Source organism: Dysidea avara, chromosome 4 (assembly GCF_963678975.1).
Source record: "Dysidea avara chromosome 4, odDysAvar1.4, whole genome shotgun sequence".
Taxonomy (NCBI): Eukaryota; Metazoa; Porifera; class Demospongiae; order Dictyoceratida; family Dysideidae; genus Dysidea; species Dysidea avara.
The window spans coordinates 35,214,250-35,285,030 of NC_089275.1; the positions used below are offsets into that span (position 1 = coordinate 35,214,250).

General features: G+C 38.3%; 3 protein-coding genes and 2 long non-coding RNA genes across 16 annotated transcripts; 3 read left to right on the plus strand and 2 right to left on the minus strand.

The window, feature by feature from the left end:
• Positions 1-4,567: 4,567 nt before the first annotated feature.
• On the plus strand, positions 4,568-17,916 carry LOC136254819 (uncharacterized). The gene is made up of 8 exons (XM_066047573.1): positions 4,568-4,784; positions 9,309-9,410; positions 12,946-13,047; positions 13,206-13,304; positions 14,798-14,875; positions 14,938-16,944; positions 17,233-17,272; positions 17,402-17,916. Exons 1-8 carry the CDS (start codon positions 4,773-4,775, stop codon positions 17,701-17,703), a joined length of 2,742 nt encoding a protein of 913 aa, XP_065903645.1. The 5' UTR covers positions 4,568-4,772; the 3' UTR covers positions 17,704-17,916.
• A 10,948-nt stretch (positions 17,917-28,864) lies between these two features.
• Positions 28,865-54,361, plus strand: LOC136254817 (uncharacterized). 9 transcript variants are annotated; one of them, XM_066047568.1, is made up of 18 exons: positions 28,865-29,363; positions 29,422-29,475; positions 29,524-29,649; positions 29,706-29,933; positions 29,991-30,218; positions 30,275-30,328; positions 30,377-30,502; positions 30,560-30,613; positions 30,661-30,783; positions 30,839-30,967; positions 51,079-51,969; positions 52,033-52,080; positions 52,138-52,643; positions 52,734-52,934; positions 52,982-53,212; positions 53,274-53,502; positions 53,559-53,600; positions 54,007-54,361. In XM_066047568.1, exons 1-18 carry the CDS (start codon positions 29,066-29,068, stop codon positions 54,312-54,314), a joined length of 3,876 nt encoding a protein of 1,291 aa, XP_065903640.1. In that variant the 5' UTR covers positions 28,865-29,065; the 3' UTR covers positions 54,315-54,361. The 9 variants fall into 9 exon arrangements, with proteins under 9 accessions (XP_065903640.1, XP_065903639.1, XP_065903635.1 ...); XM_066047567.1 differs by having other exon boundaries at positions 29,706-29,759; positions 29,808-29,933; positions 30,275-30,502; XM_066047566.1 differs by having other exon boundaries at positions 28,866-29,363; positions 29,991-30,044; positions 30,093-30,218; positions 30,275-30,502.
• On the plus strand, positions 30,975-33,520 carry LOC136254821 (uncharacterized). Its single transcript, XR_010700787.1, has 3 exons — positions 30,975-32,806; positions 32,947-32,998; positions 33,082-33,520. It is a non-coding gene; the product is annotated as an uncharacterized lncRNA (long non-coding RNA).
• On the minus strand, positions 34,484-50,947 carry LOC136254820 (proteoglycan 4-like). Of its 4 annotated transcripts, XM_066047577.1 has the most exons (8): positions 50,442-50,947; positions 49,546-49,713; positions 49,433-49,497; positions 46,864-46,944; positions 45,633-45,728; positions 44,404-44,493; positions 43,639-43,674; positions 40,753-42,071 (listed from the first exon to the last, which is right to left on the minus strand). In XM_066047577.1, exons 1-8 carry the CDS (start codon positions 50,500-50,502, stop codon positions 40,938-40,940), a joined length of 1,731 nt encoding a protein of 576 aa, XP_065903649.1. In that variant the 5' UTR covers positions 50,503-50,947; the 3' UTR covers positions 40,753-40,937. The 4 variants fall into 4 exon arrangements, with proteins under 4 accessions (XP_065903650.1, XP_065903648.1, XP_065903647.1 ...); XM_066047578.1 differs by lacking the exons at positions 40,753-42,071; positions 50,442-50,947 and adding an exon at positions 34,484-35,311 and having other exon boundaries at positions 49,546-50,302; XM_066047576.1 differs by lacking the exon at positions 50,442-50,947 and having other exon boundaries at positions 40,750-42,071; positions 45,633-45,725; positions 49,546-50,303.
• A 7,175-nt stretch (positions 54,362-61,536) lies between the features above and the next one.
• LOC136254822 (uncharacterized) lies at positions 61,537-61,991 on the minus strand. The gene is made up of 3 exons (XR_010700788.1): positions 61,877-61,991; positions 61,615-61,685; positions 61,537-61,566 (listed from the first exon to the last, which is right to left on the minus strand). It is a non-coding gene; the product is annotated as an uncharacterized lncRNA (long non-coding RNA).
• Between the last annotated feature and the right edge of the window lie 8,790 nt (positions 61,992-70,781).

The window sequence follows — 70,781 nt, forward strand, 5'->3', positions numbered from 1 at the left end:
ATCAGTTGTGCAACATGCCATGCATGGCTCCTCACTGTATTTGCATTTTGATATACTATATGTACACTCTTCTTTTGAGGATCCAATTTCTTGTTTACGTACACTTTTCTTGATTATACATACTGTAAATAGTACCTTGCACCACTCACATTCATCACACTGGACCTACAGCAAAAATTAATGTGGATGTTAAAGAGTACATTCAGATAAGAGTAGCTAAACACATTGTCTTCCCATCCACAAGCATAACAGTAAGTAGTGAGTAGCTATACAACACACTTATAACAATTAAACAATGCTAGATAATATACATTCATTACTGAATTATTCATTAGAACTCATAACAGAACTCACCATAAAATCTTTGCCATGTTATGTTTTCCTACTTCATCTCATTAGGCAATGTGCATGCCTCATTCAGTAGCAAAGATTCAGCAAACTGCAGTTTTAAAAAAAAATATTGCACAATTAATAGCTATGCACATCAGTCTTAGAGTATAGCATGTCTAATATTGCTATAAGTTACAGCCATGTAGGTTTACATTAATTTGCAAACTGAAACATTACTTTCTCTACAGTTATTATATCTCTTTCCTACCTCCCTCAATGTTATTGTATCAGCATTCTCCAGGTCTTCCTCTGTTTGAGCAATCATTACAATGTACTTCTTGAGCTCATCTGATTGTAATTGTCTGCTCAACACTCCTTTAGTGCATGCCACCAGGCATAAATATCCATTTTTAAGTAACAAATTAAAGGTAAACAATAGATTATATGTAGCAACAATAAAATAAAATATTTAATGAAATAATATGCATATATATATGCCCTGAAAAAATTGGTTTGATTTGCCAATTATTTAATATGGTTGCTATGTTTTAACCAATCAGAATGCAGTATTTTAATGTGTATTTATATGGATAATTATATCAAAATCTTATGCTTATATTTAGCTACAATGCTACCTCTACTGCAGGCTTAGTGTTTATATCACCATGCATTCCTGTTATATTCATTGAAAAATCGTGAATACCAATATGCTGTCACAATTCTAAAGCCTAACAGAAATCAATGTCTTTTGTCCTAAATAATGCTTTAGAAGATCAAACTTCAAATTTCAGTTTCTGAGTAAGGCAAGGAGCATGCTGCTCTTGTTTTATGTTGAAAGGATAATTGGGTACCTTTAAACCCAAACACATTTTTACAAAGTTCATATATACAAGTATAGAGAAGCCCCTAGTAGAGTTTTTTGGGTAATATCGCTCTATATATAGTCTTTAATTATTGCATGTACTAATCTTTGACTATCTTCAGGTGTATTTGTAAACACATATGTGTGGGTATTGTTCTAATTGTAGGGAAACATAGGCTCTTGGGCAGACCGTTTATAGGCAAAACAGACCACTGTATATAATATTATTAATCAATAACTGAAAGTACACAATAACAACTAACTCTTACAACTACAGTACACAATATTCAGTAATATTACAGGTATATATGCATAAATTACATTATATTACATCATATCACATCATTACATTACATCATTAACTCTCCATAGCATTATGTAATAATGGCTCTACATAGCATTATGTAATAATGGCTCTACATAGCATTATGTAATAATGGCTCTACATAGCATTATGTAATAACGGCCTAGTTTTTGAATTTTCATTATATCAATTAAACAATGGACCACGAATCCAATAGAAAGCAACATATGCGTAGCAATTGCAGCCAAAATGTACTGTGTGGAAGAAGAAACAAAAAATAAAATTTACCATAATTATGTTGTCAGTGTGTGCAGTTGTGCAGTTGCTATGCAACAGCTAGATAATTTGTGACCGGATTTGCGAAAATGTACCTTTCCACACACAAAATTTAACCCATGAACTTTGGGGTTTCATAAGTTTTTGAACATATACCTTATAATTATCCATGAGTGTACAGTAGCTACTATAGTATCTAGCAGCATTTTGATACTAAGAGCAAGTTTATCAGTGTAAGGAGTCAAGTGTTACACCATTTTGTTTGATGGTATGTAAAATGTGTGGAAAAGGTACCTTTTCACAAATCTGGTCATTTTAACTCAACTATTCTAAAGAACGTACAGTATGCCAGCTTGTGTATTTTCAAATCAATAGCATTTCCACTATGGAGAAATGAAGTCATTTGTTATAAAAATGTGAGATGAAAATCCATGGCAAATAAGGCAGTAGACAGCTGGATGAGCCAATAAATCAATATGTACAAAAGTCAGAAGACATCAAGAAAATAATCTACACACTATAAAAAAGGATTTTTCATTTTAACAAAGAACTTGTTATCCCTGCTGCAAAAAAACAGCAAACACTTCATTTATTAAAATAACAACAGGGAATTTTTGTTGTTGTAACATCATTTCCTTGTTAAAGTAAAAAATTGTCGTTACACTAACAGTCACTTTTTGTTAAAACATCTAGAATGTTAAAACAGCAATTAACAGTTCTGCTGAAACAACGTATGCTTTTTGTCATTTTTTTGGCATTTTTTACAGTGCAGGTGCTTACATAAACCATCATAATTGTATGGGTGATGGTGTCAGATACTTTGATGAAATGAAATGTTAAACAGACAACGAGATACATTGTTATAGATTATACACCAATGACTATGTATAAATCAAGACATATTATATTTAATTCCCTTCCTTTGATTTATACTTTTCATACTTATACTGTATGTAGCTAGGTGTTATCCTTTTTTTCGTAAAGCTTCCAACCCAGACGATTGACCTTTATTAATTTTGACTATGTAGAATTCCATCAGATCCTACCAGATCAGCAGGACTTAACACAATTCAAGACTGGATCTGCCAACAGTGTGATGAATTCATGATTGTTTTTATCATAAATAGAGATGTCAGTTTCATCACTTATATATAGTCATGCAAGATATCATGCCATCAATATTCTTTTATTTTAAAGGAATGCTTTATTTTAAATAGGTTTATTATTATTATTATTGGTAATACTGTGTAGACCTCTATACTAGAGTCTATTATTATTATTATTATTATTTATTACAGGTAATTTATAAGGCTAAACAGCCTGTTACACCTGATCAACAGGTAAAAAAAGTACAAGTAGACTAATTACATACATTTATACATAGTGTTAGATGAATACTGGTCAATCAATTTCTTAAAATCATCAACTGATGCTGCACATGCTACTTCTTGGGGTAAATTATTCCATGGTTCAGTGCACAGGTCACAACATACATACAAGTACAAATTAAATAATTGCTGGTTTTTGTTTGAACTGATCAATCTAATTGGAGTCAATCACATTTTGGGGTAGATCATTCCAGATTTTAATTGCTGAAGAGAAAAAGGAGTACATATAAGAATCAATCCTTGTCATTGGTTGTATAAATCTCATATTATGACCTCTGGTACTATGTACATTGGATATTGGTGTCAGAAATGGATTTGCTGGGATATCAACAAGGTAGTTAATTTGCATCATGCAGTAAAGCAAATTATATCTTAATCGCAGTAAAGCTAAATACATCTCAGCTCTAGAGAATAGAATAGCTAAATATGATTGCTCTATTAGAATATCTCGGTCTTCACTGAACAGAAACTGCTAAGCGAGACTAGCGCCTCCCCCTCCCTCTTTCCCGAAAAGAAATGAAAGTAGAGTTCCATCCGGCGTAGTCAATAGGTACGGCAGTGCAAAAACCTTCTGCTTGATGTTATACGCATACCAGGTTAGCTATACTCAGATGGTACGATTTTCCGTACCATACGCGTATGGCTGTACTGTACGCGTATACGCATATGGTATGTACCATACGCGTATGGTACAAAATACGCATATGTGACCAGATTTTACAGAACCGATCCAAATCGCACATCAGGCAAAATCAAACTAACACCACCAGTGGATAGCTACACTATCGTACTACAAGTTTTGACCCTCAGCACTACTCAAACTACACGAGGCTGGTTTTTACACACGTCTTTTCTGGGTGGTGTGGAGTGCTCAAATGGCGGTTTCAGGCCTTGTGAAGGACCTGGCTTGGCAAGAGTCAGTGGTGTACTGGTGGACAGCCTTATAATGTTGGCCAGATGTGTTCTCTGTTGATTTTGCTACATATCAGCCACTAAGGAGCCAGCACAGCCCTGTAATCTCGTGTCTGGACTCCAATCGTGGTCTGCCTCCATTTTGAGGTCTAACTTTTGCCCTCCCCGCCACCCCCCAGCCTCCACCCCCCAGCCTCCACCCCTTTGTGAGCACTCGTGATACTACTTCGCTCGTCCAACTGCTCAGATTTTCTATCTTATTTGGCGGGAAACTGTACAAGCAGCTACAAGTACTGGAAGTGGCTTGAAAGGTAACAGATTGATGCATCTTTTGTGTAAATTTCATACGCGTGCTTGCTATCCTTGGAGAGTTATGCTGGCTTCAATTCTTTAAAACCGTTTATCTCGGAACTTCTAATGTGCGATTTGGATCGTTTTTCCCAAATCCAGTCACATATGGTATAGAACATTTCTATAACTACAGACAGCTGTGGGCATTATATGGTTGCAGATTCCCCTGCAGTGATTCCTGGCTATTAAAGTCAAAACAAGGCGGATGTATAACTTACAGCCTGGTCGTACTTTATTGACTGATCTGTGAAAATCGCCAGCTGGCAGTGTCAGTGCCCTTATTCAAACGCTGTCCGCTGTTTGGTAACCAGTTCAGTGTGACCCGGCAGTTTGAGCCACCCAGCCAGCGATGAGTACTTCGGTGAGTCAGTAGCTAACAGCGTAAGGTACAATGTTTCACTGCATGATTATACTCCGTAATACTCGGCGATCAACAAATCAGATCCAAACTTTCCTAAAGGGCAGGCACGATCCGTCACGGATCCGGACGTACTACATTCTGACTCTCTGAGGCAATAGCTACGTAGGCTCAGATATGCCGCAACTATTATCAGTGTGTAGACATAGAGTGATCTATGGTCTAGCCGTGGTAGCTACTCAGTAGGCTACTTGTGGCTAGCTAGCAGTCAACGTGAAACTTTACAGCGGATTGTTATTATTGCGAAGTCCAATATTTCGCGGTAATATTTTCGAGGTAACTAATTTTGCAGATATGCCAAATGTATAATATGAAGGCGAAATTTTTCAAAGATATAAGGCCAATGAAATTTGATTAGCAGTTTCGCGTCATCGCCCGCATGCCTTTGATACACCCGCATGGAATTTCATTATTGGTATTTCAGATTGAAATACTCTAATAGAGCAATCACTTTTACTCTAATAGAGCAGTCAGCTATACTCTAATGGAAAAATCACTTGTTATAGATTAGTAACATACTTTAGCTATTTAATGCAAGAGTAATCAATGTAGATCTCACTGTTTTTTGGCAGAAATCTTCATGTTTGGGATGTGTGTTGTGCTTTTGGAAAATAATGAATAATGAATAATAACCGCCCGCCCGCATCAAATTTTCAAAAATCTGAGCGAGAAACTGGTAATCAAGTTTCATTGGCCTAATCCTTGAAATCTCCCCTCCTCGAAATACTACGGTAACAGCTCGTAGTAGCGTATTTTGGGGCACACTTTTGACTTTAGGCCACTCCAAGAAAATTCTTCAGTGCTGGTCACTGTAAAGTGCTATAATAATAATAAATAATTCCTTGTTTCCTATTTCATTGACCTCAAAAGTAACTACATGCGGGAGGGCGGGCGGTTCATCATCCATTATTCATTATATTAGATATTTCCACTAATTTTTGAAATTCGTAACTAACTTACAGGTAAGAATACAGTACTAAGAAATATTTAATTTTGAAACTAAGAACCTGAACAGTGAAAAGCTAGCTAAATGAGCTTTCTGAATACTAAACTAGTTACTGCTATGCCAATCACAGGATAAATAATGAATAATATGTTCAGTTGACAGCAATAATGAATGACCATGCGGGAAGAGAATCTGCATGTGGGCAGGAAATGGGAAACAATGAATTTTCTTATTAAAGTGGCCTTAACCTAAAACAGCCCATAGCTAGCTAGTGTAATTTTTAGGGCACACTTTTGGTTTTAACTTAAAACATGATTTTAAAAAAAGTGTATTCTGAGCTACTTTTCACAAGTCACCCACTGTGTTACCGCTGCTACACCCCTCTGTAGCTGCCAGCTCCCTGAATTTTTGACTGTTTTAGTTAAATGCAAGACACAATATAAAACAATGATCTAGCCTATATTTAAGAAGACAATGCTGAACCCAAGCCCTAACCTTCACTTGGATTAGTAGATAAAGCTGAACCCAAACCCAAATTGTGGACTACTAGAATTGTGAGAATTGGTTCCATAGTTAGAGCCCTCTACAATCTATGCTATCTGGAACCAATGTGAATACCCTTTAAGGGTGCTCTGTATAGTTTGTATAAGGCTTCCCAAGTCACATGGTGAAACAGATTATCTTTTACGTTGATGGAAATATTATGGTCGTTAATTAGTCTGTGGCTTATTACTGAATTTTTAGCACCTGTGCATTAGGAAACAGGTACGCCCCTTGCTATTCTACACCCTTATGTTTAAAATAGAACTAGTCTGTCATTTTTCACCAAGGCATGAAAATTTTGGATGAATTTAAAAAATTGTTTGCAGTTTTTTGATAGCAACTTCAGGTGACAAATAACATGGAAGTGAAAAGAAAGATTAGTGGCAGTGTTATAGTGGAAGTTGAGTATCCGATGATTGAGAAGCTAAAAGACAAAAATAAAAATGCACAATAATTTTTACTGTTTTGTATAGTGTATAATGAAAGTATCAAGGCTCTAGTGTGTAAACTGTAAGACTAGTTCTAGTTTAAAGGGAAAATTATAACTCACATTCTACAGCAAATTAGCAGTTGGGTGTGAATAAAGTTTGCTCTAGTGTTAGCTTAAATCCAGTAAGAAAATTCAGTATATTTTCCCAAACCATTTGTGAGTTATGGTACTTTCATGGGAGCCGTACATGAACTGTACAGAGCACCCTTAAGTTTATAAAATAATGGAAGTGTGTCAAAAAAAATTAGCCCGTAGCTAGCATAATTATTTTTAGAGGAGCTAATACATACATGCAATGATGATAGGGTGAAGATTTTGTAGTAAAGGGAGATACAAGTGAAAGTAGCCAGTGGCAGAGGAAGTAGTTGATGTGAGGGCGGCTGACCAAAGTATAGAATCTCTGGCAGCAAGGGAGTCTGAGGAAAAGCTGTATCCATTCATGATGTCTTAAAGTTCACCAGGCCACAATTAATTTATAGGTACAATTTGAAGCATTTCAACTAAAATACCAACTTTTTAGTCGAAAGTATATAATAGGCTATTTGCAGTCAATACTACATCTTTTGGCAAAGTTTTAGCTGTTGACTACAGAGCAAAACATTCAGCGTTTATAAGCAGTACAAAGCAGCCTTTAGACACTTGGAATAGTGGTAAGACACCAGCTCTGAAAGTAAGAAGTCAGTGGTTAAATTGCCACTGTAGACAATTTTTTTCTCGTTTTTAGAGTACTTTTAGGAGCATGTTTTCAGCCCCACTCTACAATTTCTGAAAGATGATAACATTTTGGGGGGAGAGGGCTAAGCCACCTACCCCCTCCCCTTCCACCGCCTATGAAAGTAGCTGTAATAAGTGTTGAAAAATTGGTTTATGGCTTCATTTGACTGAAATCATATAAGGTTTTACTCAAAAGGGAACCAGAACTTCCCATGGATTCGCTCCTGAACTACATAATATACCTGAACCCATGTTAGGTGTTACCTACACAATGGTGTATTTTGTCCTGTTCTTATGTTCTAAGTGCATATGACTGATGTACTTTGCTACCAAAGTACAATACCTGTTAAGTAATAATTAACATTGTTCAATTTGTGCAATGCATGCACCTCCTGGCCAATATTGACACCAGTATTGTTTATCACTGGACCCTGCTACGTATATTATTTGGACCTCAGCATAATTATACATATGGAACTCACGGCTCTCTACCTTCAAAGATGTGTGTTTACCTCCACCCATCAATATTCTTTCGCCATATTACATCTGTGTGGTGGAATAATCTATACACCTGCTACCATTGTCTCAGGCCCATTTCATCATCACTTCATGTCAGTAATTTCTTACATTGTGTATATTGTTCGTTTTGTAAGCATGGTCTTCGTGTGTTTAAAAGTTTCTTTGTAATGTTTATGTTCTTCTTGTTTGTTTTGTAACTTTTTACTCTACTATGGAATAATGGCTTTTGCCAAATAGCTTGGAGATAAAATCAAATCAAATTCACTATGTATGTATGTATGATTGCTCTATCATAAGACTAACTCAATCTATTGGCTGGTGTTGTCAAAGCCTCCACATCTGCGTCCTGTATCCCCTCATTAGGTCCTTGTATGATACCCACATGGGGGTATGTAGGTAGGACAAAATTATGATATACGTAGCTATGTTACATGTCTGCATTATATGTTTTCTGTAGACTGTACAGCTTACCATGCACAACTGGTGCATTTTAACTATACTTATTAGTCTATTAACTGCTATGATAGTTAGGCTAAAATAGAAATCTGCAATCCCTATAATTATATTAAACATATTGTTTGCTGTAATGTGCATACTGGATAATAGTGGTGATCCCACGCTATGTTTTACAGAAAGCCATTTAATGATATCAACAGAATTTAATAGTTTGTCTGAAGACATGCATAGTGATACTGTAATTTCAGTGGTACTGAGATTTAAAGACGTTGATATAGCTTTCACTACATACCAATTGGTCTCAAATATGATTACTGGGACTATATGCACACTTGTCAGCTATAGTTCCTATTACATCATCAATTCCTTATTGAGTAGACAGTAATTCTCAAAAATGTCATCTGTTATGGTTTCTATTAAATGACAAAAGCCAGGTTACAACCGCTGATACTATATGATAATTTATATGAATACTAGTGCTGGGAAAACAATCAATACATATTATCCTGGTTGGTTTTGTGATTCTTTCACACACAGAAATACAAGGAAAATACTGTATACATACTACAGTAGCTGAAATAGTAGCTAGCCACTTGTGATGTTATAAATTATAATCTTGAACAAACATAACTCCGCAAAGCATTATGACATGTATTTCCCAACTTGACAAAGTTCAAATTTCATTATCATGCTATGATCTCCTTCTGTAACATGAGTACAAGCACATATGTAATAAATAATACATCTGACAGCATGTGTCTTCTCTGTGGTTACATTGTTCGCGTTTATTATTCCAAAGGGAGGGCTATCTTCATTCCATCATGCTGCTAGTCAGGGAGACCTTGAATTGATTGGAGAGTTCATTGAAGTTCAAGAATTGTCAGTAGATGAAGCAGATGAGGTATAGTGACATATATACTGCATATGTATATTAGGCAACAATCTTAGTACTGTAGCTACGTATGTATACTGCATGTGATGCTGTTCAATAACAGTTACACATGGAGTCTAATTTATTATCTTAAATATGTGTATACAGATGAATTTTGTAGCACCAACATTTTGTATGCACACTGAAATATCTGTCAACATGGACCTAACTTATGTAGCTACTCATGGGTTGAGCTGGAAACAGTTTTTAAACAATTATCTGGGCGTTATAAATCTCTCTAAACACTGGAGACACTACTATCGAGCTACAACTGCTGGCACTGCTCTTCCTTACAAGCCATGAAAGTAGTGCATGCACTAATTGATTAGAATATACTTACGATACACATGTACAAGCAGTGATAAAGCACAATAGAGGTGTTTGTTGTAGTGTAATTGTTTCTTTTGTTGCTTTAGCACTAGTGTTAGGGCTGTAGAGATGAGCCAGTAATTATCCATAGCAGGAAGCAGGTGGCACCGCTACATCCATCATCCAGTTGTGCAATGGAGATGGATGTTACATCATGGGTAGCTAACAGGTGATGAATGACGGATAAAAATGTGTAGCATTTACAAGAAAATGATGCAGATCACCAAGCTAGATATGAGCATTCCAGATGCCATGAATCAGTCAAAGAGTTGAAAGCTTGATTACTTGTTTACCTCACCAATCTCAATCCACTGATCAAGACTATATTTTTTGTATAGTAATGCGATCTAACAAAAGGCAGCTAGTCACAATACCTGGTATATCACAACACAGCTATCAAACCTACACTGAACTGTGTATACTACACACTACACAACTGTAAACCCAACCTCCACTAACACGCGTCATGCATGTTTACTAAAAATGGATTCATCGGAATTACATTTACATGATGTAAGATACCTGAATCCATACTAGATTTCAGTTACATTATCCCTATCTATGGCTTCCAATGTATCAGTTTACTAGCAGGATATAAAACCAAAAAGTGTAGCCATAGGGGATGTAGTGCCACATGATGGCTTCCCTATGGAATCATTTGAGTTTTCCATTGTGACATTATTGATTGCAATGGAAAACTCAAATGATTCCATAGGAAAGCCCCTGGGTGTACATAGGAAAGTCCCTGGGTGTACACTGAAGTAGTCATTAAACGTGTACTTATATCTTATATCTTCAGGTGTACAATACATGTAGACTTCAGTGGCGATTCTAGACCTGACCTACAGGGGGGGCCAAGTAGGGAACAGCATAATTATTGTTGTTTGGCTATAGTATAAAGTAGAATTTCAGGGGGGTCTGGGGGAGCAACCCCCAGAAGCTGCAGGATTTTTGCAATTTAAAGGCTTGAAAACAGCCTAAAATTTATTCTAAAAGCATGAAAAATGCTAAAAATAACAATGCCAATCTATACTGCAACTTTTCCCCAAGACTTTTTAATAGTTAATTTTTAGCAGGGGGGGCCATGGCCCCCCCTGAGAATCGCCTATGCATGTAGTGATCTTTAAGTCACATGCTTATAACTCTTTGTATCATCTACATAATTTATGTCAAGTTCCTCAATTCATTGACTCAGACAGTTCTTGTGTCTAGATTCTTGTTATATGCCTATTTTTAACATTTGCTTTTAAACTCTGAAATGACTGTCCAGCCTTAAAAGATATACTAACTGGACTGAAATTATGCCACACGCTCAACAACTACAAGTCTCTTATTAGACTTCAACTGGCAATGATGAATAAAAGTGGCCAACAATAATGAACTGGTACACAAATTTTCTAAATGTTCTGAAAACTATTCACTGTTGACAATACAGTACTAATATAGTAGTGTTGTATGTACTTCAAATACCAAAAAAATAAAAGCCATGTTCATGAAGCTTTTTACATAATTAGGGAGAGATTCTTCTCATTAGAATAATGGTGTAAATAAAGCCTTACTAAATAAATAAATAAACAAAGTACCAGGTGTTGAAAGTAATAATATCACTCACATTACAAAGGGAGTATACAAGGGGTTTTTTTTGTAGGAGCTTCAGGCTGCTGATAATTAAATTCAGTAAAACTAAACTCAGTCAAAGAATTGCAAGCCTTGTAGTGGCAAAAATGCTTGTTTTACCTCTCTTTACTGTGAAATGTGTAACTTTAAATAGCTACCATAGTATCTACTCTACATACATGATGACTACCTCTAAAATTAATTATTGTTTTGACACTTAAAGGTATTACTGCTACTTCTAAAGGCTTCAGTGTTTTTGTAAAGGCCTAATGGTAAGAGTGAACAGTAAAGCTTGATTGTTTTCTATGGAATATTATACAACTATGTATAATACTATAGAGAAGCTACAATTACCATATCTCATGATAGTGGAACCCCCGTCAGAAGGGGATAATTGTCTGGTTCTGCATGTAATAAAATAAGTTAGACAAAAAGGCGGCAAAATGATAAAAAAAACTTCTAGGGCTCGAACCTGGACCACCTGTGTTAAAGGCCAGTGTGATATCAGCTGTGCCTCTGCTGTTACAGTAGCTACCCAGCTCTCTTCCTTTTTTATCTTATAAATGTGATTCAATCAGTAACCTGTATGTATTAAGAAAACTAGGTGAAGAAGAAACCAAAGCTGAACCTGACCCTAACGCTAACCTAAAGTTTGCCAGTAAAGCATAATGATTTCCTTCACTGTCTGCAATAAGGTAAAGTGTTTGGTGAGTTTGAGGTGAGCTAGGATTGGCCCAGCTTTGTCAGGACGCTTGCTCCAACCCTAGCTCACCTTGAACTCATAGAAACTTATCTTCATACAACAAGTGTGCTTCATACTTGAGTTATGATGAGTAAGTGCCAGACTAATAGCACATATAAATTGGCATCTGAAACCGAACGAATAGCTACTACGTTAAAAGTCCCACCCTGCATCAATTCATCCTGCATAGATATATGATACCACTACAGTAACTGTGGAACAGTACATATGTTAAACAACAAAGTTCCCTAACTTGAGTCACTTACCAAATGATGTAATCCTTAGGCATGTAGAGCCACTAATAATATCACTGACACGCAATAAGTCATGCAAGCTCACCAATTATATGGTATAGTCTAATTACTGTAAAAGCCTTGTTTGGAGGACAGAAGCCACTGGAGTGATATACATGTATGTATCAGGGAAGCCACCGATAAGTACAGAAAGTGATTACTGGATTTAAATTAAAGTTCCCCATTGACTTTTATGTAACAATACTTACTGAATACTAATTAGTTATAATCTAGTGACTTCATGCAATGTTCAATGCTTATGTAATGAGTACACTAAACCCATTCAGTTGTTTGTTTGGGTAACTCCATAGTGACCACTTTGTAGATAAAACAGGCGTGTCGATTCCTTATAATCATCTCTTTGTTGGTTGCAGTTTTAAAGTTAATCATAATAATATTGTAATAAAAGACCATTGTCTCTACTGTGTAGCTACAAGTATTATTCTCATTATGAACTTTATGTTGCACCTTATGAACCCTGTAGAATGGTTGGACTACACTGATGTGTGCATCTCGTGATGGTCAGCATAAAATGGTGGAGATATTGATCAACAGATATCATGCTGATATTAACTGTCAGGATAAGGTGTGTAATTAAAATGTGACAATATACAAAATTAATGAAAAAAGTAGATATTAACCACTGCATATATTAATGTAATTGTATGATAAACAACTTCCATATATTAGCATGTATACACATGTGCAATCGAATTCTGTGTTCATTAATCCATTACATTGCAGGCTGGTTGGACAGCTCTACACTTTGCTGTGCAAGCAGCTGAACACAAAGTGATTGAGACATTGCTAAGTTTTGCAATTGATTTAACCATAAAGAACAAGGTAACAGCAGTTGTGCATATGTGTATATTCAGTGTGTGTGTGTGTGTGTGCGTGTGCGTGTGCGTGTTTGTGTGTGAGGCAGCATAGCCAAATGACTAGAGCATCAGCCTGATAAAGATTCCAGGTTCAATGCCCAGTTATGGTGTTATTGTTTCCTTGAGCAAAACACTTTACTCACATTGCTCCAGTCTACCCAGCTGTTTAAATAAAGATGTCAACTGAGGAAGCAGCCCACCCAGTTGTAACATCAGTGGGTACCTGGTGTAAACTGAGGGAGCAAGCGCCAATTTTCCATGTTTCGCATAGTCGCTGAAGGTCCAGGTGGGACTTCAGGTGCCGAAATATTCACCTGTAAGACATGCTGTGGGTTACTAGTCCTGCCCCAGGAGGGTTTGTCCATACTGACTCATAGCAACTGACTCTGAGTAGTGCATAGGTGTCCTAGTGCTGGTCTACTGGGTAGATGTGTCCATACCATATAACATAGTAATTGAAGGCTTCTTTGTGTGTGTTGTCTGTGTACATGTGTTTGTGTGTGTGTGTGTGTGTGTGTGTGCGTGTGTGTGTGTGTGTGTGTGTGTGTGTGTGTGTGTGTGTGTGTGTGTGTGTGTGTGTGTGTGTGTAGGATAATCGATTGTGTGTGTAGGAGTGTGTGTGTGTGTGTGTGTGTGCTTGTGGCATGCTGTGTGTAGAGTGATATGTATTTGCAGCTACTTTCTGTATTGCATAGTAGGGACCATAAAGGTATGCACATTTTCACATTGACAAGAAACCAGCCTCACGATGCCTAATTCATGGTGCATTGGCAATAGCGTGATCAGGCACAATCAAGGCCAAAAATGCTTTCGGTGCAACCCAAAATACTTCCAATAAGTTGTTTTGAATTTTTCGTGGATTATTTTTACTGACTGGCTAACTACATATAACTACTGTAACTAACTAACTAACTAACTAATTAACTAAATACTGCCTTCAAGAAAGTAACTCAATAACAGCCTTATAACTCTTAATTTTTGCACTTTTAGACTTACTTCAGCTCAAAATGTAAGCAAAATTTGTGGCAAAGTAGGTAATTAAAAACAAAGGACTATACGGAGCCATAATAGGTGCAGTTATTAAACATACGCTAAGGTTTTGCATATTTTGCATAAAAGGATGGAGGACATGTTCACACAATGTAAATCTTAGTTGTATGTAACTAGTAGGGATGCAGCAATATGGGAAAAACCATAGTACTGTTTTGTAATTTTTGGAGTTGGACGTTTGGTTATGTTAAAGTGTATACATTATACTATCCCTACTGTGCATTTCCTTCTTATTGTTTTACTGTGATTTAATATCATGGACTACTCCAACTTGTTTCAGTACTTTTTATCGATGTGCTATGGTCCCTACTCTAGTTTAAAATTCTAATTTTTGTGTACTTGTTTTCTCATAAAAGGATCCTCCTCATTTTAATGATTAATAATAGTTGTGTTTATTATCTATTACAGAGAGGATGGACACCTAGAGACATGGCAGAGGATCAGAGAAAGCATACAATTTCAAAAATGATAAAAGCAGCAGAAGAAGTAAGAAGATGTATCCTGCATATTAATTTATCTGTAAAATAATGAAATGTATGTTTCTACAGAGACAGAGTCGCATCAAACAGCTTTATATATCAGCTAAACACTATGGAACAGTGTTGATACAATTACTGACTGTTCTAATCATTGGACCACCTGGGGTTGGAAAGTCCTCGCTGTCTCACTATTTACTGGGCAAGCCATTGCCAATTCGTAGATACAGCTCACAAGGTGCTACCTTCAGTTCAAAGTTAATCGTGTCTGGTGACATGTTTATGTGGTCTGAACTGACTTTCAATGATGAGGTACAGAATATAGCTGATGCTATTACTCCAGTTGTGCATGATCAAACCAGCAGTACCCCAATCAAAAAAGGGAAATTTCTTAAAACCTTTAAAAATTTGGTGAAGAACCAATCAAAAAGACCAAAAGAAAATTCCAGAGAAAGATCTGATTCACTTGATGATGCAGTTGTTGCCAATGTTGTCACCAACAAATCCCACACTGACAAAGGTATTAAATCCTTTGTAACCATCATAGACAGTGGTGGCCAGAAAGCCTTCCTCAACCTTTATCCAATATTCATCCGTAATCCTTCCCTTGTGATGGTTGTTTTCAAGATGACAGATGAAGCTGATTGCATTTGGAAGCCATTACCACTTGAAGAGTACCACTGCCCAGAGGGAGTGTTCACCAACCCTCACCAAACCAACCAGTCCATGGCTGACCTTATCAAACATACAATGGCTAACATTAGTACATACACTAGTGTAACAAATGGTAGTAAGGCCACTCGTGTTCTCTGTGTGGGTACTCACAAAGATATGGTGTCTCTTGCTTCTATCACTGCCATAGATCAGCAGCTGAATGATCTTGTCTGTGAGTCTGGCTATACCTCAATTGTTGCACCTAAAGATGCGTATACGAAGGTTCTTTTTCCAGTGAATAACCTTGTTGCTGGCTTTCCTGGTTTAGAGGATAAAGTCATTCAGCAGATCCGTAGAGCACCATTGAATATGACAGAATGCAAAGATGCTGATCGCTCAGTGTATGAAGTTCCCATTAGGTGGATGCATTTAGAAATATGGATCCGTGAGCAGTGTAATCTTAATGATGTCAAGTTCATGGCTTACAAAGGAGTACTGGATGCTGCAATTTATAGTTACCATTTTTCAGATGAGGATGAATTTCTTGCTATGCTGGAATATTTTCATAACCTCAGCCTATTGCTTTACTATCACAACATTCCCTACCTGAAAGATATCATCATTGTTGACAACAACTTCATCCTTACCAAAGCCTCAAAGTTGGTGGAGCTCAGTTTTACAGGTGCTGGTCTTACTCCGGTAGAATTCAATAATTTCAGATACTGCGGCATATTTTCCAAGGAATTATTAAGCCACCCCAATCTTGGTGATGATATTAATCCACAAGGCTTACTGCAGCTTTTGATGTCATTAAATATTGTGTCATCTCTGTCTGATGACCATTACTTCATGCCCTGTGTCCTACCCAGCATTGAAGACTACACAAAGTCGTGTGAAGATTTTCTTTCTGCCAATTATGGTACTAAGCAATACGAAGCAATCGACATACAGTGTTCAACTGGCTCATTTCCAAGAGGAGTTTTCTGCAGTCTTGTGGTGTGCTTGATGAATTCAGAACATACTGCCACACATTGGTGTCTGTGTCGTTCCACTGAAAAACACAAAGATGTGTTCTCAAATTTTGCCACATTTACATTGCCCACTGGACACAGGGTTAGCATTCATGATAAGTTAACTCATTGTCGGATTCAGATTCATCACCAGAATCCCTTCACAACCACCACTGTCCACTGTGAAGTGCGAAAAGTCATTGTAAATCTTTTAAAGGAAGTCTGCAAGACTATGAGTCTCTCTACTGATTTTTGCATTGGCTTTCAGTGCTCTGGTCAGGAGTGTCATCATTGCAACAATTGTTTTGTGATGTCTGAAGTGTCTTTGCCGTTGCGTGATTCAGATGTTCATAGCATCTGTAAACTTTCAGGTCAACCCAGCAGATTAACAGAAGAGCATACAGTTTGGTTTAAGGTTTGTTTCTTGAAGACAATTTGTATAGTTTGGAGCATAAAGCATTAATTTAAAGATTTGTAGCTACCAAAATTCATGTTCACTAGCACACATAGGTCTACAGGACTCAATTGCCTGTAGCCTAAAACAATGATAATTATAGAGCTATGACATATTATACATCTATACAAACTGAATAGTTTAGATAGACAATAGACTTGTTGTAGAGGTAAAATATAAATTTTTTTAGGTTGCTTATAGTGTCGTTGATATGATGTCAAAATTTACGGTGTACTTTTACTCTATTAGCGTCTCAAAAGGGAACCAGTGCCTCTCTCTGATCTAATAAGTGAGTCATGAATTTTATATGATTTTTTTAAAATTCAACCTTGACATAGAGTTTTCAGTGTACACAGACTGTTCTATTGGGAGTGTATTGACATATTTGTAGTTCACAAAATTTACTGCATAATTACAGGTGCTAATCATAGTTCACACACACCAGTTGATATCAGTGAGTTGTTAGTGTACTCACAAGACTGGACAACAGAATGGTGGAGTATTGGGGTTAAACTCGGCCTACCAGCACAACGACTAGAGGAAATCAGGATAGATCACCGTAGAGTACAGGATTGTTGTCATCAGATGTTACTATTGTGGTCGAGAGCTGACCCTACTAGTTGTTACTGTAAACTGGTCACTGCCTTGGATCAATTGAATATGAAGACAGCTGCTAAAAGACTGGCTAAGGAGTTATTGATGTTGCAAGTAATGAATTGAATTCATGCATTCCTTTCAAGAATAAAAACAGCTTAGAATATGTTAACAAGTTTGGAATTTACAATCCCCTCCCCACCATAATTATTAAGTATTGTAGAGTTGTGGTATTTGCATCATTATGGTTATGTCAGCAGTACAGATTTAGACAATATTATTATGCATTTGCTACGTATTTAAAACATTAACAATTGTGTTTATATTGGTACCCCGCATGGCTGATAAGGTCTGTTATTTGGAATTGCTTAATGGAATACAGCTAATTACCAATCTACTTACGTAATACACCACGAACTGTAAAGCTGTTTATTTGTCTACAAAAATGCAGTGGTCCAACTTACAAAGGTCTAGGATTTGATTCCTGATCTTGACTACGTTTTTCCATACTGACACCTTTTTGTTACATACTTTTTTCAGGTATTCACACTTACTCACTGGTTTTTTGCATGCATCAACACAAAATAATTAATCATGCAGCGGGAATGAAGCACTCATTATTAAGAATTTTATAGTAAAGTATCATAGCACATTAAGAGGAACAGGCCAATGTGATGTAAGTTAGTTTGTTATTATATTTGTGCTGCGTCTTCTGTTAGAGTATATAGGCTGACAACTTCTCATTTATGACTTTAATCATGATTCTTACATACAAGCTCTAGATATTGCTTGACTATTTAAAGCACATCTGACAATTATATATTCAAAACTCTAACCATAAAAATTTGCTAGATCCTAATATTGTATGTTCTGCCTTATAGCTATTCATAATCTAATAACTCATATCCACTTTCTATAGTTACTGCTTGAATAAAATACATTATAGAGAATATATTTGCACAAGTAGTCCACAGCAATAAGATATTGGTATAACTAAAAGGATTGAGCTATATCAGTTAGTCTACACAGGGGGCCAGGGGCAGATCTAAAGGGATGCAGGGTAGTAGGTAGTTATGTAAAGCTAAGAGTCAGTCCCCCATGCACATTCAAGCTAAATGCATAGATATGTTTTATGACTGAAATTGTTGACATACAGTAATTTTAAGCACAGATATCTAAATCATCATGTTATCTAAGTGGTCAGCATTGATCAAGAGCTGTAGGTAGTGCATTCATATTCCTAGTAGGTTATGTAGCAAAGTGTACCATAGGTTGGTGTTGTAGATACAAATGTTTATACTCAAGAGTTGACTAACTGTGGAGGATTCTTAAAAATGATACATGTACTGCCATGGCGACTGTTCTATTAGAGCATTTAACTGACTGCTCTATTAGAGTATCTATATCTTTTGCATTTTTTGAGGGGGGGACACACACACATGTACACCCTGTGCTCTCCTCTAGTTCCACCACTGCTATATAGCACACTAATGATCCTTTACACAACAGCAATAATAGTAACAACACAAATATGTACATAGGGCATGGACTTACTGCAATGTGGAAATGACAGGAAGCCTGGTTACTTTAGTTGTGCACGAAACTATTACACTTTCAACTACCTTTGCATACAACTACAACATGCATTATACCTGTATATGTGACTGAATTTGACAAAACAAGGCTTCGACGCACAAAGCTTTGTTAGGAGATACGGCGATTTTAAGGAATCATTATGTAATTACTTCCCAGTGCCTACAGCTGTGCAAACAAAATTTGCACCAATTATTCATCTATTTACCAGCTATCACTGAGTGGGTGTATACATTTCTGATACCCAAAATTTGCCCTGTTTTGGGCAGCTTTTTTCGAGCGGGTAATAATATCACAGGTGGTAGTAATAGGGTGGGAGGGTGTGTGTGTGGGGGGGTAGTAATAGGGAAACTGAAGGGCAAACTTAATAGAGAGCTACGTATTATGATGTGTATACATGCAAGTCTTGTTTTAAGACAATTTTATTTTATAGTGGACTGTAAGAAAGCTAGTTGGATTGTAAGACAATTTTTGAAATCAAAGAGTAGACCATGAAATGGTGAAAACAGCTCTCTGAAGTTTAGATCTTGAGATACTTTAGTCAAATCCCTGTAGTAAATAGTAAAAGAGTTAAGATGTACAACACGTAAGCATATAAAAATAATTAACTTTGAGGTTATACTTTTCTGTAGTGCAGTTTATGTAAAAGTTCACAATCACCACTACAACTAGCCAAAAGTCAATGCAACTAGCTTTTTGGCCACAACTAACTCTTTTTAGTCCCTGATGTGTATATACTGTAAAGACGCTCTGAATGTAATTACATGTATGTAAATTATCCTGGATTTTATGGACTTTTGCCAATATCATATTGGCAAAGGTCAATAAACTCCAAGGGCAAATTCTGATTATAGAGCTACCTGACAGCCTTAGCTTGTATGCCACAATTGCTTTCATCATTAATTTTGATGAAACTGCATTATATAACATATACAAATTTGTGACTGAATTTTGGAAAATCACCCACATGGGCGCGCTTGAAATAATTAGAATTTTCATGTTTAGTGGATTGCTAATAAGGGCAGAGCACAGTTTTGAAAATATTTCAAGTAATTTGAGGTATTGAGAATGGCTTAAAATCATCGACAAGTAGATTTGCACTATAAAGTTTGTGATTTGATCATTAAATATTTTAGGCGTCAAATGTGCCCATAAGGGCGATTTTCAAAAATTCGGTCACATTTGCAGAAGCTCTTCAGTGGCACACATGACTTGCTATACTGAGCCTACATTATGAAATACTAGCTAAATTTATTATGTTCATGAAGCTATAACTAAAAAACACAATAAATTATAACGAGACATGCAAAATGTTTGATGCTGATAATGATCATGAGTGATGGATTATTGTAACACTTGACAGTTATTAATTTTTATATGGTATATATGGCTAGCTACCTGTAATTTTGTGTTTTTGTTACAGACAAACATGGTAAATAAACCATAATTATATACATTCAGCTGTCTAGAACTATATAGCTATGTGTTATGCGTATATATGTACTATCTAATACACAACATTGCATAGATGATTGTCCACCTTAGTTTCTTGGTTTAATGCAACGTTTGATGATTGAAATTAACTTTATCTGATACTAATTCTCCACCACAGCACATTCATGATTAGTGAACAGTCCCATACATTGTGCATTACAGTCAGGTACCATGCACATTTGCTGTTACAAGCAAAGCAACTCAGTTTATCAATCCATACAAAACTTCTTTCTTCAAGTGACTGCTCTATTAGAGCATTTATGTGCATGATCCTGTGTTCTAAAAAAGTGAAGACCATCAAAACTGTAAAATCTCAGTAATAGGGCCACCGATGGGACCAAAATATGTGGCCAGTATCATGAAAAGCAGTCTTTCATGCACATTAATTATGATAATGCATAATCTTAACCTTAGAAATATGTGAAATTTGATAAGCAATGAACTATATAAAATTGTGCCCCTTTAAAATAAAAAAAAGGTCTCATAAAAATAATATTATGGTCTCTCATAAAAACAATTATGGTCTCTCATGGTCTCTCATATTCAAACATTTAGTCCTGTGTCAAATATTCCAGCATAATAAAAAGCATAACAGGCTGGAGCGCTATGCCAGCATATTAGGGGTGACTATGGAGCTTAATTCCATAAAAATAGATTGATACTCCCTAATAAAGCAGTCAGAGGAAAACCTGCAACAATTGTAGCACCTTAGATTGATACTCTCTAATAGAACAGTCATTTTATTATCATTTACCATTACTGTACAACTTCAATTTGAAGGATGCGCACAGATCAAAAAGCAATCACAAAGTCAATAAATTATATAATTAAAAATAATACTATTTGTAGTGAAATACTATAATAAAGCATTCGCTGATTAAAATATTCCAAGATAATTGTAAGAAATGTGGCATTTCTTTGGAAAAATCCTTGCATTAACTGCTTATGAAATACCTAACCAAAGTCCAAGTTATCCTTTGAACAAAGAGTAATGTCGGAGGTAGAATTGTAAAGCTATAGGGTCACAGACAAACATAACAGCTGACACTTGTTCACATTATTGAAATGATGATTGTCTTTAACCTCCTCACAGGCAGCGGCAGTGGCTGCGGCAGCAGCAGCAACCCCAGCCGGAGAAGCAGCAGAGGAATAACAGCAGACTGGGTGGTGTATCTGTCAGAAAGGTCAAAATAAAAAGGGCAACCAAGATGGAAATTCAGATGGCAAATGTCCCCTGGATAAGGAAGGTCAGAAGATGCTATACCTTGCTCCTGGAGAACACCAGGGTGATCCTGAAGTAAGGCATGGTGTACTACAGAAACCATGCAGTGCATCATGGTGCTGGATTCGCAGGGGACCATGGGAGCAACCTAGGAGATAGTACCAAAGTGATCGATAACAGATAGGCAAGTATATACACAATGGTGACAAAGGAAACAAGGAATTCCAAGCTGCAAGTGAAGAGCAATTATAAAATCATGAGAGAAAATGGCTAATTGCTGCCGTGACATTTACTTCTGCTACTGCAGGTGATCAAAACTGGTCTGGATAGCTACATCTACATTCTACAAAACAATAATTCACTGCATGAGGTCATCTCAAAAAGTACCTGGTAAAGATTTTGATATCAATTGACAGCTATGATATAGCTAACTTATCAGACGTCACCTACTCTATTCTGCCACATAGCTACAGTAGGTGGCAAGTGTACAAATACACTAGCTATAGCTATCATGACTCTAGCCAATGCCAAGTTATGTTTTGAAGTCATTTCAAGTTTAAATAGAACCATACTTTGCTACCTTAGTGGAAAACACTACTATCTGAATTATGATTACTGAAAACACAGTTACAAACCGATATGTTCAGATAAACAAAACCCACAATTAAACTTACGTAACTATGGAGATGAAACCCACAATCAAACCATTTCTTGGATGAATTCTCTAGTTCCCTTCTGAAACCGTGTTAAGTAGCACTACACACAACGTCTATGTAACTATACCTATTTGAAATAGGTATAGAGTGTATAGCTGTTAAGCTTTAGTTTAATCACAAGGACATACGCACACATTTTTACAATTTCAGTAAACCAGGCGCATACCTAGGCTGTGGGTGTGCATAGTACACCTTTGGCTATACTAGTGTAACTACTTCAACCATGACTAAATTACATGTCCACTAGTGTTTAGTTTTTGAAGTTAGTGTATCCTTTGCATTCAGTACAGCCATCAGCGTATTATTTTGGCTGTTGATATTTAGCCGGTCATTGCAATTAAAAAAAAAATTTAGAAAAAATTGTGACACAAAAAGGTTTAAGAAACGAAGAAAAAAAAGTGTGACGTGACCTAGACACAAACCCACACATCCAGGTTTAGATTACCAACGTTCTACCACTGTACCACCGCTGCTTGCTGGCTACTCCTCTTGTTTTTGTACTATTTAAATGTTACAAATATATTATTATTATTAATGTTTTACAGCACAAAGGTACTGACTGAAAGCCAATGGAAAGTACTGCCAAAGGCTAAATTACACTAACATAAAATTAATTAACTACAAAACTTAAAGTACACTAGAAGATAGAATTAGATAATTAATTAGTTACAGAACTGATTGGTTTCTTATAGGAAAAGTGGGGAGGTAAAGTTATGGTAATTTGTTGTAAAGTGGAGGTTTTGTCGTTCTAACACACTGGCTACAGGGACAGAGGTAGTGGAAGGTATGTACATCATTGTCATTAAACTCTTGTATAAAATACTATAATCTAACCATACCAGTGAAGAAGAACCAAAGCTGAACCCGACCCTAACCCTAACCTGACGTTTGCCTGTTAAACGTAATGATGACTTTCACTGCCTGTATGAAGGTAAGTTTTTGGGTGAGTTCGGGGCGGGCTAGGGTTGGACGCTCGCTTTAACCCTAGCTCGCCTCGAACTCACCCAAAAACTTACCTTCATACAACTAGTGTGTTTGATACTAGAGTTATAGGTGACACTTCCCAACAAATGACCGGCTAAATAAATATTTGCACGGTGACCGGCTAAATATCCACTTCGTATTATTTTTCTGAATGGACCACACAGTCCACACTCACCACATGCAGCCTCAGGCCCGTTAGCGTTTGGTAGTAGCTAAATCCAGAGCGCTCCGGCCACTACTGCTTGTCACGTAGGGATAGGTTGTATTAGAGAGTCTGTGAGTACAGAAACCGAAGAAAAGCAACTCCCACAATCGAATTTACCAGGCTCTATTTCGCTATCTGGACAACCGAACGGCGTACAAAAGCGTTGGCCCCATTGCATGGACTGAGATTACGTAGGCGAGATAAGGTCAGTGGTACTGGCAATAACTATCCTTCATGGTACATAATGTAGCAAACTGACAGCCGGTAGACCTATAGCTAACAGTGAGGTGAAGGTTAAGTAGTCTCAACCCGATTGAGAATTGACATACCGTAGCTGCATGATACTGTTGATAACTCCGTCATGGCGTCATCACCTTCGATGGAAATCATTCCCAGCGGAAAAACAAGTAAGCTCGTTTTTTAATGTTATTTATATTGTGTGTACCCAAGATTTGGGGAGGTAGCTAGCTAACACTATTTATTTTATACCCTAACTATCATCATAGCTAATGTATACCCTAACTCACATAAAACTAGTGTATAAAGTTATAAACTTCACCCTGTAGCTATAACCCGGCCCCTAAAAGTATCCTTTTCCATGTTCATCTATCTATATATTAGGCCACTTCAAAGGTTTCAACTTAATGTAGTTTTAGTAACAACAGTTAATGAGTGATAACAAACGTTGATATAATACAATTGCTCTGATAACACACGATAATAAATGTACAAAAGCCAACTAACTGTTACAAAACACAAAACCACTATTTATATGTAATTATCTATAAATGTCAGTCACGTGATAGTTCTAGAAAGTTCCGTAATTATGTCAGTCACTACATAGTTTCTTGTCCAAGCTGTTTGAAAATTTGGTGAGGGAAGGAAGCTTATTGGCTTTTGAGCCACATAACTATAGGATGAAGTTTTAAAAACCTCAGTTTTACAGCACAGTATACTGTTAATAATCTTGTTTCATTCTCTTGATATTAACCTTCATATACCCTATAGCTACACTATCACTATCACTCTATGAATCTACTGGACCAGCCAGTAGTTTCATATAATGTTAGCAGCTGAATACAGTGGCATAGCTTTTCTGCCAGGTATAAAACAGACTGATTTATATACAAATATAATCTCTACAACTTACTTAAGTGAAAATGACATTTCTCTTGACCAAGAGTGCTTTCACAAGCTTACAAAAAGAGCCAGATATCATCTAGTCTCTGGACATTGTCTGGCATACTTCTTGAGCTTGTGACTTTTTGCTTGTTGTACTCAGTTAGGCTTCACATAATCTTATAGAATCTTTCATTTTGTGTCATTCATTCTTTCAGAGGGTTTTGAGGCACATGCCTAGCAGCAGTATACTATGTGTAAATACTGCTTTAGGATGCTGAGTTCCAAATAATTAATTATAGTACCAGCAAGAGTATATAATAGAAACCAAGAGTATCGAACGGGTGTATTATCCTGTGATTAATGATTGCGTAAAGTAACACGGATATTTCAATAATTGTTCGTTTTCATTGCCATTAAGGGTTGCTGTATTTAGTCCAATTCGGCCACTAAACCAAGCGAGAACGTGATAGTGTTAAAGGGAATTGGCTAATATTAAAGTTCTGGCACTGCCAAGCGGATCTCTGAAGACGTGGCAACACGCTCGTTTGTGCAACCGTTGCTTTAGTGAGCTGGAGTTATCTTGGGTCCTTACTACACTTTCTTTGTACAATAACTGTTGAATACATGGTATGAATAGCACTGAAAACTGTTGAACAAAGGCCCTTTGCCACGTACGCATTTCAAACTACCATTTCACATAAACAAACAATTACTGAAATATCCGTGTTACTTTATGCAATCATTAATCATGGGCTAATACACCGTTTGACACTCTTGGTTTCTATTATATACTCTTGGTACCAGCTATGGAATATTTCCATATATCACATATTCTGACTTCTATATCATCAAAGGATGACTTCTCCAAGGAACATGGCTGTACATGCAGTATTATCACAACAGTGACTTTTGGAGCATCCAAGTCCTTCCCACAGAACATAATTATAGTAAGGAGATGCCTCCCATGCCATGATTTTGAAAGCATTTACCAGTTCTTGTTGATAATCTCATTTGCCAGTCCTATGTAGGAATTCACATACAGTAGCTAATTACTAGTAAATTTAGAAGCTCTAGGTATATTCACAGATTGAAAACTACAATCAAAACAACAAGTTGTGGTTCATATTTTATCAACAGTGGGTAAACAATCCCAACAAATATTTAGTATTATGAAATCAGTATTTAAGGCTTGTTTTGTATAAAACCGAGGCTAAAGATATTATTTCTAATTGCCATTTGAGCACTTGATATAGCTACTGATCTAATGTGATAGCTGTACATGCATGCAGAGATTGACATTTCATCATCTAGCTCAGTATTGCTAAACTTATTTAGAAATTCCTCAACTTACTACTATTCATCTGCTTTGCAAAGCGACCAATCAGTCACAAGGCCTCTTAGAGCTATTCTTTCAGAGTTTCAGCACATAACAGAAGGCTTTACACAGATCCATACACGCGGTAGCACTGCCAAAAAATAATTCCTTCTCATGATTAGAGAATAATAATAATTATGCTAATAATGACTATGTAATATAGGTGCTCAGATGTGATGCAGGCGGAAGGTTGGGAAACTACTTCCTCATTTGAAAAGCCGTTTTTCTGCATTCCATTTTAGTTCACGCATTCTTCTCGCCAACCGCTGAATGTATCAAAGCAGTTATATTGTGGCACCAATCAAAGAACTCAGTAGCTATCTAGAAATAACCTAACGTTTAAAGAAGCTTCTAACTGCCATCGTTCGTCATTTACATGCAGTGCAATCGGTGCAAGGGTGTAGACAAAAATTCACTTGAATTCTTTCTGTAAACTGCATGCAAACTGCTAAACACCTATACCAGTCATGCCTTTGTAAGACGGTTTTGAATGCCTGCCTATTAATGTTGAAGGTTTAGCTAAGTGGTCAAGACGCATGCATTTTAAGTGTAAGGTCTGAGTTCGATGACGTTTTTAAAAAAAAATTTTTGTTGCAATATTTTCTATACTATAAGAACTTTTCATGTAACATTTTTTCTTTGATTCTGAACGTTATTTGTGCAACATTCTTTTCTGAATGTATGCCATTTTTTTCACTCTCAGTGTAAATACTTTGGCATCAACTTACAATGCTTTTGTATGGAAATAAGAATAATTTTGGTGAGCTATTGCTTGAAATACATACATGAAACTATACTGTATCTATACAGTAGATATTGCTTCTGCATTATACATTTGGAATGAATATCCTAACCATTGTCAGTCATTTGTCACTAACTGAAGTAGTGTAACTGTGGGGCAATGAAATCCTGTACGTATAGGGCAGGTTTAATACACTGATAGGTATACGATGTAGTTCTGTTGGAGTGTAGGTGTGCTTGCAATTCTTTTGTACAGGTGCCAGTCACAATTTTACTTGTAAATGTAACATCCTTAATACAGAAACTCCTGCACTGTAGGACAGGTACCAGTGTTGTAGGGCAGGTATACTGATGCTACATTATAATTTATTTCTTTTTGCGGTCAGCTAAATGTAGAATCTGAAATGGTATTCTTACATGTGTGGCCTGCATGACAGGTACTACTATTATAAATTGCATCATCACCTGTGTGATAATACTACTACTGTTGTTTAGCTTAGCTAGCTACACATAGCTCTGCTGTTAAGCTGACCTGCCTGCATCATCGTGCTTACATCATTTCAGTGTACTGTTTAATGTGACATCACCATGCATGCGTACTATATAGTTACATGTATAAATGATACTGAATAATCCTTGGTTCACATTGCATTATATTTATATAGTTAATGTGGAGATGGTACACGTAGGGCAATTTTAAGCTTAATGTGTAACATACTGTAATACATGCACAATATAGCAAGTCCTACACTGTAGAGCAGATACCAATGTTACAGTCATTTCTTTTTAATGTCAGTGAGTTAAAAGTCATCAAATGATGTTACAGGTATTGCCTGCATAACATAGGACAGGTAGATGTACACACCTGTGTGGTAACTAAATAATTATGTATACACATTACTATTATAGTTCTCTTAGTTTAGCTTAGATACATGTAGTATTACAGGCTCATGTACTTTAAAAGTGATATCTGTGGGAATACGTGGTGCTAATATTTAATGCTTATTACTTTTAGTCATGGTCCTGCACGAGGGGAGGTACCAATGCTAGTTGCTATAAAACTAATAACTGTAAAATTAAGAGTTGATTGTTGTAAATATCAGAAATACTTGACAGTTGTCAAGGCTGTGTTAGAGTGACACACATAATGATGTAATAAGATTGTTAACTATGCACACATGTTGAAACTGTTGAATACCATATGGCACAAAGTTTAACAGGGGAAATATTGACAAATTTGATGATTTATAGTGTAATTCTTCTCCCAAAATTTTGCACTTAGCATATAATTATGAAGCATTTTGTCAAAATTTGTCAAAATGCTCAATTGTCCAATTCGTCAAAATTTCCCCACATCAAATATTTGCAGTATACGGTGTAATCAGTTTGTATGAGACACACTGTAGTATAGTGGTTGTAATTGTATAATACCATGAGGCACTAGTTACAATTAGACTATCTGAGATTGAAGATATTTTTGAAATGATTTTTTAACCCTTTATCATCCAGTGGCTAATATATTTCCAAAAACGCCCTGTTTACAAACAGACCCATATGTCCTTTTATTACAAAAAGTGAACAAACAAGTATTAGGAATTTTAAATTCAATTAGGGGGGATTATTGAAAAAAATTGGGAAACAAGGGAGGTTGCCTATACCTGCAGATATATGTACTAGTGAACATTTAATCCCTACTTCAGTCTATACTAAATATATCTGTAGGTGTAGGCACTCTCCCTTGTTTCCCTAATTATTTTTTCAATGATCCCTAATCGAATTTAAAATTCCTAATTACCTTATACCAAGAGTACATAATATATATATTTAGGGAGAGTGTCCAACGCTGCATTGCTCCATCAAAACGCACTGCGTAAAAGTGTTACATCATCTCCCACATATCTCAGTATAACGTCAGTAAACTCCAGTACAAGGCTTCGCCGCGAAAGACTCGTTGATAGGCGTTGATATATCAAAGGCAGTGAAAGCGAAGACCTGCAACCTCTTAGAGTGCTTGGTATTAGTCACTGCGCTTGGTTATGGTGCCTATTATAAGTCACAGGCGCTTTGCGACTAGTGACAAAATGGCGGCTTCCAGTGGAGGTGAGTGCAATCGTGATTTAAACGGACAAACGCTTAACACTGGCAACTATCGCTTTGTTTCAGCACACATTTGTGATACAGATCGCCTGCAAGACGGAATAGTGATCTCGAGTCGCGTTGTAGCGCCTCGGAATCTTCCTGCCATTCGATCCATCGCTACCACTCGAGAGGAAGAGGTGGTTCAACGGAATGATAATGTCGAGGATGCTGTAACGATTACTGCAACACAGTCAGGTATTATATAAGTCTACCTGCAGCAAATGAATCAATTTCACATTTGTTTTCTCTGAAGGAGGAGTGGTGATGCAACCAGGTGGTGTGTTAAGACAGAGTGGAGTATTGCCAGGTATGCAGCAGGCTGGTTTGAGACTTAATAACTACAAAAATTATTCAGAAGGAAGTGGAGCTGCTTGTATACAGTTGCCTGGCAGTCACACAAGCTGTAATGCAGCAAGTTTCTTCTCCTTCAATCCCTTTGCAGTGCACAGAGAATGCCAAATGGATGCTGCAACACTGCCAGGTATGTCAAAGTCTACTTGAAGTGATTGAATCAATTTCACGCTTGTTACTCTGAAGGAGGAGTGGTGATGCAACCAGGTGGTGTGATAAGACAGAGTGGAGCATTGCCAGGTATTCAGCAGGCTGGTTTGAGACTTAATAACTACAAACATCATTCAGAAGGAAGTGGAGCTGCTTGTATACAGCTGCCTGGCAGTCACACGAGCTGTAATGCAGCAAGTTTCCCCTCCTTCAATTCCATTGCAGTGCACAGAGAAGGCCAAATGGATGCTGCAACACTGCCAGGTATGTCAAAGTCTACTTGAAGTGATCGAATCAATGTCACGTTTGTTTACTCTGAAGGAGGAGTGGTGATGCAACCAGGTGGTGTGTTAAGACAGAGTGGAGTATTGCCAGGTATGCAGCAGGCTGGTTTGAGACTTAATAACTACAAAAATTATTCAGAAGGAAGTGGAGCTGCTTGTATACAGTTGCCTGGCAGTCACACAAGCTGTAATGCAGCAAGTTTCTTCTCCTTCAATCCCTTTGCAGTGCACAGAGAAGGCCAAATGGATGCTGCAACACTGCCAGGTATGTCAAAGTCTACTTGAAGTGATTGAATCAATTTCACGTTTGTTACTCTGAAGGAGGAGTGGTGATGCAACCAGGTGGTGTGATAAGACAGAGTGGAGCATTGCCAGGTATTCAGCAGGCTGGTTTGAGACTTAATAACTACAAACATCATTCAGAAGGAAGTGGAGCTGCTTGTATACAGCTGCCTGGCAGTCACACGAGCTGTAATGCAGCAAGTTTCCCCTCCTTCAATTCCATTGCAGTGCACAGAGAAGGCCAAATGGATGCTGCAACACTGCCAGGTATGTCAAAGTCTACTTGAAGTGATTGAATCAATTTCACGTTTGTTTACTCTGAAGGAGGAGTGGTGATGCAACCAGGTGGTGTGTTAAGACAGAGTGGAGTATTGCCAGGTATGCAGCAGGCCAGTTTGGGACTTAATAACTATAACATCACTCAGAAGGGAGTGGAGCTGCTTGTGTACAGCTGCCTGGCAGTCACACAAGCTGTAATGCAGCAAGTTTCCCCGCCTTCAATCCCTTTTTAGTGCGCACTGCCCTCAGAGAAGGCCAAACAGTTCTAGGTGCGTACTTATGTAGCCTACTGTTAACTTGAAATTTTGTATCTTTCCCCATAAGGGAGTGGAGCAACTGTGCAGTCATCATGTATTCCTACAAGCTGCAGTATAGTGAGTGTTGCTGGAGATTTGCCTTTGAAGGTGATGGAAGGTCACAGTGAGATATCCAGAGATGATGTAATTGAGCCAGGTACAGTACAGCTCAAAGGTAACGTCGCGGGTACACGCACGACGAGAGCAAGAGGAGCTCGAGTAACTCGCGTCCACACTGCAAGGCTATCGTGATGCTCTATGACAACTACTTTCACTCGAGAGTGTGACTAGGGTACTCGCGAGACGACAAAACAGGTCTCGCCGGACAGTGACCAGACGCTAGGCTCACTCAGTACTGATAGCTGCACCGTACTGAGTACACAGGAACGGCCAGTCACAAGCTACTGTACACCCCCGTCAAGCTTTTATATTTGTACAGCACTCTGATAGGGCTCGATCGGTTACGCGGCTTTTAAAAGTCATTCGAGTGCTGAGTATTTTTAGCTACACAGTAAACTTATGCTTTTGCTTTCAGACTACTTTCAGACAGACACAAAATAACACTGAAATTGAATTAAAAGTGTCTATTTAGTACATGTAGTTAGCTATACCTTTTAGCTCGTTTTAGTGGCTACGCACTACCCGGCGGTTGTACAACTGGCTCTGTAGCAAGGCGGCATACCTGCTGCGACAAAGCATGACATCACTCAGCTGCGTATTTTCGTCCACATCAGCTCAGTTAAGCCTTCTGATCGAAGGGTTGAAGCGAAAAAGCGACTCCACAGGTCCCTATGGCTAGAGAATAACATTCACAAAAAAAGATTTTGCGAGGTGAGACACGTCACTGTCTTGAGATTAACATAAATCTTTTTCCAGGCGCTTAATGAAATAACAAGTGTCAGCGGATATCATACTTTAGCTTGGTCAATCTGTTCAGTTTATTAACCCACAAACACTGGCCTACCTTAACAAATATCACTGAGTCTCCATCCTATGTGATATATTCTGTACAACCAGGCTGTATAAACATTGCATGTTTGCAGTTTCTTCAAAGCAGTTGGAGATATCCCCATTAGTAAACGATCATGTACTCATACTATTGATTCAAGTAATCCATACAGCTGTAGGCGGGGAGAATAGCGGCAGTTATTTCCATAGAACAGTACCAAAAGTTTTGGACTCCTGACAGTATAACAATTAAATGCCCTATAGTATCTCAAGCTATTATGTGCATGAGTCGTTGGGTAGCCACCACCTCGAGACATTCTTTTCAATGGTCCCATTTCCAAAGGGTACACATACTCTTGTATCTGCTATACTGTAGTGTGCACAGGGCGTGTTAGTTTGGATTTTTGCCTGCAGTAAATCAAGTTGAAGCCCATGCACAGTACATAAATTAAGCCTGGTGATGGAATCAATAAAATTTAATATAACATTATAATAATTAACTCTCATACCACTCTAAACCTTTTACAGCCCAAGGGATTATAATAACCAATTTCAAAATTGTGCAGTACCAGGGGGTAGGACAAGGTAATGTGGACATGTAATGATATTGTGCAAGTACTGAAAATATTTCGCATGAGCTGAATAGCCTCTGTACAGAGGAAGAGTGTGACGATTATTTCTTAGTTTATTGCTTACAATGGTGTGATTCAAAACACTTCTGTTGTGGAGTAATTCAACTTGCAGTGAAGATATGTTGCCATCATGACTTCCATGTCAACAGTAGCAGTGGTAGTGTATGATTGTTTACTTTCAACAGATATAGGACTGTTTAATGAATTTTACTAGTGCTTTTAGCTTCATAGTGCACATGGTCTTGTCCTAAGCCTGTAAACTAGCACCTATAATATATACATGTTTTATAGTTGGCATATTTTATATTACTAAATATTACTTCTGTAGGCTGCTGACTGCTGAGTTGTCTTCAGAGAGGTACATGTTTATATTTGATATACTGTACCTATACTACTTAATGGATGCAAGTTCAAAGGTAAAATTTCAACCACTAGGAACCTATGACATTCTGAATAGAGAATACTTACGCATTTCTGATAATACTTGTATGATAAGACTGTTTTCCAAGACATGTAGTTTTCTAAGACATGTAATTTTTATATATCTATTTTACAGGAAAACATTTCTTCAGATCTTCTGCAGGTCTGGACATACTGATCCTGATGAGGTAACTTGCTTGCACTAGCAAGTGTAGCTAGATTATGTCCCAAGTTATTAAAAACTTTATTATCTATATGCATTGCCTTATAGCGACGATTGGTGCTTAAATCAAGAGTATTTTGCCGAAAGAAAAATTCAAGGACCTTAAGAATGTGATTTCATGATGAGCGTACACCAATTGAAATCTGAAGAACTGGAACCATTTTTCCAAGGGAGGAGAACCATACGTGTTGGACAATTCACCGTGTGATGAATGCCATGGTGTACAGTGGGAATGTAAAATATTATAGTGTTACTGCAGATATGAGCTTTACTTGACCAAAGTACATTCCATGTTTTTAAGCTAAGCCACAGTTTTAGAGACACATGGTTTGTAGTATACTGAAGATCGAACAACAAGGAAGTTTTAGATGACTTGGTTTATATAACTAGTAATAATAAGGTTGCTAGGGGGTAGTGCATTGTTATAGTTCAGGGACTAGTGACTGCCCACTAAATTGCATACAACTATACAAATTGTAAGCTATTCTAGAATGATAATGCTCCTGAAATCAGTGTCTGAATGTTGAAATGTATAGGCATCTCAAATTTTTTTTACTAGCCGTAAGATGAGAGATAGCCTGATTTTGATGATGATAATAGTACCATATATCAATTAAATTTGGCGATAAACTAAATTTGGAGAAATTGGCGAATCGTTACTGAATCACCAAATTTAAATTTCGCCAATATTACATTTTTGTACGGGTGACACTCAGCATCACTGCAAGCCATGTTGGCTAAGGTTGAATTTTGTGGTACATGTCGTATCGGTCTAGCACAAGTGTGAAGCTACAAGTAGCTAGCCAGCTAACTAGCGCTGACGTACAGGGCCGGAGTAGCTAATCAATCAGTGTGTGGCTGCTATACGCCAGGAATCAGTGCATGTAGTGACTCACCGGATAAATCGATACTGATTTCAACATTAGGATAGTTCAGCGTGCTTCGATCGTCTTTAACATGTAGCTACAGTATCATCGAGCTTCGTGCACATTTATGTTGCAGTAAACATTTCGTCAAATTAAAATTTCGCCAACTGCAAATTTTTAGCTAATCGCCAAATATTAGTTTCGCCAAATTTAATTGATGTATGGTATCCAGCTCCCATTAACTGTGAAACTTTACTAGTTGATCATCTACCTGCAGGCTGTATTGGTATCGACCCTTTGAGTATCGATACTCACCTAAAATTGTATTGTATTGGTGGTATCACCCATCACTAACACTGGGTCCACCATATAATAAATGCACCATAACAAGAACTCGTGTCAGGTCCAGCACAAATAACAATATTGGGTCCACCACTGAACTTAATGTTCACCATGTTGGTCACAAAATGTATAAAATGCTAGCCACAAGAAAACATAAAATATCACTGGGGCCATGACAACATGGGTATGTTAACATCCCTGCACATGTATATGCACAATTAGCCTTTCACATACACAAAAAAAAATTTTTAAATATTTATTTCAGGAAGAACAAATGAATTGTAATAATGTTCAGTAAAATACATCATTGTAAATATGCAAGGCAACACAATGTCTACCCATGCAGTAAGCATTACAATAATGAAAAGAAAAAAAAGACAAGCTTTATTTTGTAAAATTGAATAGTTTATTTGGGAGGTGTTAATAATGAACAAACAATTCTAAAACTCAAATCTATTTAATACTCTCCACATAGTTACCTAATTTTCCAAATGGCAAAATGTCCCTGTACCCTTCAAAAATATACAAGCATGCAGGCTACAACTTACTATAAGACAATTTCTTCATATAATTGTTCATAGCACTCTCCTGTTGTTCATGTTCAAACCACTTCTTAAAATTCTACCACTGCGGGACTGTCCTTCAATAACACAATTTCGCCAAAACTGACGTATACGATTTTTAGCATGCGCAGCATCCACTTTAATCTGCACAATCTCAGCCTCTTTTTCTACAAGTTTAGTCTTTAATTGTGAGCACTGATCACGATAGTGCCGAGCTATTCCCTTTGCTTTTTCTTGCTGTGATTGCAACTCTATCATCCTGGCCTTAAGATGAATTTCATCCATCAAATTAATGTAATGAGGGAGGTGTATTTCTGATTCATCTGGTGGAGGAAGCAAAGCTTCTGAGTCAATGAACTCTCCATATAAATCACTTCTCTCATTCCTCGCCTGCATTTCATCCACAGCTTGGTTAGAAGTACATACTATTCTCTTTAAATCTTTCTTTTTCCGTCTATACCTCTTTCTTTTTCTCCTAATTGAGTCAATTCCCTTTGGTGTTCTTGCCTAAAAAGGGCAAGTAATAAGGTTAAAAGATATTAGCTATGCATGTACTGTAATATAGTTAATTAAAGGTCACCAGTGTACAACACAACACAATGTACAACACAACACAATGTACATCTACAAGACCTGAGAAAGGTCACAGCACCAGTATACAACACAACACAATGTACACCTACAACACCTAGACAGGTTGCCAGTATACAACACAACACAATGTACACCTACAAGACCCGAGACAGGTCGCCGGTATACAATACAACACAACACAATGTACACCTACAAGACCCGAGACAGGTCACCGGTAAACAACACAACACAATGTATACCTACAAGACCTAGACAGGTTGCCAGTATACAACACAACACAATGTACACCTACACAACACAATGTACACCTACAAGACCCGAGACAGGTCGCCGGTATACAACACATCACAATGTACACCTACAAGACCCGAGACAGGTCGCCGGTATACAACACAACACAATGTACACCTACAAGACCCGAGACAGGTAGCCGGTATACAACACAACACAATGTATACCTACAAGACCTAGACAGGTTGCCAGTATACAACACAACACAATGTACACCTACACATAACAATGTACACCTACAAGACCCGAGACAGGTCGCCGGTATACAACACATCACAATGTACACCTACAAGACCCAAGACAGGTCACCGGTAAACAACACAACACAATGTATACCTACAAGACCTAGACAGGTTGCCAGTATACAACACAACACAATGTACACCTACACAACACAATGTACACCTACACAACACAATGTACACCTACAAGACCCAAGACAGGTCGCCGGTATACAACACATCACAATGTACACCTACAAGACCCGAGACAGGTCGCCGGCATACAACTCATCACAATGTACACCTACAAGACCCGAGACAGGTCGCCGGTATACAACACATCACAATGTACACCTACAAGACCCAAGACAGGTCACCGGTAAACAACACAACACAATGTATACCTACAAGACCTAGACAGGTTGCCAGTATACAACACAACACAATGTACACCTACACAACACAATGTACACCTACACAACACAATGTACACCTACAAGACCCAAGACAGGTCGCCGGTATACAACACATCACAATGTACACCTACAAGACCCGAGACAGGTCGCCGGCATACAACTCATCACAATGTACACCTACAAGACCCAAGACAGGTCGCCGGTATACAACACATCACACCTACAAGACCCGAGACAGGTCGCTGGTATACAACACAACACAATGTATACCTACAAGACCTAGACAGGTTGCCAGTATACAACACAACACAATGTACACCTACACATCACAATGTACACCTACAAGACCCGAGACAGGTCGCCAGTATACAACACAGCAGGTTGCCGGTATACAACACAACACAATGTGCAGCTACAAGATACGAAACATAAAATACACTGTACACCTACAAGACCTGAAGTAAGAGATTATTTACTGAAGCACTTAAGGACATCTGTGCAAATCCTCCACTGCCCAACTGGTAAACTTGATTCTTCTCCAGAATCATTAATGCTATTAAGTGACAACGACAAACAGTCATTTGGGACATTATCGAGAGTAATAAATGCAAGAATGTTTGCTGATGACACAAAAATCCATTCTGTTATCCAGAGCTTTGACATACTTTTGATGTACCATCTTTCTTCGGCAATAGTGTGCATTGATCTTCTTCCTGGGTTTCCTCAAACATCACAAAGAGCAGCAGATGATCCGAACACGCCACTTAACAGGTGTGCTTTAATTAGTACCTTTTTTTTCTGAGGCGCACATTGTGCACTGATACCTGGCGTATTAATCACAAATAGACGCCCCCTATGCGCTCGAGTCTATGCTAATATTTTCGCATTATTATATTGAGCCTCGCATTCAGCACCATGGGACGATTGTCTGTACCCACGAGGAGTCGAGTTGTAACTCTGTTCGATGCTGGAATGAAGATACCCCTCATTCATGAAAGACTGAGAGAGGAAGGAATAAAAGTCAATATTCGGTAAGAAGCAGCATAGCTACACACTGCTGAATAAAGTTCTTCTATCATTTGTACCTCCAGTACGGGCTGAACAAAGAATTTTACAAACATACCTTCAAATGTGTGGCATCTGCCGCTATATTTTCAGTTTGTCCTATTTAAAGGCCACTCCTCATGGTTTCTCTTTACATTAGACCCAAAAATGCATTTACAGCTCACTTTACGGCAGCTTTCTAATACTTTGCCAACCACAATAAATTTATTTTGGTGAAATGTAAACTTTGGTAATTTTACATGCCCTTTTTGTGGCTATACAGTTGCTTTTTCACAGCAGGGAACACATATTGACATGACTTGGTAATCCAGTTTTTAGTCACCATTTGTCCGTATCTGTGTTGATGTACAGACACTTTCCTACTCCCTCCGAATTGAAAGGTGTGCTCACGTGACCATTAAATAATTGTTAGCTAGAGCCTGCTGAGCGCTAGGTCATAATTGTTGTACAGGGCGCCTACAAGAGGCAAGGATAGAAAGTAATTGTAGCATTGTGTTATTAAATGAACCTGTGGATAATCCGGCTATCGAAATGGTTTTCACGAATCACGCTTTACGGAATACGCTTTACGGATTTAAATTGCAAGTTTTTGTAAAGTGTCTGTACCCAAATTGCAAACCACTGTTTTACCTTTCGATACAATTCCAACTAATGTAGTGGTCAGACAATGTCATCCATGATTCACTTCCATTTTAGAGCTGACATATTCAGAAAAGTTTTAAATGAAACCTCAAACATAATGTTCAGTGCCATTGATTTAATCTTCGTTAATGTGGCCACCTCGTTAATAAGGCCAGTGGCCACTTTCTACAGGACCAAACTGGTGAAACTAATGTAAAATTCTCTCCATAAAGTGGCCATTGACTGAGCCCGGCAGGTATTAAACTGGAAGCCGAGATGACAAACAATTTATTTTCACATGTTGGATGTTAGTAAGCTTTCTTTATAGCTATACATCTGCTTTTTATGACATAGTTTACCACAAGTGACTGTTCTATTAGAGTATCTCGACCTTTTATGTAAATTTCGTACTCGATATCCAATTTAGCTATCTAAGCTCAGTTTCTGGCATTATAATGCTTTAAGCAGCTTATTACTCCACCTACTGCCATTACTACTAGGGAATATTCCTGTGTACTGGACGTTTCAGCACTAGCCAGCTATATACGTAATAGTGCACTATAGCCTCGACTGTAGCCATTATGACAGTAAGTGTATATCATGTACTACTAAGTCACAGCGCCGGCCTTACCGATTGTGGTTCCCTAGGCAAAGCAATCTGGGTGGGCCCCCAGAGGAAGTGCATGGTATCGACCACTGTCACCCACGCCTGGAAAAAATACAGATTAGCCCACTCGCAGAGGAGATCATTAGCTACTCTGTAAACCTACGTACATTTCTTGTCCAAATTATCAAAGGTAGCTTTCGAAGACTGCAGACTTTCATACTTAGGCTCACACTACTGACACGTAATACTAAGTACTATCATGAGCTAGCTGATGTTGAAGTCACGTGATCCATGCTGCTAGCATTGCGAATGGCCTCTGAATTACCAAGACAAGTTGTGTATATACAGTAAGTGAGTGTTATGCATTGAATTTGTATATTGGGAGCTGGGGCCCCTGGTTTCAGAGTTTTGGGGCCCCCTTTTACTCGGGGCCCTAGGCGGCTGCCTACTCTGCCTACCCTTAAGGCCGGCTCTGCTAAGTCATGATCCATAGAGTATTATACTATTTACCTGTTTGAATGCATTAATACCCTCAACTACGTTATGGCTGAAACATTCAAACATTAGCTATAGGTGTTAATTCGTTGAAAACCCTTAATAATAAGGCCAGTTGCTTCTGTGGCTGCAATAATGAGGTTTTCAGTAATAGGGACACTTATCTTGGGTCCCATAGGTGGCCCCATTAATGAGGTTTCACTGTATTGTGGCTTTGTCAATACCTCGGTATGACTGAACATGTGTGTATGCACGTATTTACCAACTTCCAATACAAGAGAAGAAATATGTAACACTCTACTACTGAGTCACAGTTGATTCCTATTATTGTGGCAGTGTGTGCCCTTTGTGTGAGAGGTAGGGGTGGGTGCTACCTGGCCTGCAGTTGTTAAGGATTTCTTTTCAGTGGCTATATAAATGTGACGGGTATACAAAAACAGGGCATGCGGGCACAAACTGCACCCTGTCAAACAACAGGTCACATCTCAAATATTTACATTGTACACTCTGTATTTTATATAAAGGTTAAATTAGGCCCAAAATTGCATGATGCATTACAGTTATGAGTCATGAACGTTTGAAAAGGTAAGCAAATTTTGTGCCCACATGCCCTGTCTGGTCACAAATTGTGACAGTATATTGATTTCTTTTTGTACTTCTGTATCGTACTGGGAGTTATAGATGATTGGTACATAATGTGCAGGTCTCTTCAACGCTTGATAGCAAAATATCTAACTACTGGAACTGTTAAGGATTTACACCGAAATCATAGATCCAGCAGATTGACACCTGAGCAAGAGAAGTTTATTGATGATGAAATGGCTGATAATGATGAACTGACAGCATACCAACTAAAGAAAAAACTGACTGCGAAGTGGCCAGAGTTGAGAGATATTAGTGTTTCTACAATAAAACGGTACAGGAAGCGATTGGGATGGGTTGCTACAAAGCCAAGGTACTGCCAGCAAATTAGAGAGGCGAACAAAGCTAAAAGGTTGGAGTGGTGCTGGAAGTGCATCAGGGATAATGATTATTTTGAGAACGTGATTTTCAGTGATGAATGTTCAGTAGCTTTAGACAAGCATGGAAAACTTGCATTTAGACGACTAGGCCAGCCAAGGAAGTTGAAGCCTAAACCTAAGCATCCAGCCAAAATACATGTCTGGGCAGCCATTTCATCCAGAGGTGCATCACAAGTGGTTCTTTTTTCCGGAATTATGAATGCCCATAGATACTGTAAAATTTTGGAATCTGGCTTACTCCCCTTAATCAATGAAAAATTTGGGAGGCGTCATAGATTCCAACAGGACAATGACCCTAAACATACCAGTGGCTTTACTAAAGAGTTTTTTGCAAAAATGAAGATCAACTGGTGGAAGACCCCTGCTGAAAGCCCAGACTTAAACCCAATAGAAAATGTCTGGGGATCGATGAAGCAGTTTTTAAGAAAAGAGTATAAACCTCAGAATTTAGATGATTTGAAGAACGGAATTCGTACATTCTGGAGGAAGATGACATCCCAAGTTTGCAGTGACTACATTGCACACATCCAGAAAGTGATGGTAAAAGTCATTGAGGTTAATGGGGAGCCATCAGGTTATTGACATGGTCAACAGGCAGAAAATGACACCTAATCGTACTATATCAAAATGCTATTATGAAATGCCAAATCAATCATGATTGTAATTAACACAGTAAATTAAATCCTAAATAAATTACAGTAAATGAAATGCTACATCAATCACATGTATGCTACATACATCATGACAAGCACAGTAATCAATTGTCAAATCAAATGCTATTATGTCTCTAAAGGTGTGGTTTCATATTTTTGGCCTATTTAAGCGCCTGCATGCTTCGTCAATAGCAATATGGCACTTTCTCCAGCTTAGTTCTTCACTTGATTCGTTGTCTTTATCAAATGGGATGTACTCGAAGGCCCACTTTTTCACTAATTCAATCTTCTTCGGATCTAGCTTATCTTTTTTGTGTCCATTCATGTTTGAAGTTGCCATTACTTCTTCACCAATAAGATCTCTAACCAAATTCACACAAAAATTACCCCTGGAGGAACTCCGGGCTTTAATCATTTTTAAGTGCCGCGGAGTAAACTTGAGTTCTGTATCATCATAATGATTATTGTCAAGCTGCTGGTACCCAGCTGATGATGAAGTGGAAAGATGGGCTGATGAATCAGACGGAGTAGTATAGAATTGGGGTGGCTGCTGATAATGCAGTGGTTGGCAATAGCCTGTGTGATATGGTGGTTCATGGTACGATTGGTAGTATGTTGGTGCTGGTTGTGGTGGTAGTTGAAAGTAATCTGGCATACGAGTATCTGGTGGCATACGAGTATCTGGTGGCATACGAGTATCTGGTGGCATACGAGTATCTGGTGGCATACGAGTATCTGGTGGCATACGAGTATCTGGTGGCATACGAGTATCTGGTGGCATACGAGTATCTGGTGGCATACGAGTATCTGGTGGCATACGAGTATCTGGTGGCATACGAGTATCTGGTGGCATACGAGTATCTGGTGGCATACGAGTATCTGGTGGCATACGAGTATCTGGTGGCATATGAGTACCTGGTGGCATACGAGTATCTGGCATGTGGGTAATACTCAATCGTTTTGGTGTTGACATTTCTGGACGAGAGGGCTTTATGTAAGGGTCTCTTCTAGGTGTTGTCTCATAGTCAACCTCAGACCTGGGTGATAGGTGATAGGGCGTCATCTCAGACCTAGGTGTTATCTGAAAGGGCGTTAACTCAGACCTTGGCGTAAATGGCAACCCTGATGATGGCGTTGTTGGAAAGGGTGTCATCTTGTGGTCTGCTTTGCATGTTGCTTGAAGGACAGTTTCAGTGGATGTAGTACTGCCTATAATTCTGTCCTTAATCTGCAGTTCGATTTTGTTTACAGTGGAGTTAATGGAGGAAAGAGATGTCCTGATCTGCAAAGAAACAAGAGCATTTATAGCTGAAACAGTTTCTATAGCAAATAAATACAATTTACGTCTTGGCAAATGTATAAACATACACATCATTATTTTGTTCGATGACAAACCATATAACATAAACTTTTTCAAAGACAGTAAATCTGCAAAGAAGATTTGATATACTGCATTTGGTGAAAACAAGTTGATGTTATGCATATTCAAAACTTGCAGCACTTAGCTTATATTATTTTGGAATTTATAACAATGTATGGAATAAAAAAAATTGTCTAGGTGATTATTACATAATTTCTTGTTTGTACCAACTAATGAAATAACTTTACTGGGCAACAAAAAATTAAAATTTAACAGTCAGTACAGGTATGGCATTTATCAAACAGTACAGTAGTACTCTATATGTGACTGAATTTTGGAAAATCACCCATATGGGAGTGTGTGAAATAATCAAATTTTGATATTCAGTGAGATACTATTAAGACGACGGTACAATTTAAAAAAACATTTCAAGAATTTTCTTGTAATTTAAGGCACTGAGAATAGCTTACAATCATCAACAAGTAGATATACACGTACTTGATCAATATATATTTAGGATGTCAAAAGCGCCCATATGGTTGATTTCTAAATTCGGTCAAATAATAGGAATCATGGCATTTTGCACATTTTCACAAAAAATATTGACCAGAAACCGCCTCACAATATTTTCCATGCACAAGTTTTGGAGATTTGCTAGTAGAACAACCTCAAGCATCACAAATCTCACTTTCGATCATTGGTTTGCAACAGCATATTCAGGCTGATAGCTTGCAGTGGGCAATCAATCACCCAGGCCAACATGTGGTTAACCACTCGATTCATTATAGGCATGCCTAAAAAAATTCGAGTATGGGAGGTACAATCTAACGTTGTATGCATATTTATTATGATGAATGGAGAAGTCCAGAAATATCATGGAAAATTCTGTTTAGTGTCCATCTGTTTCTAGTGTTCAAAGCAGTTTTCGTCCTCTATTAACCTACAGTATGGATGGACTGACATATATGGGTAAGCTTCCTTGTAGAAACATTGTTTTGTGCTACGTGTAATGTGGGTGTGTCCATATTTGAAACTGTACCTGTTCTTCGTAATACTGTGGTGCCACTGAAAGCATGCACAACTTGTTTCCATCATATAAATCCACACAATCTGCTTCTTCCGACACACGTGTTCTTACATTGCTGTGTCGTCATAGAAACTGGCTACCGCTAACCCGGCTCGGCATTAGCTCTTTGCAACGACTGGATTAATTGCAGATGGGCTTCTCCTACTATACTTCGTTTACTACTCAGTGTAACATGCAACATGCAACATGCGTCTGGATAAAAGAAATGAAATCCTACACCCTTTCCTTTGATGAGGTGGGTCCTAATTAGTCATATCAGTTTTAGCTATCAACCTGAAATTATCAACTTTTACACTTGTATACATAAACATACAGCCTTGTATTACCAGAGAACCATTTTAAAAACTACAAAAGACAGCTTTCAAATATTGTGAAGGTCATTGAACAAGACACATACAGTACCTGAGAGTATTGTTCATATATCTCCTCATGAAAATCCTGTAAGATACACAATGTACGTAATGTATGCATGTACATATATGGTGGTGCCAACAAAATTATAAACTATATTTTCTTTAGTTGCTATACTGTATAACAGGAATGATCAGTGGAAGAAAATATTTGTGAATGATCTACTGTTTCCTCATTCACAAGAAAATGTTCGCAATTTATTGCATTCCATGAAAAAAAGTTTTTAATTGTAGGAAAAAATTTGCAAGAAAACATTTGCGAATGCATCAAAATTGTACAATTCGCACATCTTTTCCACAGATCATTCCTGTTATACGGTATATCCGCTATTGAGTTACAATTATCCAAAGGCATCAATCACTTAGTCAGTAAAATTCCACAATAGAATCTTTTTAAAAAAAATGCAACAACTTATTGGAAGCATTTAAGTTACACTGAAGGCACTTTTGGGCTTGGTTATACTTTACTAATACTGCCAAGGCACTGTGAAGGTAATTTGAGGCTAGTTTCTGGCCAATCCTTTTTTTTTGTGAAAATGTGAAAACCTTCACGATCCCAATATACAGTACTATCGTACTGTATGATAAAAAAAATACAACTTTGAAAAACTTTATATAAGGACCTGAGGTCTTTAGAAGACACTACTATAGAAGGAAAAGTGAAGATAGTGTTTGCGATGTTGACGGACAAGAAAGCACCATCTCTACTATACAGTAAGTGTTATGAGAATATAATATAGCAATTACAAAATCATACCTTCTCCCATAATGGACTTGTCGAGTCATGTGCAGCTTTACTATCACGAGGTGGACTACCAAGTTCCATCGAAAAAGAGCTGTTCTTATCCTACAATATATTTATCATGATGTAATAACAATGATATCAAATATAGTAAGAGGCACACAATAAAGTAATGAATTTAAGCATAAAGAGTGTAAGTCACCAAGATTTTGTAAACCATGGAATTGGCATGACAAGGAATTATGCCTTTGGGGTAATGACGCAAACTATCACAGGGGCAGTAGACCCAGCCATACAAGTGCCGAAACCAAATAAAGCAACAAGCATAATATGTCAACAATTCTTACTTTCTTGCAACTTGCTACAATGACTTGGATTTATTAAGCAGCTGTGCGTATGCATAGACAGGCTATTTAAGGTTACGGTATATATAGTCACGGGTAATCATTCAAATTTTGAATGTCTATCAATACTTTTTAACAAGGCCATACAACCAGTCTAGCAGCTGAAAGTTTTAAAGTAAACATGAAGCTCTTCATATCACACTATTTAATGCTTCAGTGTAGTTTGGGACACTACAAGTTGTTATAGTACCACAAGTAAGCCAGCAATTTAGTAACCCCTCAGGCCCTTAGTAGCACCCTCGCTGCTCTCGAGATGCTACTGCCTCAGGATTACTAAATCGCTTAGTTTCCTTAGCCTTGGTGTCTAACTTAGTTAAAATCAGGTTTTGTAATTGTTTCACCCATGCGATTTAGAATAATATACACTGTAAACAGCCTCAAAGATAAGGCAACAGCACTTAGCACTGGGTAATGTAGCCACTGCTGCCCAGTAATTAGCTAAGCAGGCTTGTTTACTACAACTTCTTGTTAATGATGCAATCATGACAGCCTTACAAGGATGTATCAGCTGCTAATGTGTGGCTAAAGCTGCTGATCTTTTCTGCAGCCAAAAGATGATGTAACTTCTAACTTGCTAATAAAACTGTACAAATGTACTATTACAGTACCATCACTCTGTTTACAATTATTGTGTTAAAATGTCACCAGAAAATTGCCGTTTTAAGCAATAAACGCAACACATTTCAGGGATGCAAAATTAGCATTTGCATAGGCTTGGCAAACTGTCCTAAATTAGTGGTACTACCAAAGCAAGTTGTAAGACTTATCTAGACTTAAGACCACTGTTACACTGTATGTAGGAATATTTTAATGAAGACTACTGAAGAGCATACACTGTACCTTGAGTTTTCTCTGTTTTTTCTTGGCACCATCATTCTTGATCAACTTCTCATTTTCTTTGCCCTTTTTTGTTTTTGCTTTTCCCTCTTTCAGCTTCTAAAATAAAAGATGGTAACTGGTACAGTGCAAAACATGACGCATTGATGTTTGCAAAAAAATAATAAAAAAAATTAAGAGTTTATAGTAAAAGTGCTGAAGGTCTATAGGACACCTATAAAGATGCAACTGTATAGTAAAAAACTTCGGCAGTAAAAAGTTTGATGAAAACTCTTTATTTCTGAATCGGCAAAAAAAAAAAACTTCGGCAAATGGGGCTTCACCAGAAATTAATGTATGTATCTATCACGTACTGCACCAACATTGCTACATGCAAGTAGAAGTGATTGGATAACTTGACAATTAAGTGGATGGCAGCCGTTTTCCTCACAGTAAGAGATGACGACTCATGATGAAATGGCTACAACACCCCTTAATCACTTGCACATAGCAATGTTGCAGTGGGCGCTAAATGGAGCTGTCGAGCAAATGTTTTCTAGCATGTCTATAGCAGAAGCGAACTAATTCTAGCACAATTCTATATTGTGTGAAAGTTGGAAACAGTGCACAATCTGTTTAAAACGATTTTTAACTTGGCGCATGCCTCCTATTGGTTCCGTTCCGTTCCATTCCGGCTTTCATCAGTACCATGTTCAGCTATTTCCACCACGTTACATAGCGTGCAAGCAAAAAATAGTGTGAGGTGCCTCTGCCAGACAGTATGGACATACAGATGATTCACTAGGAAGCCACATCAATACAATACCGTCAATCAACACCTCATCCTGCCAGTAAAAAGAAATGGGACGCAACAGACTCGAAGGAGAACAAAGGTAAGTCCATAATGCATTGTATGTACTGCAATATACTAAGGGCTAAAGCAATGTTTAGCAGTGAAGAAAATCAAGCCTGTAGTATTAGCCATTGTTGGGTTACATTTGTCTGAAGATTTCAGTTAGTAGCAGTAGTTGGTTAGTCATTCAGTCGTAGAAACTTCTGTTAAATAAATCTTTTTTGACTTCATAACCTACGAAGCATTTTTGGCTGCTCTGAAGACAGTTTTGGGCTTGATTCCATCTACGATCCCTAACATACAGTACTGCTGTACAGTGTGAATGGTATCAAAATTTTAGCACTGAGTCATCGCATCTCCTACTGACAAGTTCCTAGGTAGGAGTATAGTATGTGTACATACCTTCGATTGCTTGCTCTTTCCTGACTGGCACTGCTTCCTTTTCACACTTCCTGGTCCACTACTTGTCTCTTCGTCAAGATTCTATAATACGATGTAAAAATGTATAGCATTCTTTAACAATATAGCCAGGATAATTGTAAATGAAATTAGTATGAAATGTAACTGTGTCTTCATAAACATTCAGCAGGTGCATGCCCACAGCCAGCCAAAGGCCAGCTAAATTCATGCTAGTTAGAAATACAGGTGAAATGAGTTGGTGCTGACACTGTGAAAGCCTTTCCAAATACGTAGGCTTTGTGTTTGTCAAACAGTCAATAAACAATGTAGTTGGCTTCCTAAGCTATCGGGAATGACAAATTTGTTCAAGTTAGAAGAGGGTGCCCCTTCAGTATGGGGATGAAAAGTAAGAACAGCACTAAAGTTTGGCCTGGAGAATTTAAACCGATATCCTGAGTCTAAACGCCGATACCGATCCGATATACCGATATAATCTAGTGTAGCCATTGGAGGAAACTAAACAGGGAACTGAACATTCTAATTTCATGTCCTAGCTATCTATTATTAGACAGCAGTTCACAGTGCTTACAATCACTGGGGGAGTGTATAAACAGTGGAATGGACTACTGGAATGGTGGAATACTGGAATGGTGGAATGAAATTTTTGAAAGTCCAATATCGGTTTTTACACCAAATTAAGTACAACCCTCCCCCCTTAAAGTAAGCAAATAAGTAGGATTCAGATCTTTAGCTCACCATAGACAAATTTAATATAGTTTCCAATGTAATGTACTTTAAAGTCTATTGTGAACATGCACAATAGCACGACATTGGAATACCAATTAATGACTTAACCCTGTTCCCAAATGGGAAATCAATGATAAAAAGTTAGCTAGCTGATTACTTGTCTCATGCCCAGACCCTCACCATTACGTTGAGTAGGGTCTGGTGACTCACGCTCATTTTTGGGCCTTTCCCTATATTGTTTAGACAATCAAACTTATTATATCACGTTGTAGCTGAATTGGAGTGTCTGATTGGCCAGAAAAGAAAAATGGGAAAATTTCTACAAATGTCACCAGACCATACTGAACACAGTGGGTGGGGTCTGGGTATGAGACTAGCTAATGCATTGTAAAAGTACATGCACTGTATCTTGTAAGCATTTACTAATCCACAATTATGTCACTTGCTACTATTCACAATTACGCCAGAAAATAAATAGTTCTTTGTGGCAGTGCCACATTGCAGAACTATCATTAAGACAACTGTTAAAGAATACGTGTAAGTATGATAGAGTTATAAATTTTAAGTTTGTGGACAAGTAATCACCAGAAGTCTTAGGATTGTAATAAAGCTGTTTCCTGACAATACAGGCAAGATTAAGTTTGTCTATGAAGTGTGCAAAAAGAGCTGGCTTCAAGAGAAATCCTATTTATTAACTCAAGGGAGAGGGACGTACTTATTTGGATGTAAAAAATGTTATTGGACTTTAAAAATTTTCATTCCACCATTCCAGTATTTCACCATTCCAGTATTCCACCATTCCACCATTCCAGTAGTCCATTCCACTGTCCAATCACTGGCATTGCTTGGTTGCCTGTGGTGGTGTGGCCTCAATTAACAACCCAGACAGTAAGGCACCCACAAAATATTTTAATGCATGCTCCCTCCAAGATTAGTCACCATTACTCTGTGTTTTAATAGGTTGAAAAGATGGCTGGTTGTTTTAAGTTGTATTTGTAGTTTGTTCATCCCATGGTTGCTTTTTAAGACTCACCACTATGTTTGCTTGTTGTATGGTTGATAACAATAAGCGTCCGCATGTGCACATAATTCTATGGCTTCTCATAGCGTTGTGCATATTTGCAAGTAAAAAACTACCATTTCCCTAGCCTTGTTTGTTGTACAACAGAGGCTATAATGTAGCTCAATCATGGCAAAGACAATCCAGTTTTATATCGGCATATCGTATCAGTTTTGGTGGCTATATCGGGCCCAACCGATATTGGCAAAAATCTCCATATCGGCCACCGATACGATATCTATCGGTATATCTCTAGTATAGACAAACTATAAAACAGTCAAGAAAGAAGATACTAGTGTATTGGTTATAGTCCAAAATGTTTTTTCTTCTAACATTCCATGCACAGAGATATGAATAAAGTTTATATTTTAACAAGTACAAGAAAAAAAATATGATACGGGATCATAAAAATAAAAGTGATGAAACAGGAAATTACCTATATACTTGTGTGGATCCCTACTGTGGGTGTGCACCTGGTTTTCTGAAATGGATTTCCAAAAGTGTGTGCGTGTGTGTGTTGTTCGTATATTTGTCTTTCTGGACCCACATGAACAAAACTTTGCATGCAAAATTCAGCCTGTATTTTGAAGCTAGGTCACAGAGAGCAGGTATTAAATTCCAAGCAAGTAAGTTTTTCTATAAAGCAGTTTGTGTACAATTTACTTGTAATTGCTTCTTTAATATTTGTAACATAGGGTGAATCTGCATCCCTCACACTAAATACCTTGGTCTGAATGTATCACTCAGCACTAACGCAATACTTACCAACTCTTCCTCTTCATCACTTTCTGTAATTTCTTCTTCTTTTTGCTGCATCTCACTTTTACTTCCTAAAGTTATGTACATATTTAGTATTAGTGGAACAGATTGAAGCATACCAATAGCTAAAATAATCGCCTTGTATTTGCCTCCATTACATTTCACAGTCCGTTTCACTCCCACTGTTAGATCCTTGTTGTTCAATACACTGGATTTTGGGACTACTCCGACACAATCCTCCTCTTCGAAATCCACAAGACAATGATCAATGAGACACTGATCAGATCCTACAAATATATCAACAATTTTGCTGACGTGCACAAACAACCGTACAGCAGACATTGTTCGTAGTTGTATACAATGAGAAAACTTGACAAACATGAATATACAAAAACCTTCCAAAATTAAAAAAAAGAAAACAGTTCTGTCACCAGTCAACTTTGCAAGTACTTTGCTAAGTACCTGAGTAAAACTACTTGTATGTACAACAGACATTGTTCGTAGTTGTATACAATGAGAAAAAAAAACAAAATTGTATGAAGGTGCAGTCTACAACTTCTCGCAATTCTTCTAGTGCCTTCCCCAACCACATGTTTTACCAAATACCAACCATTTACATAATTCAGTTTAATGGAGCTAAATTGTTTCCTACCTCCTCTATTCCAAACCCCTGTAGCGCGGCACTTATAATCTCCAATCAGTAGGCGCCAGCGTGGAAAGTGTCTGTGATTAGCTGGTTTTAGCATACAAAAGTTTTGGTGCAAACCCAAGCACATACATACTGATACATACATATTTTCGGAAAGCAATTTCAGCGGGAAACCAGCACTTTCAGCCTTCAAAGCGTTGTGAGTGCGCGCCTTGTTTAAAACTTGTCTTTGTGAATTCATAAACGACAATAGTCCATGAGGCCTGGCTGCTGAAGTTTTAGACCAGCACGTGTACCGCTATCGAAATTGCAAGAAAAATAATCACTACGTACGTACCAAAAACCTAAACAACAACCACAACATACCCATTGCTCCTGCTTCGCCTCTTCTTGACGACTTAGTCACGGTCTCCATTTCGGTACACATGGTCACTCACGTGACAGTGAAGTCTTATTTGATACGCACTCCTAGGGTACAGTCTCCGTATATTCTTCGCGTCGGCTCAGGTAACGTTTCGCGTATAATGGTAAACTGCTTAGTCGTAGATACAGTAGGCTTGACAGTAAGCTAGTGTTGTAAGAACACACCTATACAATAATGAAGCACCACATGCCGCATCAGTTGCGTGGGTACACCGCAGCATAGATTATCAGGGTTGATGCCTAGAGATACTGCCGGGACTCAGGTGCTAGCTGCTACTGACAGTGATACTGAAGAATTTAACCCGATGACACGTACTACAGGTACGTAGCTATGCATAACTATGTAGTTTTCGTGATTTAGTGAAGCGGCATTAAGTGCTGGTTGACCCTCGCGTGACGCTCGCGTGGATGGTGATGACCCACGCGATCAACTGCGGGTATTGTACAGTACATTGCAATAGAATGACTCCGAGACACGACACACATGTTACTCGCGGGTGTTGTACCCGCGACGTTACCTTTGAGCTGTACTGTATGCCACGAGCCAACCTTGTCTTTTGCTGATGTTACAACAATTTAGAACGAATTACAGCTACCCAGTCATCTAGTAGCCTTACAAGCTACATATCCCAGGGTGAATCACACTATGAGGATTTGTGTTTCATACCCAGAAAGTGCTCGGATAGTGCCTCGAGTAGGCCTATCCTGGAAGTAATTCAGAAAACTACATTTGATGTACCACCAGCTGGGCACATTTCAGTTGCTAGGGTCCTTTTGTATCGAATGGAAGCATCCTACAAATACGAAACACAAGTTTTGTTTACCACTATTAACAATGGCACTATTTCTACTGCTAAGGAATTCTTAGATGCTTGCGGGGTGATATCGGAGAAGAATGGATACAAATTTTGTCCAGGGCTCAATGTGCAGCATTACCATGAATATTTCTTTGCTGTTATCAGATACCATCTGGAAAGTTGTCGTTTGTGGGAACACCCCTTTAAACGTGTCGACTCCAAAAACTGTTCGTTGTGGCATAAACTTCCAGTGCAAGCCCCGTTGAAAGATCGTAGCAAAAGTGCAGTGTTGTGCCGAGGATGCAAGAGACTCAATACTAACCTAGAACACCAACGGAAGAGATCTGATGTCAGTCCAGCTAAACGTGCTAAGCGACTGCTGCCATCATCCAGCTTTAAACTCAAGTACTTATCCCCAAAGAGTGTGGCTAAACGAAAGCAAGCCACACAGCGAGAACGCTCACGAGATAAAGTGGCAATTGCAGAAGCTAACAATGAAGTTGTACTTGAAGATGACCAGAGTGATGAAGTCAATCAAATCATGCAGACCATAGAGAGTGAAGCTGCTACTGAGCTCGATGAAGTACTGAAAGAGATGCCAACTGGTCGCAGTATTTGGAATGACGATAAAAGAAATCCAAAAGCAGAATTCTTTAAAGATCAAAGGCTGAATCGTAAGTAGCTGAAATTTACCACTGCAATAATTATAAGTCATTTACCTTTTTGTGTATTTTTAGGCAATGGGAAAAAGCAAAATCAGTGGAGTACTATCACCATCAGGATAGGTAAATATATGCAAAATAATTAGTTACTAGCTTAATTTCTTTTTTTCATTTGTGCAGCTCTTGCTGTGTTTGTCAGAAGCCCAGCTGCCTACGAGGCATTGAAGAGTTTCAATATCTTACAATTGCCATCACGATCAACTCTTCAAGCCTATACTGGTGCTTTCTTACATGAGGCTGGTGCTGCTGCAGAAAGCATTGCAAAGCAAGTTGAAATGTATGCGGCATCGGTGGCAAAGTGTAAGAAAGAAGGAAAACTAACCCCACAGTCAGATGGCACACTTATATTTGATGAGGTCAAGGTAGTTAGTGGCTTAATTTGGAACTCCCGAAGTCAACGAATAATTGGACTAGCAATGACTGAACGGGACCAAGCTAGCTTACAAGACGTGTTTCAATCCCTTTCTCCAGATCAACATGTCCAGCAAACTACCCACATGCTTCAGTTCCTGTGGAGGGATTTGACCTCTGGTTTTGACATAGTGGGGCCTTACTACAGTTGTTCTGAAAGCATGTCATCGAAGTTTGTTTTAGCCTGCATTTTAGAGACAATTCAACTGTTTCAGGTTTGTATTTTGTTATTAATCTAGCAGTATAGTATGACAATTTTTTGTCACTGTTTTTTTTTTCAAGAATATTTACTCGTGTACTTGCAGGTATATGATCTGAGAACTAGCTTATTAATTTGCGACGGATCTTCTGCAAATTTGGCAGCTCTTAAGGCATCTCATGGCCACTTTACTGGGGCATACAATAACGACCATTCTGGATTGGATCCTTTTGTGATTAAACCATACTTTATCAATCAATATGATCCACCCAACAAAATTCATTGGCTGATATGCCCTAGCCACCAGGTACACATGTTCACAAAGTTAATCAATGTAATTTTTTTGTAATGCAGCTGAAGAACATGATTAATGCCTTATTCTCGTCTCAAAGTGGTGGCACTAAAGGCTTTCGGTATACTATTGATGGTCAACAGTTCGGCTGGAAGGCTATTACTGATTTGTATGCGAGGGAATGCCAAAGGAGGGAAAGTGGAGTAGCAAGGCAGGTTCCTAAGTTGCGAGAGGCTTTTGTCCTTCGTGACTCCTGGACAAAATTGAATGTGTTGCCTGCAAAGATAATGCAGGTTAGAGTAAAATTTTATTTGTGCTACACTGTTAGTAAATCAAGGATTTATTTGCTTGCAGCAAGAGCTAGTTCTTTCAGAACTATACAAGTACTGCAAACAAGACCCAGCCCCATCTGATTCGGTCAGTGTTGAACTGTGTCTGAAGTATCTTGAGGCTTGCAACAAGCTCTTTGAGAATGGATATTTGAGCCACAAGAAGATAGTCAGTTTGCAGTCTCCAGTGCTAAAATCCATTGAAGATGGTTACTCCTATTTCACCACATGGCACAAGAATCTGTCTACAAAGGGTAAAATAATAGAGAGATTTTATGAATTACCTGCTGATGGTATTTGTATTTCATAGGACCAATGAAGTTACAAGATCCTAGGTTTCTGAGCTGGCAAAGTACGTAAGCTTTTAAATAATGTATTTGTTGTAGAATACTGTGTGGTGTTACATGTATGAAGTGTGACTTGTATTGTTAAGTGTTGGTATGTTGAGGTACAGTGTAACCTCTATATAATGCACCCCTTAAGGTCAACAAACTTAGATGAGAATTCACTGTTACCATATGGTTATTTGATTTTAAGGCTTAATAAGATAAGACAGCTTTCTACAAAAAACTGAACTGTATTATCAGCAGTCTATTGGGAACTCAAAAGCTGTGCTTTATATAGAGGGGTTGAATGCTCAATGGACTAAGGATCCTTCAAGAGCGATTCCACTATACATGGGCATGTATGTCTGTTTGGGTGATGCATACATCATATCATATTACATTGTGTTTTTTTTTTTGTTTTTTTTTTTGTAGCATGGGACCTCCTACGTGTTTGCATATATGGATTCAAGAGCTTTGCAGCTAATTTTCTTGAAAAATACCCAGACCACTTTATCAGTCCAGTGAGACTCTCGGGCAGTGCAGTGGAAACACTTTTTAGTCAATTCAAACACACCGCTGGTGGCAAGCTGAGTGCTACCAACTATGCCAATACTCGAGCTGCCCACTTGATTAAACACTGTGTGACCGCCCACCATAGCTCAGTAGGGTACCGAGATGCCACCCTTCAACTAAGTGAATGCACTCTGGAAAAGAAACAATATAACAAAAAGAGTAAATAATTTTATTGCTGTTGATTATCTATCCTACATTAAATTTTCCAAAATAATCATGGTAAACATTTACAGTTGAACCTGTCTAAGCCAGCCACTTTTGCGACAAAATCTCTTGTCCTCAGTGAACAGGTGGATGCTTTAAGACAGGTGAATCAGTTCATAAATTTTCGAGTCATGAAATTTGAGGTATTTAAAAGAAGTGGCCATTAAAACAGGTTCCACTGTGTAACATACCGGCATGCACTGAATCTTTAGTCACAAGATCTTAAAAACATTGCAATTGATTGTTATTTACACACCTCACATACATTTTAGCAAACTCTTACAAATATAGTTTATTGTTTCATGTGAGTCTTGAGATTTATGTGGTGACTCAATAAGCTATCCCTTAGGTTCTGCCCTGCTAATGTTGCCATCCCTTTGGAAGCAGCAGTTGTTTGCTTGAAAGAATCGATAAACTCATTAATTCTAGTGTTGCTCAACTTGCGTACAAATTCACAGTACACGCTCTGGATGGAGACTTGACTCAAATCATCAAATTCAGGTACCTTGGCTAAAAGAAGCTCCACAAAGAGAGATTTGATGTGGTTTGCTTCTTGAAAAGAAGTAGTGACAATGTGCAAAAGCTCAGATCCATGTTCTTTAAAACCAGATTCGTTTACATTTTCTCGGGTGGTTAAATCGACAGCTGTTAGGAATGGCAGCATCTCAGGACAAGGGAAGTACATATGTCCATTGTCCCTATACTTCAGGTAGTCAGGAATATGTTCTTTAATTGATTCGTTGCAGAATTGTTATTTCTTCTGAAATCTGTCTTCTCTTTTGATCTTCTAAATTATCAGCTCTCATCTTGTCATAACGCAAGTGTAGCATGGTTGCCAGAGCAGCCCCTCCAAAACGTAAATAGGTGTCCTTTCCATCTTCAGAAATTTCTGCTGTTTCCTGTTCTTTCTGCAAAACTCCGTGACACTGCTGTAGGAGATGGTTGAAGACAGCAGATGAATATAGCATCACAAATTTTTTCTTTTCCTTCAGTGAAATTGAATTCTCAGCACAAATTCTGCTCCACTGTGCTCGCACTGCCACAACCTTTTCAGCCAAAGGATCTGAAGGGTGTAATCCCATGGTAGTCAGCTCCTGGTTGCAATTGAGGAGGAAAAGACCACAATGGTTATGCCACTTCAGTTGAAAGTGTAAATATCTATCTTTTATCGTTGAGCACTCATTGTAAAATGTTTGGTACATTTCCTGTAAATGCTTAACATAGAAAGCAGTTGAAGATGGCACTATGTTGGAACAAACTTCTTTCAAGTGAGCTTCACAGTCAGGCAAAGAACGAACCACTGCAGCTATTGCCATTACTGCAACTCCCGTTGGATTCAAACTTCCAACGTACTGCATGATTCGGTGTTTCTCTGTCTTTCCTAACATCTTACGAGACACTGATTTCTTGGCTTTTCCGCAAGTTAGGGCAGAACTGTCCTGACAGTCGTCTCCACTCTCTTCACCATCCTGTGTCACGGTTTTTTTGGTTTTTCCACCTCTGGCCTTTGATCGTGAAGAAGCAGCATTACTTCTTCCTTCATTGTCAGCTCCAGCATCAGTGCTAGTGGACGATTTTACCTTCTTGCGAGGTTGGACCGATCCTTTTTTTCTCCCACGTTTCGCTCTGCCGGTTGGTTCTGGTGGAACATCATTGCTGCTTTCTACACCAGCTGGACAATCCGTAGTGTTCGTAGATTGCGATTTCTGGCGAGAAACAGCCCGCTTTCTTCTCCCACGTGAATTGCTTCGTTCCACATTTTGAGCAACATCGTCATCGCTTCCCTCATCCACGCTCACTGGGTTTTTTGTAGCTTGCTTCGCTATCTTATTAGAAATGGCCCGCTTTGATTTAACAGGTTTTGTACCGGTTGGCTCTGGCATAGGCTCTGGCATAGGCTCTGGATTACCATCACTGCCGCGTTCGAAATCTTCACCAGCCGTAGTGTTCTTAGAAAGGTCAAGCTTCTTACAAGTAGCACTCTTTACTCTTCTACCTTTCGTGAGAGAGTCTGGTTCATGAAAATCGTTTGCCTCGTCACTATTAAGCTCTTCGGCTTCTTCATCGAAGATAGCAGATAATATGGCAGCATCTTCCATCGTCCGCCACATCCTTACGCGCACTGGAAAATAAAATCGCGTCTGCATAACGCGCATTCTATGCGTACATAAAGCGTTTTATGAACATGTTGTGCGCTTATATCGGCTGAAGGAAACCTTATGTAAATTAGCACCTTTTGGTGGTGATGGCTATTGCGTAAGATTTTTACGCAGTGCGTTTTGAAGGGGCAATACAGCGTTAGACACTCTCCCTAAATATATATATTATGTACTCTTGCTTATACTTGTAAGATATTATCAGTAGAATAATAGAAGCCTTAGCTATAGAGAGAAAACCACTGTCTGTATTCATGCATCATTAAAGTGGTTTCTATTTACATAGATAACCTTGAAGTGTTATGGTTAACAGTAGCCCTGGAAACCACACACAGTTCAGCTGGTAGAAGCCATGGAAGGCATGTAATGGATGCTAGAACACAGATTATAATTGAAAAGATTATTTAAAGTAAAAATGAAATTTCCAGTTTAAAATAGGGGCCCCGACTGGACCCCCTCGACCCCCCTGGGTACGGGCCTGGATACCGATTGTTTATATATGTTAATTGTATATTGCCAACTTGCATACGGCTCTTCTTATCACAATACACCAAATAGCATTAGAAGCGCCCATGCCTGCTGAACAATTTGGTGGTGATTTCAGTTTCGTAGCCCCTTTAATTATTATGACTGGTGAACCCGCGCATACCTCATCAAAAGAAAGGATAGCACCAGAGTTAATATTTTTATCTGAACATGTTCCTCAGGTATCAATTACTGACTCAAAGGTGAAGTAACCATTATGCTTCATTTTCAGCTATATTCAGCCCAATACACAGCGCTACAAATGAAGAACAGTAGGAGAAGCACCTCTGCAATCAATCCAGTTGCTACAAAGGATATGGACGATTTGCATGCCCCAACTATCAATTACTGGCTCAAAAGCGATGGCCATTATGCTTTGCTTTCATCCCATCACACAGCATTACAAACAAAGAACAGTGAGCACCTCTGCAATCAATCCAGTCAACACAAAAATATGGACAATTCCCATTTACAAATGTGCGGAAGCCATGCATCGTGTTACTGTGAATTAACAGCATGGGTTAAGTGTCCAGCAAAAAGAAATGGGAGACAAAGGAGAACAGTAAGGCTACAGTATGATGCATGCATTGTATGTATTGCGGTATGCCAAAAGGCATGTCTTGGGATGAAGCGACATCAAACAGTGAAAAAATCAAGCCTTTTTCCTTAGCCATTATCGAATTACACTTGCCTGAAGGCATCAGACAGTTAGTCAGTAGAAAATTCCACTGAATAATTAAAAAAAAAAAATTGTAACCAACTATTGGAAGTATTTAGGGTCATACTGAAGGTACTTTTGGGCTTGGTTATACATACCTAACCAATACTGCCAAGGAGCCATAATTGTATTGTGAAGCTGGATTTAGGGTGATTTTTTTGGCCAGAGAAACCCCAAACCTTATACAGTACTACTATACTGATAAGGCCATCCATGACCATACTGCACTGACTTAGCTATATTTTGAGTAATTTCAATCATAATTTGTTAAAGATTTTCAAATAGTAGCCCAGAATAGCAATGATGAACAGACTGGATGGACACTGCAACTGCTGACTGGATGGACACTGCAACTGCTAGACTGTTAACTATAACACAAGTAAGCCTGGCTTACTGCATTCAATGATATGACTTCTAAAGTGCAAAAAATGTGAGTTTGTCAGTTGTTTTCATATTAATCTTTATTATACACATATGGCTATCATCCATGCCAGTTTGGACAATGGTGAAATGTAAGGCTTAGCTTTTAGCTCAAATGAATGACCCTGAGCAGTGTTAGAAATGATAGAGGGTACATGCACTACACCATATTTTAATCTCTTGTTTGCATCAGTGTGCGATGGGCCCATGTTGAGAAGAATTTGTGTCAATGTTTATTAAATTTTAATCAGTGCTCTGCATTTAAGCAATTTGAGGCAATTCTCAGGACATTGAATATTAAACCTTTCTCAGTATCTGTGCCCCCAGACCCCTGCATCTAGGATCGCCTACCACTTGAGAATCCTGCATATAGGCCTAATACCTGTTTAAAATTCGATGGTTTCTGTTTCCCTGATCACAGCACTCTGTATTGGAATCAGCCTATTCAGCACATGATAAGGATTCTAAAATTTGTAGTATGATGTCATGCGTTGAACTTGCTTCAGAACCATGATGATGGAATGATAGTGCACCTTTCTCCACTTCAGAGGACGTGAGTTGTGTGTGTTTCTGTAAGTTGTCTAGATGATTTGGTAGTAGAAGAAGAGGCTTTCAAATGGTATATAGCTTGAAGGGTTAATTGATGGGTGTGGCCATACGTACACATTGCACAAAGTTTGCATAAGCCATATAATTCCATTATCTGTGGTTTTGTAAAAAACTTGTATAATAAAGATTAGATGATTGCATGAGAGTACAGTATTTCTGTTGGATTTGTATGCATGTGTGCAGCACAGCCTAGGATTTTTTAAAGCACTTGAAGGACATGACAGTTTGTATACTATGTGAATGCAAGCTTATCATAGCTTTCACTATGAATTTTGATGCATAGTTGTAGACTATCTCAGAGAACATCTATAAGGAAATTAAGTTATTTTTAAAAGTTGAAATAGAATGAGGACACATGTACAGTATGAGGAAGGAACATGCATGCATGTGTCCACACCAATTTATTGTTTTCAAATAATGGCACACCAAAGTGCCCTAACCCACCATGCCCCACAACACTATCAGACAACACCATGATCCACACTGGCTGTAATACTGGACTGGGCTGCTCAAGCTATAGTACCAGTTCATAAAGTATACTTCAAAGCATACAGTGAACTACAAAAGCATGAGCCATAACTGACCATTACAATGCATATAAATTAGGACCTGCTTTTCCCTAGTGAGTACAATATAAGGAAGTCATCATCCAGACATACGTACATCTACAAATGTTGGTCTACCCAAAATTCCACTAAACTTGTGTAATCAGATCAGTGTTATTATAGAGTTGGGCACAGAATGAATCAGCACTTTTGTTTAGTGTTACCCCCCATGCAGATTTTAGGCCGATTCTCAGTACTGCACAGCAGCTGCAGAAAAGCTTGTTGATTGGCAACTATCTTCAGCCACTATTATGCTGCATTCCTGTAATAATTAATAGTTATTTTATGTGTGCATGCATGTGTGTCACTCTGTATGCACCAGCGTTGAAACCGGATCACTAGTGCTGGCCTACTGCTAGATACCAATCTGACAGATATGACCCGGATTAATTAAAAGCAAGGCATGCACACTCCACTGTTGTATTAAGCTGACGGGTAGCTATACAGTAACTAAACAGGTATACAGCTTTATTAGCTACAGCTGTGTTAGCCACAGATGCTTGGCCTGTAGCAGTAAGATCTAAGGTCAAACAAACAGGACTGATACGGTGGAACCTCTCTGTCCCTTTTGTGATGAATAGTCTTGGAGTTATAGTGCTAGGCAGTTGTAACAGGAATGATCCAACAGCAATATGGCAAAAAGTAGTTAATTAATCATAAGTCATGACTGAAAGAAGCTACAAAGATGGGGTTTGGCTCAGTCTGTTCTCTATGAACTAGCACATTAGTCGTGTTTTCCTTGTATGTCTGTGTGGACAAAGAAGAAAGCCATTTCAACAATTAAACGACAACAGTAAACTTTATTTCTACTTCATCATAAATAAGTGCCCATAACTCATGTACCAAGGACCACAGGATTTCTATGTGTATCAAGACTCACGGTAGTGAGGTGCGCGGCCAAGTAACTACAAAGCGCACGCCGGAATTAAAACGCGCGTGCTACTACCGTGAGTTATTTACGCGTAGGGACGATTTTGCAATTTTAGTCCTCATTATGCAATCATTCCCATTAGAAATGTATTGTACAGCGGGCGCCGGAATTGTAAATGTGTGGTTATCTTGTCGCAACCGCGAAAATAAGACCAAGTTCACTTTATTACGCTGATATCTCGGCTTGTGTTAGTGTTATCGTCATATTATCATTGCTAGCTGCCTTTTGTGGAGTAATACTGGCACAGGAGTTTTCTAGTACTGGATTGCCTGTACAACGGATTTTGTTTATCAAACGTCTAATCCATACGATAACTTTTAAAGACGCGGTGTGGACACAAACCCAACACCCATATAAACATATTGTGAAAGTGTAAAGAACGTAACTTCCCTAGGGAGAGTGTTTTCAGGATAATTCCATTTAGCGCCACCCATGTACTATCACATGATTACTTTTATTTGTGTAGACATTGTCACTCCCAATTCCGACCTAACTTTCTGAGTTCTAACATTCTGACAAATTGGTGCTCATGCACAGTAAAGCCAGATAGCTACTGATTAACATATCACATGTCACGCAAGCTAATTAAATTGATACATGCAACAATGCAGTATTTCACAAAGTGCACTTTAAAAATAAACTGTCCCATGTTGGTTGACAAATAAGAATGGTTATTGGCTTTGCTTCTTAATGTTGGATCTGCCATCGTGTACTTGACGGGACACCAATCCTCAGTGCTTCCAAGAAGGAGGTGGGGTGCAACAAAGGCGGTCCGCAAATCCTCCTTTTGTCATTTGGCATAGCTAATGGGATGCCTACCTCCAATAAACCAATGTCTGAATTTCACTGGACCTGTCAAGAAACCACACGTTAATTGTGTGGTCAATCTAAACCTAGGTAACAAGTTTGGCATGCACTATAAAGCACATTAAGCAAGCAGTCAAAGGTTCTACGAAATCTCATTGCACATCAAAACCAGGACACCTTCATAATCAGGGTAGTCTCATGATCTGGACACTGGTGGTTAGAGCCATTACTAGTATTTATATGTAAAATAACTAGTGGTGGGACAAATGTCTGAAAAATTCGAACACTTGTTTGTTAAGGAGATATGTGACAAATGCATATTTACCAACAAACATTAGTTACCATGGTTACTATAGTACATAAGCATAGTAACATTTAAAAAAATAAAATTCAGTTGACTTTTGGTTTCATTGCATACACTATCTCAATGACTGCAGTACATTTCTGCAAAAATATATGAATGCATATTGCACTGAAATATTAGAAACAGACCTTCAAGCATTCATTTGCTAAATTTACAGAACCTTCGAATGTGATCATGAAATGCACATTCATCCCAGTAACTAGGTAGGGACAGAAAATGGTTTGACTATTAGATCCATTAAACTATTGGGACACCAAACATCTTACATAAAGTAACACGTGCCTGACTCTAAAACACAAACAAATCCATTCATTTAGACCATTGCCAGTCATCATGCAGCCAAAAAACCTTCCTTACTCATACAAATAGTCACTTTTGTTTATATTTTACCTGCAGCCAAAGTTCCTTGAACCTCCGGTCAAGACTCACGACTATATCTATAACCGATATCACACATTCCCACACTACTGAGAACACATCTGTAAACAGCAAGTTGGCAAAGTGGACACTACAAAGACAAAAATATGGACACGTAACACTCAAGATACTGAAACAGAGAGAAACTGACTTGGAGAATTACGATGCTATAATCACATTACATATAACCATTGGTCCCAATCTGCCCATAACACAGACGTCTGCAATATGGTGTTGATGGTGCAGTAGACCACAATAATGAGACCTTGAAAATGCAGGATAATGTCATGCAGTTAAGACCTCATAATATAAACAACAAAGTATGTAACAGGAGCACATTTAATGCTCCTATCAATGTAATGCCTGACTACCACAGGTATGGGCCGAAGGTCGGGGTTGATGGGGGAATGGACTGTTAAGTTTCCAGAGGTGGTGGGGATTGTTATTATCCAAGAAATTTCATGGATGCTGACTTACTATCTGTCATAACTAAAACCCGCTTGAAGTAACTTGGAACTGGAATAACTACACTGTGACAGACGCTATGGGTAAAGCCCAACTAACCCCGACCGGGATTTGCTACTGGGAGATTTGTCGTGGGGGCAACGTTGTATACTTCCCCAGTAGGTGGGGAATTGTAATTTTCTGGGATGCAAATCCCCACCTCAGCTTATATTTGTGGTGGTGGGGCTTTACATTGATAGGTGCATAACAACCATATAAAGTAGCAACCACCGTCTGAGGTTCCACGTAATATGCACACAACTGCTAACTCTGATTAATTCACTCATGTAGTTCAGCCAAATCAGACTGAAGGGAAGGACTGAAACACGCGCACCTTTAATGTTTACACACATACAAAAACATTTTATAAGCGATATTAACTTACAGTTAGATCTACACACTTTCGCAAAGTAGTTCACAATCAACTATTTCCGTATTTGGTCATACCACTAGTGCTAGTAGGGGAAGTTCCTTGGAAGGTCCCTTTCACACCTCCACTAGCACACGTGAACACTTGCAAATGTGCGTCGGTACTCTTATGGATCGAGTTTCGTGACCGTGCGTCCTTTGGCAAGTTATGTCCGAAGACGCCGGAGTACACAATTTATCTACCATGATATACCCTAGAGAAATCCACTGGTCTGTCTGATAATGTTGTCTCCTCCTGCAGTTTTCCATCTTAGGTATAATGAGCCTATCAATGTAATGCCTGACTAGCACTGATACGGGCTGAGGGTGGGGAAAGGTCGGTGGTGGGGGAATTGATCGCTAAATTTCCCCGACATAGTGGGGATTTTTCTTCACTAAAGAAAATCACTCAGACAGCAAAGCCAAAGGTGTGCGCTTTCAGTTTAGGAAGGAGTGTCTCGGGTGCTAGCTATTACGTTCATACCAGAATCCACTCGAACTAACTCATCACTAGACCAACGCCACACGACCGTACAAATCCCCTCCTAGCCCCAGTATTCCCGGTCGAGACTTGGTCGGGGTTGTACTTCCCAAGTAGGTGGGGAATTGTAATTTTCAGTGATGCAAACCCCCACCTCAGCCCGTATTTAATTTAGTGGTAGTCGGGGATTACATTGATAGGTGCATAATAATGTGAATTGTTCTTACTGTCTTAGTAACTTTTGTATGGAAGAACAGCTAGCTATTCTGAAATATTTGAGCTAAAAATCATCCATGCAGTTAACGAAATCGCGAGCGAAATCGGTGCTTATTAAAAATTTTCAAAGGGAAATCTCAGTTTTAAAAAACTCGGTATCTTGCGAGGCATATGCATACCCCAGTAAATCCCCGTAGTTGGCTCTGCATGTGAAAAGCACACTAATGTGTACGTCCTCATATCCTCAGGTCCCCGCTGTCACGAAACGTCTGGATTACATGCTCCCATCCTTCCAGCTTCAGTTGTTATTATTAACACTTTACAGTGACCAGCGCTGAAGGTTTGACAGCAACATGTGCTGCAGTCTTAGGATTACCTAACTTAATTTCACGAGTCAAGGACTTAGACTTAATGACTTGACTTGGTTACTTGAGTTTCTAAGTTGTCCTTAGGACACTATGGCCTCTATGGCCACTGCCATAGAAAGTTTTATTCATGGTAAAGTATCGATATACTAATAGAACAGTCAGGCAAAATACAATACTCTAATAGAACAGTCATCAAACAATATAGCATAAAGTAACCCTGACTGTGGCCATTACTTGGCCTGACCAATAAATTGTAGTTTCCACCACCCCTGGTTCTAATAACAATTCACAGCTACTAGGAATGTATGATATATGTTCATCACTTTGTGTTTTGTCTCAACGCCACTACAATGTAGAATTCATCATACACCCCATGGATTGAACCTTTCAATTATATAACTGATAAAAATTAGTGATATCCCCCTCCAAAAACACTTTCACTGTAAAAAAAGGTGCGTCCAAGAAACTACAAGTACTTGAAAGACTAACAGGCAACTGAAAGAGCTGATATCTGGATCGGCCAAGAATCAATGTTACTACAACTACCAAAGTTTTCATGCTTGGCTGCAAAACAGGTAAAAGGAGAGTAACTGGCAACCAAAACAGCTGATATCTGAAGCGGCCAAGAATACAATTTATGTTGATACAACCAACTACAATTATTAATGAAGTTGTAACATTGAATGTTAATCATTCAACTGTGTTCTATACATTCATCCCTGCTACATCATGAATCAATTCTTTGTTACTCTAATTGGCTGGTAATTTGGCCGCCTTTTTTTCTCTATACTGACTATTGAAAAAGGCAGTCAAATTACCAGCCAATTAGAGTAACAAAGAATTGATTCATGATGTAGCAGGGATGAATGGATAGAACACAGTTGAATGATTAACATTCAATGTTACAACTTCATTAATAATTGTAGTTGGTTTTATCAACATAAATTTTATTCTTGGCCGCTTCAGATATCAGCTGTTTTGGTTGCCAGTTACCTTCCTTTTACCTGTTTTTCAGCCAAGCATGAAAACTTTGGTAGTTGTAGTAACATTGATTCTTGGCCGCTCCAGATATCAGCTCTTTCAGTTGCCTGTTAGTCTTTCAAGTACTTGTAGTCTCTTGGACGCACCTTTTTTTTACAGTGAAAGTGTTTTTGGAGGGTATGCAATACTGTACCTATCATTACCTATGTAAGTCTGTCAGTTGTTTGTACTGTACTTCTCTCCATTAAAACAGTAAACATGAATGCCACATTAAACTTATGGTCCTAATGCATAAGCAATCCATACATACCAGCTAGCTGTAATAAAGCACTAATACTCACCGTATTAGTGCTTTATTACATGCCAGCAATAATTGAAAACACTCAAAAGTTCATATTACTGCAATGGACTTTAGCTAATGTAAGTTCACACTTTACATTAAGATTCCTCTATATACAATAGAAGCATGGACATACATATTACAGTGCAATTTAAAAATATATTAATCATACAGTACGGTAGTACTGTACTGTAGAGTCAGGTTGTTAAGCGCATGCACTTATAATGTTTGGAGAAAACTTTTGTAAAAATCATACTATCTGTTAGGCGCATACGCCCAATAAATAATAGTTGTGTGCTTAACACGGAATCACTATGTTGTAATAGAGTACTAGTAGTTCGTGCCGGTCTCCACACCATTGTATAAGGATATTTGACTCCATTCCTGGGTGAAATCCTTCATGATGAACAAGAATATTGCAATCCAGAAGGCTGATTTGTTGTATAATAGTGAAGGGAGACCTCAAGCGCTCAAGAAGACATTAATTTTCCTGCATTTCCACAGTGTGTAGCTTTGTTGCATGTTGAGCTTTGCATTTGACCATGTATGCATATCAGCCAGGTTAATCACAAGAAATGTGTATGCGCTTAACAAGTAATATGTGACCCAGTATGAGAAAACTGGTCTTATCGCCCATGTAAGCAGATTTGATTTTTCACCCAGGACACAAAGCTACATGAATAAACTATCTAATTCCACAATAAAAATCAGTTAGACTTGAGTGGTCTGGTTTTGCTGGCTGCTTTTCCCAACCCAGTGGCGATCCATACGTGCGGTGTGGGGCCTTAATGGAACTCTGGTCAGCCTGGAGATGACTGTATGTGGCTGTACAGCTCTGTGGTGTTGAACAAGTACCTCTGCTATGGATTTCCTTTCATTTTAGCCAATTTTGAGACCTCAATGGCCCAAAACTTGGCCTTATTCATCCCTACACACTTCCTTTTCAATTTTTTAACACCATCTTGCCCGCCTTCCAGGGCCCCCACCTCCCACCCATTTTGCAGCTCGCCTGATACAGTCAACCTTGGTTTTAAAACTATCTAAAATGGTGGGAAGCTTAGTTGTTGGCTACTTGCGTAGTGGATGCTCTGGAAGGTAAGGAATTGGTGTAAAACGTGTGAAAATTTGGTACACATAGCTTCAACCATTGGCAAGCTACAACACACTAAATACTTAAAACGGCGTTTCTCGATACTTTTAAATAGGCGATAAGCCCAGTTTTCCCAGACTGGGTCACATATGCGCTTAATAGATACATGTGCTTAACAACCCGACTCTACGGTATATTAGGTGAAGTTTTGGCCAAAAAAACAACCAAAAACCAGTTTCACAATACCTTGGCACTATTGGTTGCTATTCCAGGCTATTATTATAAAATCTTTAACAAATTGCGATTGGAATTAATCAAAATAGATGCTTCCAATAGATTGTTACAAAATTCTAAAATTACTTTAATCAATAGATTGTTCTACTGACTAACAACGTAACTTGTTAACGGCTAAGGCTACGGGCTTGATTTTTTCACTGTTTGATGTCGCTTTGTCCTGAGACGTGCCTTTTGGCATACTGCAGTGCATATAATGCACACATCATGGACTTACCTTTGTCCTCCTTTGTGTACCATTTTTTATGCTGGACAACCCATGGTGTCAATTCACAATAACGCAATACATGGCTTCCATACGTTTGTAAATGGGAATTGTCTGTATTTTCTGTGGTGACTGGATTGATTGCAGAGGTGCTTCTTCTACTTTTCTTCGTTTGTATCACTGTGTAATGGGCTCAACATAGCTGAAAGTGAAGCGTAATGGTCACTTCACCTTGATAGCTGGGGCTTGTGTATAGACAAAAACATAAACTCTGGCGCCATCCTTTCATTTGATGCGGTATGCGTGGGTTAACCAGTCATAATAATTACTATTATAAAAACAAGTATAAGGAAAAATTAGGAATTTTAAGTTCAATTAGGGATAAATTATGGGGTCTCCTAGTGAACATTTAATCCCTAATTCAATCATGAGCATAGACCGAATTAGGGATTAAATGTTCACTAGTATATCTGCAGGTGTAGACTGCCTTCCTTGTTTTCCTACTTTTGATACTGTAAAGTTGGGTTGTTTAAGCGCATGCGCTTTTGTCAAAATCGTACTATCTGTTAGACACATATGCCTAATAAATAATTGTTGTGAGTGTAACATACATTGTGAGAGTAGTACATAGTTTGTGCCAGTCACCATGCCAGTGTGTAAGGATATTGAACTCCATTTCTGAGTGAAATCCTTCGTGATAAACAAGATTATCACTATCCAGATGGCTGATTTGCTGTATACATAATGAAGGGAGACCTCAAGGGAGACGTAAGCGCTTGAGAAGACATTAATTTTTCAGCTTTTCTTGCTGTGTGTAGTTTTATCATTGCATTAGGCATGTGTGCTTATCATCCATGGTTAATTACAAGAAATGTGTATGCGCTTAACAAAATAATAATATGCGCATAATAGATACATGTGCTTAACAACCTGACTTTATGGTATCTAATCGAACTTAAAATTTTAAATTTTTCCTTACACTTGTTTGTTTACTTTTTTTGTAACATTACTATGACTAGTGAACCCGTGCATACCGCATCAAAGGAAAGGATGGCACAAAAGTTAATGATTTCATTTAAATGCTTGCCCCAGCTATCCAGTGTTGACTCAAAAGTGAAATGGCCATTGTGCTTTGCTTTCAGCCAGTTACACAGCACTACAAATGAAGAACAGCAGGAGATGCACTTCTGCAATCAATCCAGCCACCACAAAAATGCAGACAATTTACGCATCCGAATTATAAATTACTGACTTGAAAGCAAAGAGCCAATACACCTCACTTTTGCCTATTTTTAGTCCATTATACAGCATTACAAATGAAGACGCCTTGCAATCAATCCAGTTACCATGGAAAATATGGATGGTCCTCGTTTACAAACGGGAAGCCAAGCCATGCATCGTGCTATCGTGAATCGACACCTTGGACTGTTAGCAAAAAGAAATGGGACACAAAGGAGGACAAAGGAAAGTCCATGATGCGTGCATTTTACATACTGCGGTATGCCAAAAAGCATATCTAGGGATGAAGTGACATCGAACAGTGACAAAATCAAACTTGATATCAGTCCTTGTTCTTACCAGTTGTTTAACAGAGTAAGATTCCAATCTACTTGGCCACAACTTGATATCAGTCCTTGTTGAATAAGCTTTGATTGATCCTACTTTGCTTGGCAACACCCTTTTTTACAGCCCCAAGGCTGTTTTTGTTTTAGGATATCACACATTTTTGTCACTGAGCAAGACAAAAAAAAATAAATCTAACAGTTTCATACAAGTCACCTTTGGTTATCACAACAGCTTCAACAGTTATTGTGTGTATTGCATCATAGCTTGGGACATGAAGTGGCAAAACCAAAGAATGTAGTTTGGTACAAGTAGGCAGGTACTTGTGGTTGTTGCAACCTCAATAAGGTATGGCTTCTAGGCACCATTAAAACCATCAGCGAACAGATTGAGTAAAGGCCATTTCTCAGTAGGTGAGAATGTGCCCCAAACTTCTTATTATACTGGATTGTCCCTTGAAATGTACAAACAAAGCTGTATTGTGGGCTACGTTAGCTACTTCAGGCCCATTATTAAATAACAAACACTTACGAGAATAGCACGAGTGATAGCAAGTTCGTTGAGTTCACCACACTGATCATGTTCACCTAGTGTTGATGCTTACGGCCAAGTTCACAGACTGTATTATGCTACGGTGAATAAGATAGGGCTCTAGAAGACCAGAAAATAAATCAGCAATTAGCGTAGGCGACGTTATTATCCTATGAGCGCACTTATAGAAATTAACTCACCACTTCCCAGAAAAACGGCAGGTCATAATCAAGCGAAACTACTCCATATGTTTAATTACATATCAAAGATTGTCCCATGAAGCACGAGAGTGAATGAATCAAACTTTGAGAAAATTGTTTATGGTGGCTCTTGCAAGAGAGGTGGAGTTCCAAGATTTGTACTGAAGAAACTTAACTAGCCAAAGAATATATGATAGCAAATCCAAGGCTGTGGAACTATCACAGTGTAAGATATAAGAATAAAAAAATGGGTGGCTTGCGCTAATGAGTATGCGAAGGAGGAGAAGGAGAATACGACATTTTCAGCAAAATTTCATGCGGCATTACTAAAATATAACAGGAAGGTTTTGTTGTATCGCAAGGTTTTCTTTTACAAAAGAATAGTTTTAAAGGTAGGTTTTAGGTGTGCATTCTATTAGAGTTAGTCATTCGTGTAAATAACTCACAATAGTCACGCGCCCTACTTTCCTTGGCTGCTACTGTGAGTCTTGATTAACCAAACCTGTTGGGACCAAAATATTATGGAGATTTTTTTCTATTATGTCCTTCATTCGTTAAGAGAGGTTCCACTGTAGTCCAGGCAACCTTCCTTATTTCTCATCCACAAAATGGGAGTTTTCATGGTGGCAGGAAGTCATTTTTGTAATGAAGAAGATGTGCCAAATCATGCCGTAGCAGACTATTGTAAAAGTTAGCTAAAACACTTTTACCATCTGTGTTGAGCAACAAGATGTTTTCATGGTACAAATGATACTGTAACTAGTCTTCTTAGTATAAAATTATATGTGCACATGATTAATACCATATAGTTGGTTATTTTTGAAGGATTTTTATTTTTGGATGTTTCAAAGAGGCCCTTCTCTTTGGAAATAATTTACAAGTCCTGTTATTCTTCAAAAATAAATTCCCACAAGTAAAATAATGTGCTTTCACGTGATCGAAGAATGCGCATTCGCTCGTGTATTCTTTACCAGTTTAAGCTCAGTATTATTAATAACAATTGAACAGTATCATTATTCAGGCATCAATAGCTAGTAAGCTATCCAGAATGGGAACCCATGCTGTCTGCTACTATCCCTGATCTAGCCTCGCCAGTGGCTGCTAACTACTGTTATTACTCCACTTATATTATAACTCAGTCTTCTTTCCAGTGTGCAAAAGTGGGGATTATTCCGTCCTCGATTCCATCAGTAAGGCAAGCACGTGTAGACTCTACGTATTTTTGTAATTTGTGACATGAATTTCTGTGTGCTTGAAATCCACCACCTGTACTTCGAAATTAACATCTTCAAATTTCAAATTTTACTGTTCCTATGAAAATTTCTGGTTCGAAAATAACCAGCTATACAGTAGCAGCAATAATGAAAGTGGAGGTGGTGGAGTGACAAGTGATGTGAGCGGAGTCGAGAAATGATTAATCAAGTTTGTCTGTCCTACACCCCTGTAGCTTTTCATGTTGTGCAAGTAAACAGTGAACCCAGAACCACAGATAAGATACTGAATAAATCAACTACCCATTTACATAGCTACTGATGATACTGCTTTCATAGGTTTAAATAACTAGCCATAAATACTGTACATGAACTAGTGGAGTGATACAAAAGGTAGATGGCACATGTGTGTGCTTTATGGAATATCCGATTACTCTATTAGAGTATCTCAATCTTTTGCAGTTTTCTAGTTTGTTTTACCATAGA

Coding starts and splice junctions, on each gene's coding strand:
- LOC136254819 (XM_066047573.1), top strand. Junction 14,876..14,937: donor TGATAAAAGCAGCAGAAGAA/GTAAGAAGATGT, acceptor ATGTTTCTACAG/AGACAGAGTCGCATCAAACA. Junction 17,273..17,401: donor GCCTCTCTCTGATCTAATAA/GTGAGTCATGAA, acceptor GCATAATTACAG/GTGCTAATCATAGTTCACAC.
- LOC136254817 (XM_066047563.1), top strand. CDS start 29,066: ATGGTGCCTATTATAAGTCACAGGCGCTTTGCGACTAGTGACAAAATG. Junction 29,476..29,523: donor ACAGAGTGGAGTATTGCCAG/GTATGCAGCAGG, acceptor AAAATTATTCAG/AAGGAAGTGGAGCTGCTTGT. Junction 29,934..29,990: donor GGATGCTGCAACACTGCCAG/GTATGTCAAAGT, acceptor TTTACTCTGAAG/GAGGAGTGGTGATGCAACCA.
- LOC136254820 (XM_066047575.1), bottom strand. CDS start 49,921: ATGTCTGTTGTACATACAAGTAGTTTTACTCAGGTACTTAGCAAAGTA. Junction 49,498..49,545: donor GGCGATTATTTTAGCTATTG/GTATGCTTCAAT, acceptor ACATAACTTTAG/GAAGTAAAAGTGAGATGCAG. Junction 42,072..43,638: donor TATATGAACAATACTCTCAG/GTACTGTATGTG, acceptor GTTTCTTTGCAG/ATCAGGACATCTCTTTCCTC.